The sequence below is a fragment of the Solanum dulcamara genome, chromosome 3 (genome assembly GCF_947179165.1).
Source record: "Solanum dulcamara chromosome 3, daSolDulc1.2, whole genome shotgun sequence".
NCBI lineage: Eukaryota > Viridiplantae > Streptophyta > Magnoliopsida > Solanales > Solanaceae > Solanum > Solanum dulcamara.
In genome coordinates, this window is record NC_077239.1 from 27,769,344 (window position 1) to 27,841,432 (window position 72,089).

Here is a 72,089-nt window from a genome sequence, read left to right on the forward strand (position 1 = left end):
GGTACAAATATAGGTTTTAGGAGTCCGTCAGCTTAGGATTTCGTTCAGCTCAGCTGGAAGAGGCTCCATTGTATCGAAGCCTGGTTTTTGGCACTGGCCACTGACTTATATAATTGGTTCTATTTATTCAAGGGTACGGCGGGGGCCCTGTCCCGCCATATGTTGTCATTAACATTTTTAGAGGTCTGTAGACATGTATATGTGGGTTGTATATGTCAGTTTGGTTCAGCTGGGTCTATATGTTATAATGTACGTGTTATTATGTTGTGGCAGCCTTGTCGGCTTGCGTGCCCTTTCATGATGTGATACAAATGAAAGAGGCTACAGGATTATGAAAATGTTATCACCCAATAGGGTTCTGATGCATGCTATTATGTTGTCTATAATTCGACTTGACCAGAAATGATAAATATATATACGGAGGTCTTGGTAGGACCCTAGTCACGGCCTACGAGGTTGGGTTGTGACATGAAAAAATGTCAAAACTTCTCTTTTGAATCTCCCCATACCCTGATCCCAAGATTCTAAAATCGAGTTATGAAGTCTAAGTTCGAAATGAGATTCAAAATCTTCTCAGATTAAATCCTTATTCAGAAATATGATTGGTCCCTCATAATTGCGAGATTGGCCTAATCCCAACCCATCGCAATCGCAACCCACCACTCCGAACATGCAGAACAATCGACCCAACCCACTCCCCTTCGCGAATACAACAAGGATCCTGTGACTACAAGAGACCACCAGGTTCTTCTTCGAGAATATGGTCAACCCTTTGTGATTGCAAAAAGGGTGTTTTAGGAACCAGAGGACAACAACTTAGTTGTTTTTGAATTTCACCAAATGTTGAAGCGGACACTCAAGATTTTTTAAAAATTCCCTGAAAATAAATCAAATAAGCAGATTGACAAAAAAATCATATTTTAGACAAGTTGGAATAATCAAATCACCAAACCAGAGTCATCTTAACTGAAAGTGGATTATGGTCAATCCTAAGTTGCTTAAACATCAAAAAATCCAACCAATGACCTAAATCACTTCTAAAATCCTCGAAGCCTATATCAACTATCCAATCAAGTCAAAAATCACCTTTCAGATTTAGTGGAATTGTCAGAATTTGATTATGAGTTCGTTTAACTAAAATATTGAATTTGGTCAAATTTTCAAACTTTTAAAACTACAAAACTCATTCAATACCCATTCGATCACCTAAAAAATTGTGTCAACTATCCCAGCAAATCACACATGTCACATAGAAGCTAAAGACATATAAAATAAGAAGAAGAAAATGACCATGAGGGTATGTAGTTACATGCTTTTGGTCGATCTTTCTAATTATTCACCAAATTCTTCCCAAAATTGTTTTGCTCATCAATCCCAACCCTAATTTCAAACCTATCATCACCGTAAAAATACCTCAATGTACACACTGCATGCAACTTTGGCATAAGAAATCACCATCTTAATAAGTCTTTTTCGTCCCCTCTCTTTCCACCTCCTTATCTATTCATCGAGCCAACAAATTTTTATAGAAGCATCAAAATATCATGAATGGTGTGATACCATGTCAACTGAAATAACGACACCATTAAAGAACTGTAATGACCTTGAGGGTCATTTTTTAAAATTTTTGTGAAATTATCATTTTACCCCTATCATTAGTGCCCTCGAGTATTATTTGATCGGTTTGTGTAGTTAATAGTGTCAAAATCTTAATGGTTTGTAAATTGTGCAAATTTTTCAGTTTTATAGAGTTAAGAGGTGAAAAAGTAATTTTCAATACCAATTGGAGCTATAGGTCTCAAAACAGAATGTCGTCAATTCCAAAAGCTACGAAATGTGGAAATTTATCTAGAAGAGTTTACGAAATTAGTTTTGGAGTTGTAATGAATATTTGAGGTCTTGAGTTGGGAAAAGTGCAGATTTTTCTCTCAACTTTGAACCCTCATTTCTTGAGCTTTTCAAGTCCAAATCTGTCGATTCAAAAGGCTATCTTCAATAGAATTTCATGAGGGGTCCATTGGTGAGCTCAGAATATTGATTAGAAGCTTTGTTAGAGATAAGATTTTATGTTTTAGATGCTGCCTCGACCATTTTTAGATTCAGATTTTTGTAAACTTTGGAAGATGATTTCTTGGTCATCTTAGATCCGAATTCAGTGATTCAAAGCTCTAAATTGTGTAGTATTTTCGTAGAAATCCAGTGGTGAGCTCAGAAACTTGATTAGGAGCTTTGTGTGAGGTAAATTCACTAATCTAGCTGCTATCTTTATCATTTTCGAATTGGAATTTTAATGGATTTTGGAGGATTATTTCTTGGTCATCTTAGCTCCATTTTTAATGATTCTTGGGTATAAATTATAAGTTTTTCCGCAAGAAATATTATGGTGAGATTATTCTTTACCAGTTTTTATAATTATTATCTTTCAAAATATCTTTAAATCAAGATTTCAAAGATGGGTTATCGGGTTTTCTTCCAAGTTAGAAAATTATATTTTTATGATTTGGAACTCGATTCTTGCTCGATTTTAATAGATTTTTTAGCCACGAACTCTAATCGATGTGTAGAAGATAATTTTTAAATAAAATTCTAGATTTTACCCTTTTCAAAAATAATTAATGTTTGGACCATTTTACCCCCGGTTCCGAAACCTATCAATATGGATGTCATTGGACTCCTTATGATGTGTATGTTCCATTGTTGATAGTGAGTTGTCATTCTGAGTATTCAATTCGAGAGTTCCTTATTCGGTGGAGGTGTTCGAGTGCGGTTTCGACAATTAAGGTAGGTTTGGCTATCCTTCTTTGAGATTAAGATAGGGTAATTAGTCATTCATATGTTATAGACTTTGGGATGGGATTGTAGTATGATTCGAGAATGTTATATATATTGTGATGCCCGTGTGGGGCTTATTTATTAATGTATTATCTTGTAGGGGCTTATTTGTATTACATAACTTGTGTAGGGCCATATTTGTTATCTTATTTACTTTGAGAGCATGTGATTCATGATTTTCCTGTGGGAGAGGCTTGATGATATTATTTAACTTGTGATTCCTGCCAGAGCGGTTGAGTTGGGGGTTTTGAGCATGTCTGAGTATTGAATTATTGTTGAGAAAGTGGTGAACACTTAGATTGAAATATTTCCTTTCCATTTCTATTTATTGAGGGTGAGTATCATGTGTAGGTTAAGTTTTAAGAACTTTGAACCTTATACTACATGTTGAGTTGAATATTGCTTCCATGTCATATGTATTATGATGCAGTCATCCTCATTCATCATATCATGAAACATGTAAAGTTGAGAAATATGGAAATTCTTTTTGAGAAAAAAATGAAATACCTTTAAATCTTTGTATCTTGAGTCCCTGACTAAGGCAGCTTTACGGCAAGGTAATGGATGCATTGTGATCCCTTGACCATAAGGAGGTGGCAAGGATAATGAGATATTTTGATTAAGGTATATAGTCTGCGAGACCCCCATGGGTCCTTCTTGGTAGCACAACTCGGTAGGTGTATACAACAGGCTGTGCGACAGTCTTGATTCCACGATACCACTACATCATTACATCATCATATTGTATTGCATTGATATCTGTGCTACTTGAATTATCTAGTTAATTATGTTTATGAGCTATTATTATAGGTTTACTTTACTCACACCATTATATATATAAACTGGCGGCACTGATGCCAAAGTGGGACTTTTCTATATGCAGGTGAAAGCGTTCCTTAGTTTATTTTATAGGTTTGATTAATTCCTTAAACTCAGTCGGCTAAAATCTACTGAATACATATAAATTGTACTCACTCCTACTTCTGTGTCTCTTTTTGATGCAGATACTAGTCAGGGTACCTCACGTGGCAGCTGATATTCTAGCGGATTTAATATTCTCAGATTAGTGGTGAGGTCCCAGAATTTAGATCATCACTAGTCTATATTTATTTCTCAGTCTTTTATATCGTTCAGAGACTTATTGCAACATCCACTAAAAATGTTGTATACAATGTTTCAATTCTCGCCTAAAAATGATACAGCCTCTGTATTTTGAGCATACCTTTTCATAGGTTGGTCCACATTAGGTGATTCAAATTTTTGAGTAACCACAATATCATTAACTACAACTTTTGTGAAGATCATATTTTAAGTTTCAGAGGTTAAGTAGATCAAATACATTAATTGTTGTAAGATACGATGTTGTGACGGAATAGAGTATTTATAGAAAAAAAACCACATCTCACTGTAGGATGCTCTAAATTGGTTGATTCTTGAACGACATGAAACTAGACTTCCATATCTATAATTCTTATGAGACACCAAATCCTAATAAGAAATTTATCTTGTTCAAACGCAGCTCCGAAAAAGAGTATTCTGTTAAAGAGAACCCATCTCACCTACCATGGAAAGATCTAGAACCCTTTGACATCATCCATGATATCAAAATCCTCAATTGAATTTTCAATATCATCCTTTGTAATTATTTTAATTTTTTTAGGTCCCTCTTCTACACCTATAAATACCCACCTTATTTTCTCATTTTATTCATCAAGCTTTCTCAAGCAACTCTTCTCTCTATACACTTTTTTACTCATTCTCAAATATATTTTTAGTTCTTAGTAGTTAAGAAATACTATTCCGTTGATTCATATACTCTGGGTAGTACACAAAATGTTCCAGCGAGGAGTAAAGCTAGTTCCTTAAGAGTATTCATTAAGTCCTTTGATTCCGACTAAAGCTTCGGATTCCAGGTATGTAAGGCTTCAATGAGAGTATTCCTTCCATTCTCATGACGAAATTATTTTGATTATATGATAAATTATATTTATTTTCTTTAAGATTTACTCTAAGTTATGTGGGTGTTTATCAATGGGTTATTCCACCCATTTAGTCCAAAAACTCTTTCAATTAAGTCTCTTAATTTTTAGTAATATTTTCGTATTGGTAATTCTTATTTCTACTTAATAGCATTAATCATGATTAAACTAATGATTATTGGTGTATTTTGATGCAACATAATTTCATATGTATGAATTGATGGTTTGCCAGTAATTTCTATATTTATCTCTTTAAAGGTTCTTGAAATTCATGTTGGGTTGTTTAAAGCATGATTTTTAATTAATGAATCTCAAAGTATTTATGTATATTTATTTACATACATGTTTGCAAGTTGAGGTGATTTGAACCCACTTAGTTTTACTATGTTTTAAATAAAGTTTGACTTGAAAGATTTGACTCCAAATGAATGTTTATGAAAGCAATATCTATGATCAAAAGGGAGTCTTATGAAATAAAAGAATGATGAAATGATATGAATGATGGATTCTTTAAGAAATAAGGACAATTCTTGCATATTTGAATTACCAAATGTTTTAATGAGCTATTCTATCGAATATGATATTTGAATTCTCAAGTTATATGCTATGAATATTTTAAAGTATTAAACTATTCCTTGGGATTGACTTAGCATCGAATGGGTCATTGAGGTGGGATTCGGTAAGGAAATCCTAGTAGCAACCTGTTGTCTCATTACTATGTGTCAACATAGGAGCCCTTGTAGGCTTAGGCTAATGGATCCATAAATAGCCCTTAAAGTTAATGTTAAAGAAATAAATGAAGTTGACGGAGTTCTACCTGGCAAGTAGTCTTCTCGACCAACGTAGGGGGTTATGTTGGATTCCATGTAATAGCTCGCATGGTCTTAAATGTCAGTTATGATTATTTTTTCACTAAATGAATGTTTTAAAGTATATCTATATGATTTATTATACATGTATTACATTATGTTCCATATTACATAAATGTTATAATATTTCCTCAATGTTCATGCATCCTTACATACTTAGTACATTCAAAGTACTAACGCATACTTTTTTGCCTACATGATATCACCATGTAGGGATTGGTGCTCCTCCTCATTCTCCTCCATGTGGCTAGTTGAGACTTCGTTTGAAGACTACTTTTGGTGAGTTCCCATGTTCTGGGAACAATACTCCTTTATATTTCTAACTTATGATATGTTGAGATTATTTACTATGGCATTTCTTTTATTATGATTGAGGGTGAGCTAGGGACTTGTCTTAGCCCGTTAAATCTAACAGGTAGAGATATTGTTGGACAGATGTAAGTTAAAGATTTACTATTATGATTTCCTCTTATTTATTTAGCGTTATTACCTATGAAAGGCTAAAATTATGCTAAGAGGCTAGTTTGAGGTACTTTCGGGTTCCTCATTTGCCATGTCACGTCTAGACCCTAGGCTTGGGTCATGACAAACTTGGTATCATAGCTCGAGGTTTTGAATGGTCCTTGGAGTCCAACATACCGCGTCAAATAGGTTCTTGTTCATGGTTATGAAGCGCGCCACAATTATGAATAGGAGACTATGAGGCGTTTAGGAAAATTTTCACTTCTTTCAAATTCATGTCATGCCTTAGAGTGTCCTAACCTTTCCTTTAACTAACAACCCACTTTGTGTTATCTAGATAATGACTCTTGGAAGAGCACCTCGAAGAGCAAGAGTTGACGATGAGGACCAAACTTCTCTGGTTCCCAATGCCCCACATCATAAGGATGGGGTAACCCATGCCGAGTTTCATAGTGTTATTACTTTGTTAGCTCAAGTTGTAGCCAACCAAGAGAATCTAGGTGTTCCTTCTCCCCAAATGCAAATTCCAGCCTCTAGGATTTGGGATTTCCAAAGGATGAATCCGCCCAAGTTCGATGGTTCTAAATTAGATGAGGACCCTATGGAGTTCATTAATGAGGTGTATCGGATTGTGGCTATCATAGGTATGCCACCAAATAAGAAGGCCGAGCTAGTGGCTTATTAAATCAAAGATGTGGCTGAGTGTAGTACGAATAATGGGTTATTAAGAGGGATGAAGAAATAGGGCTGATAGGATAGAAAGAGTTCAAAGGTGCCCTCCTAGACCACTTCTTCCTATTGGAGCTAAGGGAGGACAAAATCCAAGAGTTCATCAACCTCCATCAAGGGAGTATGAGCGTGAGGGAGTATGCTCTCAAATTTACTAAGTTGTCAAAGTATGCTCCCTTCATGGTCTCCGACCCAAGAGCTAAGATGAGCAAGTTTATTTCCGGTGTCTCAAGCTTAGTTTCCAAGGAGTGCAAAATGGCCATGTGGGTCAAGGAGATGGACATCTCTCGGTTAATGAATTACGTAGAACAAATTGAAGAAGAGAAGCTTAGAGAGAGATAAAGGGGGTTGAAAAAGGCTAGAGTGGATGGTGGAGGGTTTAACCCTCAAAGGTCCGATTATGGAAACAATGGCAAAGGCCAAGGTGGGCAACGATTTGTGGGAAAAGGTTCCACCAATACTCCTCCTCCAAGGTTCAACAAGGACAATGGTGGTAAACCAATGGTTCCAAGAGAGAATGTTTCTACTCAAACTTTCCCCACTTGCAAGAAGTGTGGATGGACTCACAAAGGGGAATGTTTAGCCGGCTCCAATACATGTTTTAAGTGTGGCAAGCTGGGCCACCATGCTAAGGATTGTAGAGATGGTGGTGGTAGGCCTCAAGACCAAATTTCTCATGGTCAACAAGTCTAAGGAGGTGTCAAATGCACCAACCGCTTTTACGCCTTGCATGGAAGATAAGAGGTTGAGGATGCACCCAATGTCATCACCGGTATTTTAAAGGTCTTTTCCTTTTTTGTGTATGCACTATTAGATCCGGGTGTAAATTTATTGTTTGTTACTCCATTCCTTGCTAATAGATTTGATATTTTACCTGAAATGTTATTAAAGCCCTATTTGGTGTCTACCCCCATTGGTGAGTCGGTTATTGCTAGAAAGGTCTATAGGGGTTGTCTTGTGTCTATATTGCATAAAGTTATTCCTTGTGATCTCGTTGAACATAACATGATAGATTTCGATTTCATTCTTGGGATGGATTGGTTACATGTATTTTATGCTTCCATAGATTGTAGGACTCATCGAGTCAAGTTCCAATTTCCAAATGAGCCTGTTATTGAATGGGAGTGTTGTGATTCGGTGGTAAAGGGGAATTTTATTTCTTATCTTAAGGCCCTCAAAATGATTTCTAAGGGTTGTATTTACCACATTGTGAAGGTTAGGGATGTCAACTCCAAAAGTTCTCTTCTTGAGTTGGTTCCTATATTCAATGAATTCCCCGATGACCTTTCCGGTGTCCCTCCTAAAAGGGAAGTTGATTTTGGTATCAATCTCCTCCCTGATACCCAACATATCTCTATTCCTCCTTACTGTATGGCCCCAACAGAATTGAAAGATTTGAAGGAACAATTAAAGGACTTGTTAGAGAAGGGTTCATAAGACCAAGTATTTTGCCATGGGGTGCTCCCGTGTTATTTGTGAGAAATAAGAATGGGTCGCTTCGAATGTCCATAGACTACCGGCAATTAAATAAGATAACCATTAAGAATAAGTACCCACTCCCTAGAATAGATGACTTGTTTGATCAATTGCAAGGGGCAAGTCACTTCTCCAAGATCGACCTTCGGCCCGGCTATCAACAACTACGGGTGAGGGAGTGTGACATTTCCAAAATAGCCTTCCAAATAAGGTATGGTCACTTTGAGTTTGTGGTGATGAGTTTTGGGTTGACGAATGCACCAGCGGTTTTCATGAACTTGATGAATAGGGTGTTCAAACCTTACCTTGATATCTTTGTGGTGGTCTTCATTGATAATATTTTAATTTACTCTTGAGGTGAGGAAGAACATAAAAATCACTTCAAAGTTATGCTTTAAACGTTGAGGGATAGGAAATTATTTGCAAAATTTAGTAAGTGTGAATTTTGATTAAAGGAGGTGGCATTTCTTGGTCACGTAGTGTTCGGTGATGGGATCAAGGTTGATCCTAAGAAATAGAGGTAGTCAAAAATTAGCCTAGACCATTTTCTCCTTCAGATATTAGGAGCTTCTTGGGTCTAGCTGGGTACTATAGAAGGTTCTTCAAAGGTTTTTCTTCCATCTCATCTCCTATGATAAAATTGACTCAAAAGAAAGCCAAATTCATATGGACAAATGAGTGTGGGAAGAGTTTCCAGACCTTAAAAGATTGACTTATCTCCGCTCCTATTTTGACTCTCCCAGAAGGATTAGAAGGGTTTATAGTTTATTGTTATGCTTCAAAGATTGGTTTAGGTTGTGTCTTAATACAAAATAGCAAGGTCATAGCCTATGCTTCTAGGCAATTAAAGATGCATGAGCGTAACTACCCTTCCCATGACCTTGAATTGGCGGTCGTTGTTTTTGCTCTAAAGAGTTAGAGGCATTACCTCTATGGGGTGCATGTGGATGTGTATACTGATCATAAAAGTCTTTAATATGTGTTCACCCAAAAGGACCTTAATCTAAGGCAAAGGAGGTGGCTAGAACTCCTTAAAGACAATGACATGAGTGTACACTATCATCCGGATAAAGCCAATATAGTTTTTGATGCACTTAGTAGAGTGTCTATAGGGAGTGTGGCCTATGTGGATGAAAGGAAGAGTAAGCTGGTGAAAGATGTTCACCGATTGACTAGATTAGGGGTGAAGTTGTGTGGTACTAATGATGGTGGTATGATTGTTCAAAATAGGTTTGAATCCTCTTTAGTGGTGGATGTTAAATCAAAGCAAGATCTTGACCCAATGTTTATCGAGTTAAAGAAGTTGGTAAAGGAAAATAGGATTGAGGTCTTTTCCCAAGAAAGAGATGGGGTGCTATACTATCAAGGTCGGATATGTGTTCCAGATGTTGACGCCCTAAGAAGTTTGATAATGATGGAGGCTCATAATTCTACATACTCCATTCATCCCGGTTTAATGAAAATGTATCGAGACTTAAAGGAGTTGTATTGGTGGGGTGACATGAAGAAGGACATAGCAAGATTTGTGTCTGAATGTATGAATTGCCAACAAGTGAAGGCCGAACATCAAAGGTCGGGTGGCCTAGCCCAAGACATTGAAATCCCTACTTGGAAATGGGAAGATGTGAATATGGATTTTATAGTGGGTTTGCCTCATACCCGAAAGTGTCATGACTCAATTTGGGTAATTATTGATAGATTGACTAAGTCAGCTCACTTTCTACTGGTTAAAACTTCCTATAGTGCCAAAGACTATGCCAAGTTGTATATTCGGGAGTTGGTGAGGTTGTATGGTGTGCCGTTATCTATTATTTCGAATTGTGGTACCCAATTCACTTCTCACTTCTGGAGATGGTTTCAGAAAGGCCTCGGTACTAAGGTAAAATTGAGCACAACATTCCATCCTCAAACGAATAAGCAAGCCGAAAGGATGATTTAAATACTAGAGGATATGTTAAGGGCTTGTGTGTTGGAGTTTAAAGGAAATTGGGATGACCATCTACTGCTCATCGAGTTTGCCTATAATAATAGTTATCACTCAAGTATTGAGATGGCGCCGTTTGTGGCTTTGTATGGAAGACGATGTAGATCACCGGTTGGTTAGTTCGAAGTAGGCGAGATGACCTTGTTGGGCCCCGATTTGGTACTTGATACTTTAGAGAAGATGAAGATCATTAGAGAAAAGTTGAAGATAGCTCAAAGTCGTCAAAAGTCCTATTCCGACACTAGAAGAAGGGATCTTGAGTTTAATGTGGACGATTGGGTGTATCTGAAGGTTTCACCCATAAAAGGTGTGGTTTGATTTGGTAAGAAAAGAAAATTTAGCCCTAGGTATGTAGGGCCTTATAGAATTATGAGACGTGTTGGCAAGGTTGCATATGAGTTGGAATTACCATTGGAAATGGTCATGGTTCATCCGGTGTTTCATGTGTCTATGTTGAAAAAAAGTGTGGGTGATCCTAGTTCTATTATACCTATGAGAGTAGTGAATATTGAAGAAAACTTGACCTATAAAGAAGTTCCTGTCAAAATTTTGGACCGGCAAGTTAAGAGATTGAGGAACAAAGAAGTTGCATCGGTTAAAGTCCTTTGGAGGAATCAACAAATAGAAAGTGCAACATGAGAAGTGGAAGCGGATATGATTAAGCGATACCCTCATCTTTTTTCCTCTACCAAACCTAAGGTATTAAGTTGTCCTTGCTCAATTACTTGAAATCCTTGCATCTCAACTTTTCTTGTCATATGCTTGCAAAGTTATGAAATATGTTTCAAACGATGTTTTAAATTATATTATTCCATTAATGATGGATTGTTGGTTTATACTCTACTCTACTTAAGCTAAGTCTTTCCTCATTCGAGGACGAATATTCCCAAGGGGGAGATAATGTAACATCCCCTAAAAATGTTGTATATAATATTTCAATTCTCGCCTAAACATGATACAGCCTCTGTATTTTGGGCATACCTTTTCATAGGTTGGTCCACATTAGGTGATTCAAATTTTTGAGTAACCACAATATCATTACCTACAACTTTTATGAGATCATATTTTAAGTTTTAGAGTTTAAGTAGGTCAAATAAATTAATTGTTGTAAGATAGGATGTTGTGACGGAATAGAGTATTTATAGAAGAAAAACCATATCTCACTGTAGGATGCTCTAAATTGGTTGATTCTTGAACGACATGAAACTAGACTTCCATATCTACAATTCTTATGAGACACCAAATCCTAATAAGAAATTTATCTTGTTCAAATGCAGCTTCGAAAAAGAGTATTCTGTTAAAGAGAACTCATCTCACCTACATGGAAAGATCTAGAACCCTTTGACATCATCCATGATATCAAAATCCTCAATTGAATTTTCAATATCATCCTTTATAATTATTTTAATTTTTTTAGGTCCCTCTTCTACACCTATAAATACCCACCTTATTTTCTCATTTTATTCATCAAGCTTTCTCAAGCAACTCTTCTCTCTATACACTTTTTTACTCATTCTCAAATATAGTTTTAGTTCTTAGTAGTGAAGAAATACTATTCCATTAATTCATATACTCTGGGTAGTACACAAAACGTTCCAGCGAGGAGTAAAGCTAGTTCCTTAAGAGTATTCATTAAGTCCTTCGATTCCGACTAAAGCTTCGGATTCCAGGTATGTAAGGCTTCAATGAGAGTATTCCTTCCATTCTCATGACGAAATTATTTTGATTATATGATAAATTATATTTATTTTCTTTAAGATTTACTCTAAGTTATGTGGGTGTTTATCAATGGGTTATTCCACCCATTTAGTCCAAAAACTCTTTCAATTAAGTCTTTTAATTTTTAGTAATATTTTCGTATTGGTAATTCTTATTTCTACTTAATAGCATTAATCATGATTAAACTAATGATTATTGGTGTATTTTGATGCAACATAATTTCATATGTATGAATTGATGGTTTGCCAGTAATTTCTATATTTATCTCTTTAAAGGTTCTTGAAATTCATGTTGGGTTGTTTAAAGCATGATTTTTAATTAATGAATCTCAAAGTATTTATGTATATTTATTTACATACATGTTTGCAAGTTGAGGTGATTTGAACCCACTTAGTTTTACTATGTTTTAAATAAAGTTTGACTTGAAAGATTTGACTCCAAATGAATGTTTATGAAAGCAATATCTATGATCAAAAGGGAGTCTTATGAAATAAAAGAATGATGAAATGATATGAATGATGGATTCTTTAAGAAATAAGGACAATTCTTGCATATTTGAATTACCAAATGTTTTAATGAGCTATTCTATCGAATATGATATTTGAATTCTCAAGTTATATGCTATGAATATTTTAAAGTATTAAACTATTCCTTGGGATTGACTTAGCATCGAATGGGTCATTGAGGTGGGATTCGGTAAGGAAATCCTAGTAGCAACCTGTTGTCTCATTACTATGTGTCAACATAGGAGCCCTTGTAGGCTTAGGCTAATGGATCCATAAATAGCCCTTAAAGTTAATGTTAAAGAAATAAATGAAGTTGACGGAGTTCTACCTGGCAAGTAGTCTTCTCGACCAACGTAGGGGGTTATGTTGGATTCCATGTAATAGCTCGCATGGTCTTAAATGTCAGTTATGATTATTTTTTCACTAAATGAATGTTTTAAAGTATATCTATATGATTTATTATACATGTATTACATTATGTTCCATATTACATAAATGTTATAATATTTCCTCAATGTTCATGCATCCTTACATACTTAGTACATTCAAAGTACTAACGCATACTTTTTTGCCTACATGATATCACCATGTAGGGATTGGTGCTCCTCCTCATTCTCCTCCATGTGGCTAGTTGAGACTTCGTTTGAAGACTACTTTTGGTGAGTTCCCATGTTCTGGGAACAATACTCCTTTATATTTCTAACTTATGATATGTTGAGATTATTTACTATGGCATTTCTTTTATTATGATTGAGGGTGAGCTAGGGACTTGTCTTAGCCCGTTAAATCTAACAGGTAGAGATATTGTTGGACATATGTAAGTTAAAGATTTACTATTATGATTTCCTCTTATTTATTTAGCGTTATTACCTATGAAAGGCTAAAATTATGCTAAGAGGCTAGTTTGAGGTACTTTCGGGTTCCTCATTTGCCATGTCACGTCTAGACCCTAGGCTTGGGTCATGACAAACTTGGTATCATAGCTCGAGGTTTTGAATGGTCCTTGGAGTCCAACATACCGCGTCAAATAGGTTCTTGTTCATGGTTATGAAGCGCGCCACAATTATGAATAGGAGACTATGAGGCGTTTAGGAAAATTTTCACTTCTTTCAAATTCATGTCATGCCTTAGAGTGTCCTAACCTTTCCTTTAACTAACAACCCACTTTGTGTTATCTAGATAATGACTCTTGGAAGAGCACCTCGAAGAGCAAGAGTTGACGATGAGGACCAAACTTCTCTGGTTCCCAATGCCCCACATCATAAGGATGGGGTAACCCATGCCGAGTTTCATAGTGTTATTACTTTGTTAGCTCAAGTTGTAGCCAACCAAGAGAATCTAGGTGTTCCTTCTCCCCAAATGCAAATTCCAGCCTCTAGGATTTGGGATTTCCAAAGGATGAATCCGCCCAAGTTCGATGGTTCTAAATTAGATGAGGACCCTATGGAGTTCATTAATGAGGTGTATCGGATTGTGGCTATCATAGGTATGCCACCAAATAAGAAGGCCGAGCTAGTGGCTTATTAAATCAAAGATGTGGCTGAGTGTAGTACGAATAATGGGTTATTAAGAGGGATGAAGAAATAGGGCTGATAGGATAGAAAGAGTTCAAAGGTGCCCTCCTACACCATTTCTTCCTATTGGAGCTAAGGGAGGACAAAATCCAAGAGTTCATCAACCTCCATCAAGGGAGTATGAGCGTGAGGGAGTATGCTCTCAAATTTACTAAGTTGTCAAAGTATGCTCCCTTCATGGTCTCCGACCCAAGAGCTAAGATGAGCAAGTTTATTTCCGGTGTCTCAAGCTTAGTTTCCAAGGAGTGCAAAATGGCCATGTGGGTCAAGGAGATGGACATCTCTCGGTTAATGAATTACGTAGAACAAATTGAAGAAGAGAAGCTTAGAGAGAGATAAAGGGGGTTGAAAAAGGCTAGAGTGGATGGTGGAGGGTTTAACCCTCAAAGGTCCGATTATGGAAACAATGGCAAAGGCCAAGGTGGGCAACGATTTGTGGGAAAAGGTTCCACCAATACTCCTCCTCCAAGGTTCAACAAGGACAATGGTGGTAAACCAATGGTTCCAAGAGAGAATGTTTCTACTCAAACTTTCCCCACTTGCAAGAAGTGTGGATGGACTCACAAAGGGGAATGTTTAGCCGGCTCCAATACATGTTTTAAGTGTGGCAAGCTGGGCCACCATGCTAAGGATTGTAGAGATGGTGGTGGTAGGCCTCAAGACCAAATTTCTCATGGTCAACAAGTCTAAGGAGGTGTCAAATGCACCAACCGCTTTTACGCCTTGCATGGAAGATGAGAGGTTGAGGATGCACCCAATGTCATTACCGGTATTTTAAAGGTCTTTTCCTTTTTTGTGTATGCACTATTAGATCCGAGTGTAAATTTATTGTTTGTTACTCCATTCCTTGCTAATAGATTTGATATTTTACCTGAAATGTTATTAAAGCCCTATTTGGTGTCTACCCCCATTGGTGAGTCGGTTATTGCTAGAAATGTCTATAGGGGTTGTCTTGTGTCTATATTGCATAAAGTTATTCCTTGTGATCTCGTTGAACATAACATGATAGATTTCGATTTCATTCTTGGGATGGATTGGTTACATGTATTTTATGCTTCCATAGATTGTAGGACTCATCGAGTCAAGTTCCAATTTCCAAATGAGCCTGTTATTGAATGGGAGTGTTGTGATTCGGTGGTAAAGGGGAATTTTATTTCTTATCTTAAGGCCCTCAAAATGATTTCTAAGGGTTGTATTTACCACATTGTGAAGGTTAGGGATGTCAACTCCAAAAGTTCTCTTCTTGAGTTGGTTCCTATATTCAATGAATTCCCCGATGACCTTTCCGGTGTCCCTCCTAAAAGGGAAGTTGATTTTGGTATCAATCTCCTCCCTGATACCCAACATATCTCTATTCCTCCTTACTGTATGGCCCCAACAGAATTGAAAGATTTGAAGGAACAATTAAAGGACTTGTTAGAGAAGGGTTCATAAGACCAAGTATTTTGCCATGGGGTGCTCCCGTGTTATTTGTGAGAAATAAGAATGGGTCGCTTCGAATGTCCATAGACTACCGGCAATTAAATAAGATAACCATTAAGAATAAGTACCCACTCCCTAGAATAGATGACTTGTTTGATCAATTGCAAGGGGCAAGTCACTTCTCCAAGATCGACCTTCGGCCCGGCTATCAACAACTACGGGTGAGGGAGTGTGACATTTCCAAAATAGCCTTCCAAATAAGGTATGGTCACTTTGAGTTTGTGGTGATGAGTTTTGGGTTGACGAATGCACCAGCGGTTTTCATGAACTTGATGAATAGGGTGTTCAAACCTTACCTTGATATCTTTGTGGTGGTCTTCATTGATAATATTTTAATTTACTCTTGAGGTGAGGAAGAACATAAAAATCACTTCAGAGTTATGCTTTAAACGTTGAGGGATAGGAAATTATTTGCAAAATTTAGTAAGTGTGAATTTTGATTAAAGGAGGTGGCATTTCTTGGTCACGTAGTGTTCGGTGATGGGATCAAGGTTGATCCTAAGAAATAGAGGTAGTCAAAAATTAGCCTAGACCATTTTCTCCTTCAGATATTAGGAGCTTCTTGGGTCTAGCTGGGTACTATAGAAGGTTCTTCAAAGGTTTTTCTTCCATCTCATCTCCTATGATAAAATTGACTCAAAAGAAAGCCAAATTCATATGGACAAATGAGTGTGGGAAGAGTTTCCAGACCTTAAAAGATCGACTTACCTCCGCTCCTATTTTGACTCTCCCAGAAGGATTAGAAGGGTTTATAGTTTATTGTTATGCTTCAAAGATTGGTTTAGGTTGTGTCTTAATACAAAATAGCAAGGTCATAGCCTATGCTTCTAGGCAATTAAAGATGCATGAGCGTAACTACCCTTCCCATGACCTTGAATTGGCGGTCGTTGTTTTTGCTCTAAAGAGTTAGAGGCATTACCTCTATGGGGTGCATGTGGATGTGTATACTGATCATAAAAGTCTTTAATATGTGTTCACCCAAAAGGACCTTAATCTAAGGCAAAGGAGGTGGCTAGAACTCCTTAAAGACAATGACATGAGTGTACACTATCATCCGGATAAAGCCAATATAGTTTTTGATGCACTTAGTAGATGTCTATAGGGAGTGTGGCCTATGTGGATGAAAGGAAGAGTAAGTTGGTGAAAGATGTTCACCGATTGACTAGATTAGGGGTGAAGTTGTGTGGTACTAATGATGGTGGTATGATTGTTCAAAATAGGTTTGAATCCTCTTTGGTGGTGGATGTTAAATCAAAGCAAGATCTTGACCCAATGTTTATCGAGTTAAAGAAGTTGGTAAAGGAAAATAGGATTGAGGTCTTTTCCCAAGAAAGAGATGGGGTGCTATACTATCAAGGTCGGATATGTGTTCCAGATGTTGACGCCCTAAGGAGTTTGATAATGATGGAGGCTCATAATTCTACATACTCCATTCATCCCGGTTTAATGAAAATGTATCGAGACTTAAAGGAGTTGTATTGGTGGGGTGACATGAAGAAGGACATAGCAAGATTTGTGTCTGAATATATGAATTGCCAACAAGTGAAGGCCGAACATCAAAGGTCGGGTGGCCTAGCCCAAGACATTGAAATCCCTACTTGGAAATGGGAAGATGTGAATATGGATTTTATAGTGGGTTTGCCTCATACCCGAAAGTGTCATGACTCAATTTGGGTAATTATTGATAGATTGACTAAGTCAGCTCACTTTCTACTGGTTAAAACTTCCTATAGTGCCAAAGACTATGCCAAGTTGTATATTCGGGAGTTGGTGAGGTTGTATGGTGTGCCGTTATCTATTATTTCGAATTGTGGTACCCAATTCACTTCTCACTTCTGGAGATGGTTTCAGAAAGGCCTCGGTACTAAGGTAAAATTGAGCACAACATTCCATCCTCAAACGAATAAGCAAGCCGAAAGGATGATTTAAATACTAGAGGATATGTTAAGGGCTTGTGTGTTGGAGTTTAAAGGAAATTGGGATGACCATCTACTGCTCATCGAGTTTGCCTATAATAATAGTTATCACTCAAGTATTGAGATGGCGCCGTTTGTGGCTTTGTATGGAAGACGATGTAGATCACCGGTTGGTTAGTTCGAAGTAGGCGAGATGACCTTGTTGGGCCCCGATTTGGTACTTGATACTTTAGAGAAGATGAAGATCATTAGAGAAAAGTTGAAGATAGCTCAAAGTCGTCAAAAGTCCTATTCCGACACTAGAAGAAGGGATCTTGAGTTTAATGTGGACGATTGGGTGTATCTGAAGGTTTCACCCATAAAAGGTGTGGTTTGATTTGGTAAGAAAAGAAAATTTAGCCCTAGGTATGTAGGGCCTTATAGAATTATGAGACGTGTTGGCAAGGTTGCATATGAGTTGGAATTACCATTGGAAATGGTCATGGTTCATCCGGTGTTTCATGTGTCTATGTTGAAAAAAAGTGTGGGTGATCCTAGTTCTATTATACCTATGAGAGTAGTGAATATTGAAGAAAACTTGACCTATAAAGAAGTTCCTGTCAAAATTTTGGACCGGCAAGTTAAGAGATTGAGGAACAAAGAAGTTGCATCGGTTAAAGTCCTTTGGAGGAATCAACAAATAGAAAGTGCAACATGAGAAGTGGAAGCGGATATGATTAAGCGATACCCTCATCTTTTTTCCTCTACCAAACCTAAGGTATTAAGTTGTCCTTGCTCAATTACTTGAAATCCTTGCATCTCAACTTTTCTTGTCATATGCTTGCAAAGTTATGAAATATGTTTCAAACGATGTTTTAAATTATATTATTCCATTAATGATGGATTGTTGGTTTATACTCTACTCTACTTAAGCTAAGTCTTTCCTCATTCGAGGACGAATATTCCCAAGGGGGAGATAATGTAACATCCCCTAAAAATGTTGTATATAATATTTCAATTCTCGCCTAAACATGATACAGCCTCTGTATTTTGGGCATACCTTTTCATAGGTTGGTCCACATTAGGTGATTCAAATTTTTGAGTAACCACAATATCATTACCTACAACTTTTATGAGATCATATTTTAAGTTTTAGAGTTTAAGTAGGTCAAATAAATTAATTGTTGTAAGATAGGATGTTGTGACGGAATAGAGTATTTATAGAAGAAAAACCATATCTCACTGTAGGATGCTCTAAATTGGTTGATTCTTGAACGACATGAAACTAGACTTCCATATCTACAATTCTTATGAGACACCAAATCCTAATAAGAAATTTATCTTGTTCAAATGCAGCTTCGAAAAAGAGTATTCTGTTAAAGAGAACTCATCTCACCTACATGGAAAGATCTAGAACCCTTTGACATCATCCATGATATCAAAATCCTCAATTGAATTTTCAATATCATCCTTTATAATTATTTTAATTTTTTTAGGTCCCTCTTCTACACCTATAAATACCCACCTTATTTTCTCATTTTATTCATCAAGCTTTCTCAAGCAACTCTTCTCTCTATACACTTTTTTACTCATTCTCAAATATAGTTTTAGTTCTTAGTAGTGAAGAAATACTATTCCATTAATTCATATACTCTGGGTAGTACACAAAACGTTCCAGCGAGGAGTAAAGCTAGTTCCTTAAGAGTATTCATTAAGTCCTTCGATTCCGACTAAAGCTTCGGATTTCAGGTATGTAAGGCTTCAATGAGAGTATTCCTTCCATTCTCATGCCTAAATTATTTTGATTATATGATAAATTATATTTATTTTCTTTAAGATTTACTCTAAGTTATGTGGGTGTTTATCAATGGGTTCTTCCACCCATTTAGTCCAAAAACTCTTTCAATTAAGTCTCTTAATTTTTAGTAATATTTTCGTATTGGTAATTCTTATTTCTACTTAATAGCATTAATCATGGTTAAACTAATGATTATTGGTGTATTTTGATGCAACATAATTTCAATTGTATGAATTGATGGTTTGCAAGTAATTTCTCTATTTATCTCTTTAAAGGTTCTTGAAATTCATGCTGGGTTGTTTAAAGCATGATTTTTAATTAATGGAACTCAAAGTATTTATGTATATTTTTACATACATGTTTGCAAGTTGAGGTGATTTGAACCCACTTAGTTTTACTATGTTTTAAGTAAAGTTTGACTTGAAAGATTTGACTCCAAATGAATGTTTATGAAAGCAATATCTATGATCAAAAGAAAGTCTTATGAAATAAAAGAATGATGAAATGATATGAATGATGGATTCTTTAAGAAATAAGGACAATTCTTGCATATTTGAATTACCAAATGTTTTAATGAGCTATTCTATCGAATATGATGTTTGAATTCTCAAGTTATATGCTATGAATATTTTGAAGTATTAAACTATTCCGTGGGATTGACTTAGCACCGAATGGGTTATTGAGGTGGAATTTGGTAAGGGAATCCTAGTAGCAACCCGTTGTCTTATTAACTATGTGCCAACATAGGAGCCCTTGTAGGCTTAGGTTAATGGATCCATAAATAGCCCTTAAAGTTAAAGTTAAAGAAATGAATGAAGTTGATGGAGTTCTACCTGGCAAGTAGTCTCCCCAGCCAACGTAGGGGGTTATGTTGGATTACATGTAATAGCTCGCATGGTCTTAAATGTCGGTTATGGTTATTTTCCTATAAAATGATTATTTTAAAAGATATCTATATGATTTATTATGCATGTATTACATTATGTTTCATATTACATAAATGTTATAATGTTTCCTCAATGTTCATGCATCCTTACATACTTAGTACTTTCAAGGTACTAACGCATACTCTTTTGCCTACATGATATCACCATGTAGGGATCGGTGCTCCTCCTCATTCTCCTCCACGTGGCTAGTTGAGACTTCGTTTGAAGACTACTTTTGGTGAGTTTCCATGTTCCGGGAATAATACTCCTTTATATTTCTAACTTATAATATGTTGAGATATTTTACTATGGCATTTCTTCTATTATAATTGAGGGTGAGCTAGGGACTTGTCTTAGCCCCGTTAAATCTAACAATTAGAAGTATTGTTGGACATATGTAAGTTGAAGATTTACTATTATGATTTCTGCTTGTTTATTTATCGTCATTACCTATGAAAGGCTAAAAGAATGCTAAGAGGCTAGTTTGAGGTACTTTCAGGTTTCTCATTCACCATATTACGTCTAGGCCCTAGGCTTGGGTCGTGACACTTATGTTGTATATTCAGACTCGAACCTTGTATTAGATGCTCTTTATACTTATGACACTAGATTTTGGAATAATTTCTTCATTGTCTTTCTTTTCATTTAAATTGTGGCATGACTTTCTCTTTGAGAGTCTCGTATGAGTTTTACTTTTAGGCTTACATATCAGGTTGGGTTTTGAGATGTGTGTCATCATGACCTCGGTGTTTGGATCGTGACAAGAACAAAACTTGTTTGTTGGTCTCCTCTCAATCCTCCATGAATATCCTCGGTTGCAATTGGAATTTTTTCACATAAAAAATAATAATCAGTCGGGGTCGTTGAATGCTACAAAGATCGCCTAGTTGCTAGATGCTTCCATCAAATTGAGTGATACTACTGTCATGAAAAATTTACCTCTATTGCTATCCTTATGGCTGGCTCCTGCATTAGCTAGACGTCCAAAATTTCTTCCTTCATGATGATCTTTAGGAAGAAGTTTACATGGACCACCTACCTGATTTGCCCTTCCATCCTTCACTTATCACGTATGTAAGCATCATAAGTCACTATATGGCTTCAAACAAGTGCCGCCCCCAATACGGTACACTAAGTTGGAATGGTAGCACTTGAAGTTAAAATTGATTTATTTTTTAAGATTTGCATTATCATTTTGCCTAAAATAAATCATTTTACTTATGTGTAGCATTGGAAGAAAAAAGGTAGAGATCTTATGGATGAGGTAATGTAACGACCCATCATGCATGTCATTATAAATATTTCGCTATGCAACTATAAGAATTTTAATTTTTTCTAAATGCATGTCCCATCCCAACCATATTTAAATCCATAATCGGAGTGGGATCGATCGATCAGCTGAGTTTGCCATAGTGGATGGCCTACCGCCATAGTGGATTTCCTACAACAAAGGTGCCACTGCTACAACAAAGGCGCGAGATAGAATCTTAAGTAAGTTATCTTTGGAATTTTTTACTTCTTATCTAAGGAGGCTTACCTCCTAAAATTGGCATTAGGTCAGATTTTGAGAAAGAGGAGCTTAAGAAAATTAGAGAGGAGTCTTACCATGAAAAATAGTTTTCACTTGTTCCCCATATTTTTCAATTCTTATTTCTCATTCACACTTCAGTTAAACCCAATCAGAAATCTAGATGGCAGACAAAAGCAGGGTTGCACTTGTGCTAGGACAACAACTTGATGTCGAGGTAGTCTATGGCTTACTTCTTCATATAGACTTGACTAGCGATACGTATGTACATTATAAAATTGATGGAGATAGCATGTTTAGGCCTATGGTGTTCGAGTGGTCGATGTTTAGAATGATGTAAAATGGGTGGTGTGGGCGTATGTGTTATGCATGTGATTTTTTAAATACGAATAACTCAGAAGGGTAATATGAATGAAATGTTTACGATCTCGTGTTGATAATTCTTAAATAATTCAATTTTTGTTTTTGTGTAAGGGTGAAGGGGAAACTAGCAAACTTAGTAGAGTCAAATTGTGTGTATATTGTGGCATGCACATAAGGAAGTGATATTGTACTTGGTATTCGATCGTAGCAGAGGGTGTTGTTTTAGTAGTATATGATTAAGTTGGGAAGAATTCAAAGATAGATACATGGTTAATAATCTAAATGTGTTAGGTGGGAAAAGAGGAACCACTACAAGAAACATGATATTTTGCGGCGACTTTTCGTGGCAACACATACGATTGCCACAAAAACGAAAACTTTTGGAGCGACTTGGAAAGATTGCCACAAAAGGTTATGGTATTACGGGCGACCCTTATTGTTGCCACTAATAATAATGTTTTTGTGGCGACTATGTTTTAAAATGTGATGTTAATAAATGGCCTTATGATAGGTGAGAAGGTAATAATTGCATAAACTAGTGACGTTAGACATGATTGAGTATTTACCTTAAATTAATTAACCTGACTCGAATGTGATAGGGTCCGTGTAGTAATTATGATAATTGCTACTAGCTTCGTTTATTTTTACCTGTTCATTATATTATTTTGAGATGTTCAATAATATTTGTCCAGTTTATAATATAAATAAATAATTTATCATTTTGTGTTTATTTTACCCTTGCTATTAAATACTATTTATTTTTCAATAGTTAGATGACTTATAATTAATAGAAGTGATATAATAAAATCATCAATTTATTTATTGTTTCTTAAGAAGTGTGCCAAGTCAAACATAAACAAGTAAAAATGGACGGAGAGAGTTACTTGGAGTAGACTTTGATTAGTCTCTTGTAGGTGATGTGAGTCTAAAAATCATGTTGATTCGTATTTGGGCATAGCCTGTGATTGATAATTATTGGGATGATAATGCTTCTATGAATAAGTTGTGGATTGTTGAAAGCTTTCTTTTATGAATTATGTTATGATGTGATTTATATTGTGATTGTTGTGTTGTCCTGAGAGATAACTAAGCAGAGAGCATACTGAGATAATGAGAATACATATACTATTCTAATGAGCGGCTTGCGTCCTATGTAAGCTTACGGACAAGCAATAATTGCGTGGATAGGATACCATGCCCTTACGAGTGATGAAATAGGTACCATATCAGTACGAATAATGGATTAGACACCATGCTAGTACGATACATGGACACCTAGAATCTCCTATAGGTCATGATCATATGAGAAAGATTTAAAACCCTTTAGCAGCATGTGGGTACAAATGAGAGATTGTGTGAGTGAGAAATGAGACTGATGAGATACAAAGGCTATGCCGTAAGATATGTGGGGATATGATTTCCCTGAGTTGTGTGACTGCTTACTTGTTTGCAGATTTCGTAATGATCGATATATATATATGTTGGTGATTTCTTGTTGCAGTTATTGTGAGACAGAGAATGGGGTTAGTTATTGATTGAGCTTGACCACTCGTATGGTTGAGGCATTGGTTAAGTGTTGTGACTCATGTTCATTGTTGTGACCTATTTGCATAGCCTTGTCATTTCGATGTCTGGGATTTATGGATAAATTGGGGTATGGTTGTACTGGGTTGACTGGGGATGTGGGTGACATCTAGTAAAGGATAGTAGGTGTCATGTGGTATAGTGCAATTTGCTTTTTAAACTGCTGATAACTGAATAATGGTGTTTATGGAGTAAAGGAGAATTTGTTAAGTGTTATAGTGTTGCTAATCTTTGATGTCGTTACTTGTAAGAAGAATGCTAATGATATAGCTAGAAATTAAGTTAAGATTTTTGCAAATCATCTGTGAAGGGTTGAGACAAGAGGATAATATGATGATGGGATGATGTAAATTATAGTATAATGATATCTCTTGTTTTGTTGATTTGTACGACGTGTGTGGAAACTAATTTAGATTGGTCTAAGATGTCTATTAGTATTTGTGGTGTACTAATACACTCTTTTGGATTGTATGTGTGTTTCAAGTTGTTTCAAGCATTGAGATGTCGGATATTCATTATTAATTTCTGCATAGTTTTTCTTCGGGTAAAAGTTGCATCTTTTATATTCTTGATAAATCCTATGTGTAGAAACTCTTATGCATGTCTAGATTAGGTAATTGGGAAGTGTCAAACATTTTTGTAATAAAGATGAGTTGGATTTTATTGTTTATTTATTTATATTATCACAGATTTCCTTGAAATTTTTGATAAAAGAGGGAATGTATGATAAAGCGTTTGTCTATTGAATTAGAATTGGGTAAATTTTCGTACAACCTGATAATCTAAATCATAACAAATAATAAGAGCGAGCACATTTTGAGAGAATGGAGAAAGCGTATAATTGCACCGCAAAATTAAAAGAATAAAAACGTAGATATCAATAGAGCCCAAGAAGTGCTTTGAATGGCAACGTAAGTCATTAATCTCTCCGTTAGCTTCTCCGTCATAAGCTAACCGACGACAAATGTATAAGAGTCAAAGACTCATCATTAAGATCTCTTTGACTGCCAAGAAAATATAAGAAGAAAACCTATTTTTTCCCTAAAAAGAAAAATGGTCATCTGTTTCTTTTTTACTTGTTATATTTTATTTTATAAAAGTTAATTTGATTAATTTTTAAAATTAAATTAAATTATTTTAAATTTAAATATTTAAAAATTATATAAAAGATATTATAAATTATAAAAAAAAATTATATTAATATAATTAATTAGAATTCAAATAATTTAAGTTACAATATGTGACGAATAAAATGAAAATGTAGGGAGTAATTATTATTACACTGTTGCTGTTGCTATTACTAATAATTTTCCAAACTTTGACTGGGGCTGTCACTTTAATCGAGGGCTCCTCTTGGTTGAATTTCGAGGTACTTTTTCTTTCGATAGCACCTTGAAATGACAATCATGCCCCTACAATCTTTTCATCATCTAGTTATCTTAGAATCCCTTTGATAAAATTATTTTTACTCATTCGTTTTAATTTATTTGTTTTTTTAAAAAAGAATTGTCTTAAAAGAGTATATTCTTTTTCTAGTAAGTTTTTGATTTTAAATTTTTATAAAATATATTTGAGGTCACAAAATTAAAGGATATTTTTTATATATGATAATTTTTGTAATTTAAGGTTATAAGATTATTATTTTTACTTTCTTAAATTTCGTGTCTAATAAATAGAGGAGGTATTTTAAAAAAAAATAACTTACTCTATTAGAAATTAGTATTTATCCATAAAAATTTCAAAATCTACTTGAGATTGTATTTTAAATTTAGAAACCAACTTATAACTTTTTTTTAACTCACTTTTCACTTTTAAAATTATATTTAAATACATTAAAAAATATGAATATTATTTTAAATATTTTTTTACAATTAATAATATCTCACATAATTATATTTTAATTTTCAACTTCATAAATTTAAAATAAAATAAAAATATTAAAATCTATGATCAAACATCTATTTATCCTTCCACTCAATTTTAGTGATACAAGTAACCTAAATTATCCAAGTTTATTGACTAATAAATCATTTTAAATTATCAGAGTCATGATCATAGTTACTTATGTTATTTAAATTGAACTAATGACATATTATTGAGGCAACACTATTAAAAGACATTTTTGTTGTAAATCGCAAATTTAAACTAAGAAAAGAGCATTGACCGATTTCCAATGAACAAAAAAAGGACCAAAAATGAAACAATAATAATATATACCTAATATAGTCTTATAAGTGAGGTTAAAAAATAATAGGACACATGTAAATTTTATCCTTAGTTTTATGGGTGTAGAAAAACTATTCTCAATAGAATCTCAGCTCAAAATAACTTTAATTAAAATAGGATCGAAAATGGAAAATATTTTCCCTTGTCCTCTAACAAATAAGTCATATTTGTTATTTGTTATATTTTTTCAACATATTTATTCTTTTCACCCTATTTTAGGATCATATTTGTTCTTGTACTCTTAAAAAAGTCAAATTTACCCACGACGTTAAATTTTCATGTCCTCAATATATTTGTCAACTTTATGTTCATATTTTCCCTTATACTCTAAAAAAAAGGAGATCATACTTACCTCTACGACATTAAATCTTCATGTTCCACCTTAATTTTCTTATATGAGTTACGAGATATTTTTTTTTTAATTAAATCTATTAATCCATTTATTGAGAAAAAATTGAAAAAAATATATTATCTCATTTATTTAAATAATTGGAAAAAAATATGTTTGGATATGTGCTCATGGATCCTCCGAAACATATTTTTTTCAATTAGATTACTTACTTACTTAGGCCAGTTTGGCCATGCGATATAAAATCATGATATAAAATTATGAAGTGAAGTTTAAGTTTTGTTTGGACATGCGATTTAAATTTTTTGTGTTGTATGTTTTCTCATAAACATAAAAACTCCATAGGTTGTAAAACTATCAAAATTGTTCCAATTATTTATACAATCTTACCAAATAAACAAAAGTTTATAAAATTGCATTATACATTATCACAAAGTTATTCTAAAAAAAAACATTTATTGATCAAACCTTAATTAATTCAATAAGAAAATTGATCATAAGTTCTAGTGTTCAAGTTGTTAGTTGCTAAGAAAATCATTTTTGCAATTAATACCCCAGAGCATAGTGATTAGTCTTCTCCACTCAATATAATGATGAAATTTATTATTATTATTAAACATTGATTTGAATGAAGTAGTAATAAATTTGATAAAAAATAATGAATTTGATAAATATAAATGGTAAACTAAAAATTGATTTGAAGTAAAAATAAAATTTATATTGGAGAGAATAATCATTATATGAGATATAAGCGGTTTTAAAATTAATGATGTGAATTATAAATTTTATTTACATATAAAATAAATGGCTAGTAGATATATATAAATAAAATATGAGGTTATTTTTTAAAAAATATAAACTTGTGGGTCAATTTTTATAGTTGAAAATTTTCATATTATGATGTCGTTTGACCCCAAATAGTTTTTGAGAAAAACTAGGAAAAAACTTGAAAACTAGTGTTTGACCATATAATTTGTCATTACTTGGCAAATATATTTAGCAAATATCCCAACTTTCCAAGTTCTAGAAAAAATTAGAACTTGGGAACTTGGAAAGTTTTCAGAATTTAAAAATTAACCCAAACTTTTATATTTTATAAAAACACCACCATTTGTTGTCGGGAAGAGATTGTTCGTAGAATGTGGAAAGATTTTATAAAAAAAATTAATTTGAGTGACAAGATTGGAAAAAAGGAACAATTTATTTTTAATTCGATTAATGTATTGTTCTTGCTCTTATTATTCTTTTTCTTTTATTTATTGTTATCAATTATTTTATAAGTTTTTTTAACGGAACATGTTCATTATAATATAATAACACAAACTTATGGGTATTTTAAATAATTTTTAGAACTTATGGGCATAAAATAATATTTTTTGAAACAGTCAAATATTTTTAGAAATATTTGTGGCCAAACGGATGGTGAAACTTTACTCAAAAATTACTCGTCAAGAATATTTGAAAACTTGAAGCCAAATGCTAGTGAAATCATGAGATAAAATCAACATAAAATTACATGTTCAAATGCTGATTCCATCTCATAATTTCATATCATGAGATGAAATTGAATGGCCAACGTGTACTTAATAGATGAGCTAATTTGTTTTTTAAAAAATAACAAAGAAAAAATATAAAAATTTGTAAAAAGTATAAAGACAAATATGACCCTCTTCCCAAAGAAAAATGAAACGTGGAACATAATTAATATTGTATTTTGTTTTAAATTGGAAAAGAGCATTCATCATTTAAGTTGAAATTTTGATAATTTAATTTTAGGAAAAGTGTGATAAAATTGTTTTAAGGGGTAAAAGGGTCTTTATGATGAGATAACAATAAAGGGCCATCTTTCTTAATTGAGAAATTTACTCATGGGAGGTTTGAGTGTTTGACTACTGCTTCTTTCTTCTCCGTTTCTATCAACTTTTTCTCTCTCAAAAATCAATCTGCCGTTTCTCATTTGACTCCTCCGTCTTTAGGGTTTCTTAGCCAATCAATAGATTATTCAGTATAAGATAGAAACGTTAAACCTTACAACTGCTCAAACATCAATCAATACAATTTTTCAAGGTTAGTTCCGTGAATTGATAATTCAGTTTGATATTATTGTTGTTGCCAGATATCTTTGTGTTGGCTGTTTAGATTGGTTTGTCATTATTTCTGCTTTTTGGAAAGAAAAAAAAACTTTCTACTGGATCATCCTATTCCATTTGAATGTCAAATTCAGAAGAACAATTTTGGCCTTTCTTTTTTTTTTCTTGAAAGTTCACAGCTCGTATATTCAATGCCAGTACGTCATAATTATTGACATATCATCTTTTGTTTTATTGAAATTTTAGATAAATTTTATTTATTTAATATATCCATTTTTTCTCTTGCTGATTTTGTGCCTCTCATGTGTTTGAAACCTAGGAACTTTATCTATATAATCCTCTAGATTTGATCATTTGTAACACATGAAGGTTAAATAGAAATTTTGAGTTGTGCAGTAGTATTTCACAATGGAATCATAAGTTTCTATATGCTACTGATTTATTTGGCAGGACTGTATAAACACAAAGATGGGTTGTTTCACAGTTTTAAAAAGTAAAAAGAAGAAGTCCGAACAGAGCATTCACATCAAACGTGTGAATCCTCAGGAACATTCTCCTACTGCATTGCCCGAGCCCCAAGTGCAGACACGGTCATTGCAGTCAGCACCACCAAGTTTTAGAACTAGAGTAAAACCTGTACAGTCAAATAACAGAGTTACAAGCAGTAGGACACGGGCACTCTCTGCCCCGTCTAGCCTGGACGCAGCAGAACAAGATGCTTTAGCATCGAATGAATGTGAGGAACAGGATGAGTTCAAGAGTCGTATTGGCTCAATCAAGGAATACCAATCACCAAGTCCTCACCCTCTTCCTCTTCCATCTCCACTGAGTGCTGCCACTCTCAAGACTATGGTAAGCTTTAAAGTTGGCAATGCCAGCGGTCCTCTAAATGCCTCTGGACCGCTGCCACTGCCTCCTACACTGCCTCCAACGTTGCCTTCTACTGGAGGAATCAGGAACTTCTCATTTGAAGAACTTGCTGCTGCCTGCCACCGTTTCTCTCCTGAGCGATGTATGTCAGAAGGTCTGTCTTCTGTTATCTACAGAGCTTCTTTTGGAGATGATGCCACTGGTACAATGAAGCTTGAAGCCACTGTTACCCGGCTTCATCCCTCTTCTCAGGTATGACACCTGTCTATTATTTTTTGCTGCCCCTCTCTTTTTTCTTTTTGTTTGGGTGAGGAGGGGGTTCGCATCTTTCGTCTGATTGCCTTGTGATATCTAAGATTGGAAAGGCTCATACTTTTGCTTGATTAGTGGCTTTGTTTCTTCATCATCCCACATATGTAATTTTAGAGAAGCAAGGTTGCTATCCAGAGGTAGAATCTCCGGGATGCAACTCCTGCGTCACACTGTATTGAAAATTTTTGTTTGTAGATCATGTCAGGGGAAAAATGGTCTGATTTTCATGGTTTAAATTTAGGTTACAATTTGGCAGGTTAATTGTTTTTACAATTCTTTATGAGTTTTGCAAGACTCACTATCTTTTGGCTTTTCAGGGGTTGAAGGAATTTGTGACTGAGGTGAACACACTAGCTTCTTTGCAGCATCCATCACTTTGTAAACTGATTGGTTTTCATGCACGGGAAGGTTCCGAGCACAGAATGTTGGTTTATGAAAGGCTTTTCCATGGAAGTTTAGACCGTCTTTTGTTTGGGAGGTCAGATGGTCCCCCAATAGACTGGATTGCTCGAACAAAAATTGCTTTATGTGCTGCTCAAGGTCTCACATTCCTGCATGAGGAAGGTCCTTTTCAGGTGTCAATGCTGCTTCCTAAACCTGTTGTCTACTCATGGTTGCCTTCATTTTCTGTATGCATCTTTGTATTATTCCATGATACCTCTGTGTCTCTTTATTGAAGAATCTCTATTTTTTTTATATTGGGGTAGGCCTATATATTGCTAAGTTTCTTATTTCCTATAACAGGCAATGTTCCATGAATTTTCCACTGCAAATATACAAATTGATAAGGATTGTAGTGCAAAGCTCTCAGGATATGGATGCATTACTCATATACAAGAGACAGACATATCATTCAGTTCAGTTGTAAGTTCTCCTATATTAGCAGTTGCAGAACATTCATCTCTCTGTTAAAAACCCTGGTCTTAAAAGTTCCACTAACAATCTGGGTCGACTAGTAGTTGCCTGAGCATAGTGACCAGTGTTATATCAGCATACCCCTGTATACCAGGCCCACTAATTAGAAGTTTATATGAATAAGATCTTTGCAACTATGCAGGTTCTGCATTATAGTTGAGGCTCATGTATATTGGTTGTGGCTCTTAATAGGTGCATATAGCCATTGTTTATCCTAACTGGCCAAAAAAAATGTTTCACTAGTTCAACTTGAACCTGAAATAAACCAATATTTGCGGATTTACTATTTTGTCCATTATTTTATCTTCAACTTGAAATAGAGAATTTGATATTGAAAAACTTGTTTGAGGAGTATTTCAAGTGAAATAATAGCTCACTCACAAAACTTTTACTTTTTTTCCAAGTGAAATTCATGATTAAACATGACTTCAACTTCCAAGTACTCTTTTTTTTTTCAATGTGAACTTCAATTACTACTTTTTTTCAACTTCAACCAAATATTGTCCAAACTCCTACCCTATTATTTGTTCGAGAAATATTTCATCTTTGTGAATTTTGAAAGAAAAAAAAGGTATTTGTGCCACTTGCTGGGTCTAATTGGCATTTTAGCATGAGTTCTGCTTGAAGTTGTTCACACTCTGTGACCTCTTCAAAGATCCTAAAACTTTCTTGTTAATAACCTTGAGTTTTTCAGGCCCTGGCAAATCTCTCTGAGGAGACTCTGGAGCGAGGATTGGTAACTCCAAAGAGCAATGTTTGGAGTTTTGGGATTGTTCTTCTTGAGCTGCTGACTGGCCGGAAGAATTTAGACAGTCGGCATCCAAAGGAAGAGAGGAATTTAGTGAAGTGGAGCAGGCCTTTCCTAGCTGATGACTGTAGATTATCGCTAATCATGGACCCTCAGTTAAAAGGTCGGTTCCCTGCCAAAGCAGCAAGAACAGTGGCTGATATTGCTCAAAGATGTCTGCAAAAGGATCCATCTGAAAGGCCCACCATGAGAACTGTAGTGGAGCAACTCAAGACTGTACAAGTGATGAAGTACCCTTCTAGGTTTCCTCTTCAAGAGCCAAGGGGAGTTGGTGTAAAACATATGTCAAAGTCTCCGAGCCTAAATGGAATCATTACCCCACCATCAAGATTGAGCTTCTCCCCTTCTCCACCAACCCACCCTCTATCTATTTCTCCCACAAGGACAGCTGCTCCACTGTTGTCTCTACCTTCATGTTCCTCCATCCTCTCCATGGAGGACTTTGATCGATTGGAAAGCCGGAGGCCATCATCTTCATCTGTTCGGAGGTCTAGTGTCGAAGGATTTTGATCATTTGTAGAGCAATTTTTTTTCTCCCTATTGTTTTTTTCTTTTTTTGGGCCCTTCCCTTGCGACAAGTGATTACATGAAAAGATATAGAAGATAAGCACATGGTTTTCCACCTTCCCTTTCCTCATGGGAGAAGATGTGGGGAATGCCATTTTGTAAATATGGTATCCATTTGGTTTGAATAGTGTTTTCCTTTAATCGAGATCCTGATGGAGATATTAATATTGTTTTTTTAAAATTGTTTTTCTTGTTTGCTTCCAACCGCCGCTGCCTGGAAAAGAAATGGAAAAAGAAAAAGAAAGAGTAGATGATGAAAAATCCCGCTTTGGTGCTGTTAAAGAATGTAATTTGCATAAGAAGGGTGTCTTAAAAGAGTATTTGTTGTTTTAGGACTGTAACAGAATGTAATTTGAATAAGAAGGGTATCTTAAAAGAGTATTTCACAAGACTTTTGCGATGGGTATGAAAAGAGATGTTGTTTGCTCGGCAGTGGTAAGGCTGGTGCAAGCTTGCTACTCGATAGAGAGAGCTAAAATCAGAAAACCTTTTGAAGAGGAATCTTGGTGTAGCTGATAAAATTATTGTTATGTGAATATGAGGTCCTGAATTCGATTTGTGGAACTAGTTTCTTGTAGAAATGCTAGTGCCTTGTGGTCCGGCGAACCCTACGCTGGGGTGCCCTTAGTTTTCTAAGCTGGTACCATGGTAAATGTGGAAGCGTCTGTGTCATTAAGTTTCTAAAACTTTGGAAAAACAGGACCATTAACGAGGTGAGAAAGCTATACATTTCAATTTTCAATTTCAGCAGATGAGACAGTAATTGCAGCAATTTCCCTATGCTATAGTAAATACACTAGAAAGCTCTTTAAAACAAAGCTTGCCATCAAAATGTACTAAGCCTCAATTCAAATAAGTTGGAGTTGATTACATGAATCCTCCATAGATATGTTTCATTCATGAAAAAGCTCATACTGAAAACAAAATCTATACATTTCCCAAATTGGAAACCTCATCCCCAGGCAAATATACCTCAGGTTTATTTCTCGGCACCACCCCACATTTCAATGCTACACCATACAAGTAACGAGCATTCAATATCATTCCTTTTTGATTCAGCTCATTGATGAACAAGTTAAATGGAACTTTACTGGGAGATTTTCCAACTTTCATCATAAGAACAAAAACAAATAATGCCTTGTCAACTTTTCCCTCCAGGCAAAGTACACGAATGAAATTAGAAAAGGTGAATGCCTTGGGAGAATACCCAATTCTAACAATCTCATATAAATTCTCCATAGCTTTATCCAACTTGTTACCACTACAAAAAGCTTCAATAACCAACTCATAACCAACAGGGTCTATAACCAGTCTTCGACTCTGCATTTTTACAAACACTTGATATGCATCTTGTAAGAGCTCTTTCTGTTTCCTAGATTGCCTGCATAACCCTCTCAACAAGGAATTCATCATCCTCCCATCCACACCAAATTCAAGTTTCAACATTTCCTTGTAAATGGATAAAGCAGCTCCAATTTCTCCCCATTTCAACAACCCATGCAACAATGTGCTGTAAGTGATATGATCAGGCATACAATTTTCCTCGTTCATTTTCCTCAACAAACCAATCCCATCTAAAGGCCTGCCTTCTTTAAAATACCCATTAAACAGAGTATTGTAAGTAACTACATTAGGGGTCAACCCCATTTCCAGAGCTTCTTCAAGCAATTCCAATGCCTCATTGGACCTACCCACCTTACAGAATCCATCCATAACAGCAGTATAAGTATAAATATCAGGTTTTTTCTTAGATTTCTTGATATTCAAAAGCAAGCGATAGGCTTCTTCTACTCTACCAAGAAAGCAGAGACCTTTAAGCAAGCAATTGTAAGTATGAATTGTGGGTTCACATCCAATTTGACCCATAACATCAAAAATATGATAAGCTCGTTGCAATTTTCCAGCTTTGCAGAAAGAATTGATCAAAGTTGTAAAAGTGGCAACTTTTGGTGGAAACCCATCTTCTAACATGTGACCTAAAATGGATTTGGCTGTTTCAGGGTCATCTTTTTTGCAGTACAAATTGACCCAAATTGAGTATGTGTATTCATTGGGTGTCAATGCATAAGATGGTGATGATGAGGTGAGTGTCAAAGCTAGGTCAAACTCATCTGCTAAAACCAAAGATGTAAGTAGATGATTGAAATCAGATATGGTTAGAAACCCACCATTTTCTGAAGCTTCAACAACATCTTTCTTATCAAGAAAAAGAGGAGGGCAACTTTGTTTGGTGAATGACTGATTGTGAGCAAAGTGAATCTGGGTTGCATCTTTGTTTGTCTGCAAGGATTTGTGTGTAATGTTTTGAAAAGTGGAGACTAGAGGTGTAACAGAGAAAAGCAGGTGTTGCTGAACTGAACAAGGCATAGCTAGACTTAGCAATGGCAAACACTTTTGAGCAATTTACAACATTTTCCACCTTTTATTATACTTATCAACGGATATTTCACATTTATACGTATTTTCTAAATAAATTATTCAAATGTGAAATAATATTTTGGTTTAATTTAGAAAAGATAATAATTATTATATAGTTTTGTGATCTAATTGTTATAGATTTTGTACACAAGGTTCTAGGCTTGTTCCAAATTAAATTAATTCTCTCGCTATTCATGACTTGATTTTGATAAAACTTTCTCAAAATGGTTTAAAGAATTTTAGTCCCTGAGTGCTTTTCATAAAACTCAATTTTTTATCATCAATATAATATATCTAATTGTATTTTAAGTTATTAAATCGTATTTTCTATAGAGTAAGATAAAGATAATACATGATTGTGAAGGCTCCTTACATTCTTAATATATTTTTTTCCGACTTACACTCTTAAATTCGCCAATATATATCTTGTGAAGCACTGCAATGTTATCTGTTTGTTTGCTGTAAAAAGCTGATTTATAAAATGAAACACGAATTGAATTGATCGAATAAGTGAATTAAGCAAATAAGCAAAATCGTAAATAAATAGAAAAATAAAGATTGAAATAGATGATTTATTAAGTAAATATAGCTTATATTGGTCTAAGCCCGATAATATCTTCGACATATAGATATCTGGTAAAGCTTGATTTAGCGCTCAACACCAATGAATTTAGGGGTTTTTTGGTTTGAATATAAGTTATGATGTGATCAGTTATGGTGTCACGACCCAAACTAGGGCCTAGATGTGACACGATGATTAGGATTTCCGAAGAAACCCAAACCAAGCCTCTTACCATATCATAAACATACATAAGGTAACAAGTAAGTGGAAACTCATAAAATTCCAAGAATATAGCATAGCTAAAATGACGTAAGACGACATAGACTCCAAACGCATATATCCAACATGCCTGTATATGACTATACAGGCGGGGACTAGAACATGTTCCTTTCTTACCTTCAAAGAAAGTAATGACATGACATCAAATAGTCTCAATGTACCAACATTGTATAAGAATGACAAGAAAAAGATAGACTCGGTTTGCCCTCGAAGCATGAGGACTCACCACACAATCTTCAATAGATCACCAACTAGCCACGAAAAAGGATGAAGCGTCCGTCCCTATATAATGATATAATGTAGGCAATGAAGTATGCATTAGTACGTTTGAATGTACTAAGTATGTGCAATGCAATGTATGACAAAACTATGTCGTGCAATTGACCATTTTAAATAGCAAGATAGGAGAGGTAGTAAAATCATAAGTGAACATAAGAAGGATCAATGAACAATAAACCATAATAAATCGTAAGAGTATCATATAAAAGTAAGGAGAGGATTAGTCATTTAAAACATTTTAAGGACCATACATATGTGGGAAATAACCATAACTGACATTAATACCATGCGAGCTATAAAATGGAATCCCTATGTATTGTCCCATCAAAAAAGGGCCCAATATATCTTACTAGGACATAAAGGCATTATCATCATTAGACCGGGTACTCGCCGCTAGTCCTTGAGATTGGGTACTCGCCTCTAATCTCTTGAGATTAGGTACTCACATCTAATCTCCTTCCCTATGATGGCACGTATTATGGGATATGGATAATCGCCACTAGTCTACTCGATGCTAAGTACAATTTCCAACGGAATATCATTCATAATATAATATATCATAAGAGTAGTTCATTCGTCATCATTCATTTACTTTTCATAAGTCATTCATAGGCCTTGATAATCATTCATAAAACTTGTTCATAAGAGTATTAGGTAGCATACCCAGACGGAAGCTAAGCTCCCACTCACGGCCCATGTAACAAGCTACACCAAGTAAGAAGTGTAGAACAATTGGTTCATAAGGATCACCATTGTATAATCATTCATCAACGGATGCCGCTTCCCAGATCATGTAATGTGGGTGCAAGCTTTCCATCATTACGAATCCTTTTAAGTCACCCTCTTCATAAAACTTGCTTGAAACATCATTCAATACCTTGCATGAGTCCTTCGTAATTATTCATTGAAAGTCCTTTGAAATTCCATGATCATGACTTATACTTGAAAATGAGGTGAAAACATGCATATATGATCAATTGACTTGGAAATCATTAGATTGACATGAAAATATGCATGATCATATATTTTATATCAACCCATACATAATTCTTGAAAATAATATCAATTGAAAACATAATTGAAGATACTCATAATCCATATCATGAACCCTAAAGATCAATGTAGGAAAATTCATAGAGAAACTCTTCAATTTCATGCAATAACTATCAATTTATATTAAAATAGATCATAATCATAATTTGAATCATAATTCATGTAATTGAAATAGAGATCATACAATTCATAAAATACATACTTGAATTTATCAAAAAGATGACAGTTTGTTGGGCTCCGTGAAAGGTACCCTTGGATGAATTACCCACATATTATGATATAATGTAGGCAATGAAGTATGCATTAGTACGTTTGAATGTACTAAGTATGTGCAATGCAATGTATGACAAAACTATGTCGTGCAATTGACCATTTTAAATAGCAAGATAGGAGAGGTAGTAAGATCATAAGTGAACATAAGAAGGATCAATGAACAATAAACCATAATAAATCGTAAGAGTATCATATAAAAGTAAGGAGAGGATTAGTCATTTAAAACATTTTAAGGACCATACATATGTGGGAAATAACCATAACTGACATTAATACCATGCGAGCTATAAAATGGAATCCCTATGTATTGTCCCATCAAAAAAGGGCCCAATATATCTTACTAGGACATAAAGGCATTATCATCATTAGACCGGGTACTCGCCGCTAGTCCTTGAGATTGGGTACTCGCCTCTAATCTCTTGAGATTAGGTACTCACATCTAATCTCCTTCCCTATGATGGCACGTATTATGGGATATGGATAATCGCCACTAGTCTACTCGATGCTAAGTACAATTTCCAACGGAATATCATTCATAATATAATATATCATAAGAGTAGTTCATTCGTCATCATTCATTTACTTTTCATAAGTCATTCATAGGCCTTGATAATCATTCATAAAACTTGTTCATAAGAGTATTAGGTAGCATACCCAGACGGAAGCTAAGCTCCCACTTACGGCCCATGTAACAAGCTACACCAAGTAAGAAGTGTAGAATAATTGGTTCATAAGGATCACCATTGTATAATCATTCATCAACGGATGCCGCTTCCCAGATCATGTAATGTGGGTGCAAGCTTTCCATCATTACGAATCCTTTTAAGTCACCCTCTTCATAAAACTTGCATGAAACATCATTCAATACCTTGCATGAGTCCTTCGTAATTATTCATTGAAAGTCCTTTGAAATTCCATGATCATGACTTATACTTGAAAATGAGGTGAAAACATGCATATATGATCAATTGACTTGGAAATCATTAGATTTACATGAAAATATGCATGATCATATATTTTATATCAACCCATACATAATTCTTGAAAATAATATCAATTGAAAACATAATTGAAGATACTCATAATCCATATCATGAACCCTAAAGATCAATGTAGGAAAATTCATAGAGAAACTCTTCAATTTCATGCAATAACTATCAATTTATATTAAAATAGATCATAATCATAATTTGAATCATAATTCAAGTAATTGAAATAGAGATCATAAAATCCATAAAATACATACTTGAATTTATCAAAAAGATGACAGTTTGTTGGGCTCCGTGAAAGGTACCCTTGGATGAATTACCCACATATTATGATATAATGTAGGCAATGAAGTATGCATTAGTACGTTTGAATGTACTAAGTATGTGCAATGCAATGTATGACAAAACTATGTCGTGCAATTGACCATTTTAAATAGCAAGATAGGAGAGGTAGTAAGATCATAAGTGAACATAAGAAGGATCAATGAACAATAAACCATAATAAATCGTAAGAGTATCATATAAAAGTAAGGAGAGGATTAGTCATTTAAAACATTTTAAGGACCATACATATGTGGGAAATAACCATAACTGACATTAATACCATGCGAGCTATAAAATGGAATCCCTATGTATTGTCCCATCAAAAAAGGGCCCAATATATCTTACTAGGACATAAAGGCATTATCATCATTAGACCGGGTACTCGCCGCTAGTCCTTGAGATTGGGTACTCGCCTCTAATCTCTTGAGATTAGGTACTCACATCTAATCTCCTTCCCTATGATGGCACGTATTATGGGATATGGATAATCGCCACTAGTCTACTCGATGCTAAGTACAATTTCCAACGGAATATCATTCATAATATAATATATCATAAGAGTAGTTCATTCGTCATCATTCATTTACTTTTCATAAGTCATTCATAGGCCTTGATAATCATTCATAAAACTTGTTCATAAGAGTATTAGGTAGCATACCCAGATGGAAGCTAAGCTCCCACTTACGGCCCATGTAACAAGCTACACCAAGTAAGAAGTGTAGAATAATTGGTTCATAAGGATCACCATTGTATAATCATTCATCAACGGATGCCGCTTCCCAGATCATGTAATGTGGGTGCAAGCTTTCCATCATTACGAATCCTTTTAAGTCACCTTCTTCATAAAACTTGCATGAAACATCATTCAATACCTTGCATGAGTCCTTCGTAATTATTCATTGAAAGTCCTTTGAAATTCCATGATCATGACTTATACTTGAAAATGAGGTGAAAACATGCATATATGATCAATTGACTTGGAAATCATTAGATTTACATGAAAATATGCATGATCATATATTTTATATCAACCCATACATAATTCTTGAAAATAATATCAATTGAAAACATAATTGAAGATACTCATAATCCATATCATGAACCCTAAAGATCAATGTAGGAAAATTCATAGAGAAACTCTTCAATTTCATGCAATAACTATCAATTTATATTAAAATAGATCATAATCATAATTTGAATCATAATTCAAGTAATTGAAATAGAGATCATAAAATCCATAAAATACATACTTGAATTTATCAAAAAGATGACAGTTTGTTAGGCTCCGTGAAAGGTACCCTTGGATGAATTACCCAAATACCTTGAATAAGAAGATCAAAGAAACTTGAAGAAGTTTGGACTTTTAATGGAAAGCTTGAGAGAATTTTGTTGAATGTCTTCAATGGAGTTTTTGAGAGTCTTTGTAGAGAGAGAATTATTTGAATTGGTGAATTATGGTAGAACGAAGAAAAATAGGTGTTTAAGTTAGTTTATAGCGTCGAATTAGGTCCTAAAAACGTCCAGGTTCATTAGCTACTAATTAGGAAAAGTCTAAAGTGTCCCCACTTAAAAATTGAATTCATACGGAAACCTTAACCCAAGTCCGCGATGCGGACTTGTTCCCAAATAGGCCAATTTTAAGCGAATGAAAATTTGGCTCAATTTTAACTTGGAGGAAATGTCACGACCCAACCCCGTAGGCCGTGACGGGTGCCCAACCGGGCACACACGCGTACCCCTGCTACCTATACATAACCTGTCTCCTGTTTATACCCAAAATGCATCAATGTATATGAAAACATACAAGCCGACAAGGCTGTATTACTATATATAGGGTCGTTCCATAACACACATATACGCAAGCCGACAAGGCTGCCACAATACAAGGAACGCCCAAAATCATAGGTCATATCAGTACAGCTGTACATACATATATATATATATATAACTCAGATCCCACTCATATACAGGCACAACCCACATACGTATCCACAGACCTCTAAGAGTAAGAAAACAGTGACATAAGGCGGGACAGGGCCCCCACCGTACCCATAACCAAACAAATATATACACCACGTTTAGTACCAAAATCAGGCTCCAGCACAATGGAGCACTTCTGGACTGCTGAGTGGGACTCCTATGCTAGCGGATCCCCAAACTGTGTACCTGTACCTGCGGGCATGAACGCAGCCCCCCCAGAGAAGGGGGTCAGTACGACATATGTACTGAGTATGTAACACATAATATGGAATAACTGAACACATATCTGAAACAGCGAAGCAGGGGATAACATATCATATGAAAACTTATACCTGTAACCTGTGAAGTATCAAAATATGCATGTTCAAATTATATCATATAGCCGGCCCTATCAGGGGTCCGGTGGATACCTCTGTAATATCATCACAGCCCAATGCCATCACCACCTTATTACCATATATCATCATATATATATATACACGTATCCCGGCCCTCTAGTGAGGGACTCGAGGAATAATGCAGTGAGTTGCGCACGAGAACATATCCTGGCCCGGGACTCAGGGAAAGATGGGTCACAGTATACACGAGTAGATTAATGAGCAACTATATGCAATTTAAATCATTATCGAAGACTCAATCGTAGAAGAAAATTAAGCTATTGTCTGAGAATCAGGATTGTAATGTAATCACCTTAAATGCCCTTTAAATGACATTAGGGGCTATACTAGTTAGTGTTTTGGGGTCGTTAGACACGTACTAAGATAATGCTAACTGCTTAAGGACTCCAGAATACATGTTTTTATATAGTCCTTACAACTAGGAGCCCGTATATTCATTAAATCCTTAGTATAGGTAAGGCTCAAGGAAAGTAGCTTAACTATTATAAAAGTTCATTACCCAGAAGTGAATAAAAGACACTTAGAAATGGAATTACTTCAGAGATCACATCATTCTTTACTTACCTCTACGACATGCCAAAAGAAGAGAAAGAATAGGCTTTACCTACCTCTTATGGATTTCCCGTAATCGTGTCCACGTCGTTGTCTTCGAAACCTATTTAACATGGAAGTAAGGCAAGTATTAACAACCTTAGACTTTTCAGCAACTTAGACTACCTACGAGTATTCATAGAGCTCGTCCCCTCGCTCGCACCCTCGACTAGTTCCTTAAACAGTTTAAGAAGTTAACAAAAAATCGGGCAGCACCTCCCCTATAACGTGCCCTATCCAAATCCAAAACCATGTCCTTAACACCTGCAGCTAACCAACAACATAACCAGCAGCCCATACATATACATATTACGACAACATTACACCATATAAATTCCCAACAATTCACTCCACACTAAAATACCAAAACTAGAGTTTTTAATCTTTCTTTCGCGAAATTTTTAATTGCAAAGCGGAGGGTCGTGTGGCTGAAACCAGCAGCCACCCACGCCCTTAGCAACACACATTCCAGCACCCTAACAACTCATCACACGACCAGCAGTCACATACCACAAGTACGAGGCATTATTCGATTACAATTAACTATAGCGATTCCAATTTCGCTTATTTCGAACGTCGAACTTTTGAAGCCTTTTACCCAACTTACAGCAGATAATAAGGTGTATAATACACTCCAATTTAATATCATAAACTTCAAATTAAAGGGGAAGGACTTACCTTTCCCGAAATTGGTTAAAACTAGCCGAAATTGTGCCTCGGAACTTCTTCAATTTGCTGAAATTGAGCGGGCTGCTTGTGGTACTTCGTCGCTGCCCCGAATTAAATTTTTAGGTTATAAAACACTAATATACAACTTAGGGACACGTCAAATAATTAATTCACGGAACGAAACCCGGAAGCTTACCTAACAAGGGTCAAATCCGTCACCCTCTCCCTTGCCCCTTTTCACATTTTCTCTTTTTTTTTCCTTCCAAATTTCAGTTGCAACGCTGGAGTTTCAGTTCCATAAACGTCTTAAAACACATATATACGTATCCACGTACTTAATATACACCGTATATAATTAATTCACGGAAGAAAGTTGAGAAACTTACCTTAAAATTTCAAGAACCAAGGCTGCCTCTTTTTCTCTCTTCTACGTATTTTTTTTCTAAGACTAGGTTCTGTTTTAGGATATGTTAACAGCTGAAGCATCACCTATTAATATATATATAAGGTGACACGTGTCAGCCCCTAAGGGTGACACGTGTCAGGCCATCATTGGGCCACCTCAACCATGCGGCCAATGGGGTGCTGCCACATGGCAGCGGGGTCCACCTCCCCCAAGCAGGTGGGTCACCTACTTGACCCCAAGTAGGTGGGTCACCTGCTTGCTTAGGGCTGCCACGTGTCACTCTCCTATTGGCTGCCCCACGATTTTTTTTCTTTTCTTCCTCGTGGGTTCGTAATCTCGTCTTAGTTTAAGAGCCTATGTCATTCATGCTATGGAAGCTTGGGGTGTACTCAAATAGCTTTAGGTAAGTAAACTTCTAAGTTAGAGGCGTACGTAAGCAAATCAAGTCCTACGACTCATCGCTTGGCCTCCAACTTCCTCCGACTTCTCTTGACCTTATCTCCAATCTTCCCTACTATGGGGTGTCACATTTTCCCTTCTTAGAATTGTTTAATAGTGTCGTAACTTAGGCGGATCACATGATAGCTTCTAAGTAGCTTTAGGAACCTTTCGAGTTCAAGAATGTGGGGTGTAACATCCTTCCCCCCTTTAGAACATTCGTCCCCGAATGTTGAATAAAACTTTTCTTAAGACTTTATGCCGATTATAGGGAGGTCTTCTTCTACTATGATAACATACATTTTTATCTAAATAATTAATATACCAGTTCTAAGAGTTGGGGTTACCTGTAGGTGTCGAAAATAGGTACGGATATTTGTTTTTCATGTCCTCCTCAGCTTCCCAGGTCATTTCTTCCCGATTCTTATTTCGCCACAACACCTTGACAGAGGCTACGTCCTTAGTCCGCAGTCTTCTGATTTGCCGATCCAGGATGGCGATAGGTTGTTCTTCATAGGCTAACTCCTCTGTGACCTGGATATCATCTACGGGATGTACCCGGGATGGATCACCCACACATTTACGAAGCATTGACATGTGGAAGACTGGATGTACAGCTTCTAGATCCACTGGTAAGTTTAGTTCGTACGCCACTTTGCCTATTCGGCGAAGAATTAGGTAAGGCCCAATGTATCTTGGACTCAGCTTCCCTTTCTTGCCGAACCTCATTACCCCTTTCATGGGCGATACTTTTAAGAACACCCAATCACCTACTTGAAATTCCAAGGGTCGACGTCGATTATCTGCATATGATTTTTGTCGACTCTGGGCTGCTAATAATCTTTCCCGAATAAGCCTTACTTTATCTACCGCCTGCTGGACCATGTCTGGGCCTATTAGTTGTGTTTCACCAACCTCAAACCAACCGATAGGCGACCTGCACTTCCTGCCGTATAAAGCCTCATACGGCGCCATCTGGATGCTAGAGTGATAACTGTTATTGTAGGCAAACTCAATAAGGGGTACATGATCATCCCAGCTACCTTTGAAGTCAATTATGCAGGCCCGCAACATGTCCTCTAACGTTTGAATCGTACGCTCCGCTTGCCCATTAGTTTGAGGATGAAATGCTGTACTAAGGCTTACCTGTGTCCCCAAGCCTTCCTGGAATGACTTCCAAAAGTGGGCTGTGAATTGAGCTCCTCTATCTGAAATAATAGATGTGGGAACTCCATGAAGTCGTACTATTTCCTTAATGTACAACTTTGCATAGTCCTCGGCTGAGTAAGTGGTCTGGACTGGAAGGAAGTGGGCTGATTTTGTCAGCCTGTCCACGATAACCCATATGGAATCCTGCTTTCGAAGAGTCCGAGGCAAATCTGTAATAAAGTCCATATTAATCGCTTCCCATTTCCAAGTTGGAATCTCCATCTCCTGTAGTAGCCCACCCGGTTTCTGATGTTCAACTTTAACTTGTTGGCAGTTTGGGCATTGGACTACGAACTCTGCTATATCTCTTTTCATACCATCCCACCAATACAGACATCTGAGGTCGTGATACATCTTGGTTGACCCTGGATGAATAGAATAGCGAGCGTAATGTGCCTCTCCAAGTACTTGCTGTCGTAGTCCTGCAACCTCCGGTACACAGACTCTGCCTTGGTATCGTAATATCCCACCGGCTGTAAGGTCAAATGGAGCCTTTTTATTTTGGAGAATTTCATCTCTATACTTCGTTAGAACAGGGTCCTGGTATTGACATCGCTTTACTTCCTCCATGATGGAGGATTCAGCAATTCCTCGAACAGAAACCCCGTCCTCACCCGAATCAACTAAGCGGACTACAAGACTGGCAAGCTGAAAGATCTCACGGATCATTTCCTTCTGTCCCGGTCGTACCTCTGCTAAGCTACCCATTGATTTACGGCTGAGCGCATCCGCCACCACATTCGCTTTCCCAGGGTGGTATAAGATGTCGACATCATAATCTTTTAGCAATTCCAACCACCTTCTTTGCCGTAAGTTCAATTCCTTTTGTTTGAAGATATACTGGAGGCTTTTGTGATCTGTATAAATATCCACATGCACACCATATAAATAGTGCCTCCATATTTTCAAGGCATGAATCACCGCTGCTAATTCCAAGTCATGAGTTGGATAATTCTTTTCATGTTTTCTGAGCTGTCGGAAGGCATAAGCTATAACTTTACCATGTTGCATCAATACACATCCAAGTCCAATACCGGAAGCATCACAATAAATAACAAGGCCATTGGGTCCTTCTGGAAGGGTTAGAACAGGAGCCGTAGTCAATTTTTCTTTTAACAACTGAAAGCTCCGTTCACAAGAATCAGTCCACTGGAACTTAGCCGCTTTTTGAGTCAGTCTTGTTAAAGGCGCCGAAATGGAAGCAAACCGTTCTACGAACCTTCTGTAATATCCTGCTAATCCCAAAAAGCTACGTACCTCCGTAGGAGTTGTAGGTCTTGGCCATGCCTTCACGGCCTCAATCTTCTGCGTATCTACGCGAATACCATCAATCCCAATAATATGCCCCAGAAAAGCCACTGAAGTTAACCAAAATTCACATTTAGAAAATTTAGCGTATAATTTCTGGTGTTGGAGTATTCCCAGTACTGCCCGTAAATGATCTGCATGTTCCTTTTCTGATCGTGAATAGATCAAAATATCATCAATAAATACAATCACGAACAAATCTAGAAATGGTTTGAACACTCGGTTCATCAAGTCCATAAACACCGCTGGAGCATTTGTCAACCCAAAAGACATCACTCTGAATTCATAATGTCCGTATCGGGTTCTGAATGCGGTCTTTGGGATATCTGCTTCTCTTACCCGTACCTGATGGTAGCCTGACCGCAGGTCTATCTTCGAAAAGCATTTAGCACCCTGCAACTGGTCAAACAAATCATCAATCCTGGGGAGGGGATATCTATTCTTAATTGTTACCTTGTTCAGCTGCCTATAGTCAATGCACATTCGCAGCGATCCATCTTTCTTTTTAACAAATAATACCGGCGCTCCCCATGGTGATGTACTGGGCCTAATGAAGCCTTTTTCCAGCAAGTCCTTCAGTTGCTCCTTTAGCTCCTTTAATTCCGCGGGTGCCATTCTATATGGGGGAATAGAAATAGGCTGAGTATCTGGTGGCATGTCTATCGTGAACTCTATCTCCCGTTCGGGAGGAAGACCTGGAAGTTCATCTGGAAACACATCCGGATATTCATTAACCACGGGTACCGACTGAAGAGTTGGCACCTCTGCTTCCAAATCATGCACGCGGACTAAATGATAAATACATCCCTTCCTGATCATTTTCCTTGCCTTAAGGTATGAAATAAACCTACCCTTCGGCGACGCCGTGTTTCCTGTCCACTCAACAATTGATTCACCCGGAAACTGGAACTGAACTACTTTATTTCTACAGTCTACATTGGCACGACATGAAGCTAACCAATCCATACCCATAATAACATCAAATTCCACCATATCCAATTCTATCAAATCAGCCAAGGTACGATGACTATATACATTAACCGGGCAATTTCTATATACTTGTTTCACCACAAGAGAATCTCCTACTGGTGTAGCCACCTCAAATGCTTCTATTAATTCAGGCTTAATCCCAATTCTATTAGCAACAAAAGGAGATATATATGATAAAGTAGAGCCGGGATCCATCAATGCATATACGTCCCGAGCAAAGATTGATAATGTACCTGTGACTACGTTTGGCGACGCCTCCTGATCTTGTCTACTAGCCAAAGCATATATACGATTAGAAGGGCCACCAGAACTAGAAACTCCACCACGACCTCTACCACGGCCTGCCGGTATCTGCATACCCCGCCCTATCGGGCGCATCGACACAGAAGAAGAAGAACCCGCAACCGACCCAGTTGGCTGAGCTATACCACCTGGAGTACTTTTAAACGGACATTCCCTCGCAATATGGCCTTGGCGGCCACAAGAAAAACAGGCACCTATACTTCAGCGACATTCCCCAAAATGAAGTCTATTACAATGGGGACACTGTGGTACTGGTGGTCTTGACTGTCGAGAACTCTGGTCCATCTGTGTACCTGATGCTCTGGAGCTTTGACTCGACCCCAAATATCTGGTGCTCTCAACTCTTCCACCTGGAAACTGTGGAGGTACACTCCGAGCTGGCTGGGAGGGATACCTACCAGATTGCTGGAATTGCCCGCTGCGAAATTCTCCTGGATAACCAGCTGACCTAGCCCTTTTTGGCTGAATTCTATCAAACCATCTGTCAGGCTGACGCCTCCTATGTCGCTCTTCTACCCCTTGGGCATATGCTTGTACCCGGGCAATGTCCACGCCTGGCTGAGAAGCCATGGCCATACAGCTATCAACCAAATAAAGGTCTAAGCCCATGATATACCGATGCACCCTGTCTGCCATATTTGCCACAACTGTGGGGGCATACCTCGCCAATGAGTCAAACTCTAGGCTATAGTCGCGAATACTCCTGCCGTTCTGCTTTAACTGCAAAAATTTATCAACCCTAGCTTGTTTCATTTCGGGAGGCAGGAAGTGTCTAAGAAAGGCTTCTGCAAATTCATCCCATTCAACTGGAGGAGCACCCTCTCCCCTCGATAACTCCCAAGACTCATGCCAGTTAGCAGCCACATCACGCAGCCGATAAGAGGCTAATTCCACCGACTTAGTCTCCGAGGCCCTAATGATTTGCAGTGTACGCTGCATCTGTCTAATGAACTCCTGTGGGTCCTCTGTAGGTCTCGATCCATGAAATTCTGGGGGATTGCAGGCTAGGAAGTCACGAACCCTCAAGCTATCTTGTCTATTTGCATCATCTGGGCCATGCCTCCGAGCCTGTCCTGCCATCAGTCCAGTCAGCAACTGTACTGCATCTCTCATAGCTCTGTCTTCCGCTCCATGCTGTGGGACTGGAGGATCCTGTACTGGAGGTTCGGGATCTGCAGCTGCTGCCGCCCTAAATTCCTCTGGGGGTGGCGGCGTAGTAGAACTTGCCGACTGAAGTACAATCCTCGGCATAGACTGGGCACGGGCCCTGGTAATTCTTGGGGTCTGACTAGTTTCCCCAGCTGCTGACTTGCCCTTCTGGGCAGTGGTTGCTTTTCGTGGAGGCATCACTACAAACATAAAGGTAGGTTAGTGAAGGATCATCCTAAAACATAACTCTATCGCACGATCTATGATAAGAAAGAAAGTAACATCCTAAATGTCCTGTAGCCTCCTGTTTATAGATGTGGTGCACAGCACACCGATAAACAAGCCTCTACTAGACACGGTCTGTGGACACTCCAAGGAAGAACTGCTCTGATACCACTTCTGTCACGACCCAACCCCGTAGGCCGTGACGGGTGCCCAACCGGGCACACACGCGTACCCCTGCTACCTATACATAACCTGTCTCCTGTTTATACCCAAAATGCATCAATGTATATGAAAACATACAAGCCGACAAGGCTGTATTACTATATATAGGGTCGTTCCATAACACACATATACGCAAGCGACAAGGCTGCCACAATACAGGGAACGCCCAAAATCATAGGTCATATCAGTACAGCTGTACATACATATATATATATATATAACTCAGATCCCACTCATATACAGGCACAACCCACATACGTATCCACAGACCTCTAAGAGTAAGAAAACAGTGACATAAGGCGGGACAGGGCCCCCACCGTACCCATAACCAAACAAATATATACACCACGTTTAGTACCAAAATCAGGCTCCAGCACAATGGAGCACTTCTGGACTGCTGAGTGGGACTCCTATGCTAGCGGATCCCCAAACTGTGTACCTGTACCTGCGGGCATGAACGCAGCCCCCCCAGAGAAGGGGGTCAGTACGACATATGTACTGAGTATGTAACACATAATATGGAATAACTGAACACATATCTGAAACAGCGAAGCAGGGGATAACATATCATATGAAAACTTATACCTGTAACCTGTGAAGTATCAAAATATGCATGTTCAAATTATATCATATAGCCGGCCCTATCAGGGGTCCGGTGGATACCTCTGTAATATCATCACAGCCCAATGCCATCACCACCTTATTACCATATATCATCATATATATATATACACGTATCCCGGCCCTCTAGTGAGGGACTCGAGGAATAATGCAGTGAGTTGCGCACGAGAACATATCCTGGCCCGGGACTCAGGGAAAGATGGGTCACAGTATACACGAGTAGATTAATGAGCAACTATATGCAATTTAAATCATTATCGAAGACTCAATCGTAGAAGAAAATTAAGCTATTGTCTGAGAATCAGGATTGTAATGTAATCACCTTAAATGCCCTTTAAATGACATTAGGGGCTATACTAGTTAGTGTTTTGGGGTCGTTAGACACGTACTAAGATAATGCTAACTGCTTAAGGACTCCAGAATACATGTTTTTATATAGTCCTTACAACTAGGAGCCCGTATATTCATTAAATCCTTAGTATAGGTAAGGCTCAAGGAAAGTAGCTTAACTATTATAAAAGTTCATTACCCAGAAGTGAATAAAAGACACTTAGAAATGGAATTACTTCAGAGATCACATCATTCTTTACTTACCTCTACGACATGCCAAAAGAAGAGAAAGAATAGGCTTTACCTACCTCTTATGGATTTCCCGTAATCGTGTCCACGTCGTTGTCTTCGAAACCTATTTAACATGGAAGTAAGGCAAGTATTAACAACCTTAGACTTTTCAGCAACTTAGACTACCTACGAGTATTCATAGAGCTCGTCCCCTCGCTCGCACCCTCGACTAGTTCCTTAAACAGTTTAAGAAGTTAACAAAAAATCGGGCAGCACCTCCCCTATAACGTGCCCTATCCAAATCCAAAACCATGTCCTTAACACCTGCAGCTAACCAACAACATAACCAGCAGCCCATACATATACATATTACGACAACATTACACCATATAAATTCCCAACAATTCACTCCACACTAAAATACCAAAACTAGAGTTTTTAATCTTTCTTTCGCGAAATTTTTAATTGCAAAGCGGAGGGTCGTGTGGCTGAAACCAGAATCCACCCACGCCCTTAGCAACACACATTCCAGCACCCTAACAACTCATCACACGACCAGCAGTCACATACCACAAGTACGAGGCATTATTCGATTACAATTAACTATAGCGATTCCAATTTCGCTTATTTCGAACGTCGAACTTTTGAAGCCTTTTACCCAACTTACAGCAGATAATAAGGTGTATAATACACTCCAATTTAACATCATAAACTTCAAATTAAAGGGGAAGGACTTACCTTTCCCGAAATTGGTTAAAACTAGCCGAAATTGTGCCTCGGAACTTCTTCAATTTGCTGAAATTGAGCGGGCTGCTTGTGGTACTTCGTCGCTGCCCCGAATTAAATTTTTAGGTTATAAAACACTAATATAAAACTTAGGGACACTTCAAATAATTAATTCACGGAACGAAACCCGGAAGCTTACCTAACAAGGGTCAAATCCGTCACCCTCTCCCTCTCCCCTTTTCACATTTTCTCTTTTTTTTTCCTTCCAAATTTCAGTTGCAACGCTGGAGTTTCAGTTCCATAAACGTCTTAAAACACATATATACGTATCCACGTACTTAATATACACCGTATATAATTAATTCACGGAAGAAAGTTGAGAAACTTACCTTAAAATTTCAAGAACCAAGGCTGCCTCTTTTTCTCTCTTCTACGTATTTTTTTTCTAAGACTAGGTTCTGTTTTAGGATATGTTAACAGCTGAAGCATCACCTATTAATATATATATAAGGTGACACGTGTCAGCCCCTAAGGGTGACACGTGTCAGGCCATCATTGGGCCACCTCAACCATGCGGCCAATGGGGTGCTGCCACATGGCAGTGGGGTCCACCTCCCCCAAGCAGGTGGGTCACCTACTTGACCCCAAGTAGGTGGGTCACCTGCTTGCTTAGGGCTGCCACGTGTCACTCTCCTATTGGCTGCCCCATGAATTTTTTTTTTCTTCCTCGTAGGTTCGTAATCTCGTCTTAGTTTAAGAGCCTATGTCATTCATGCTATGGAAGCTTGGGGTGTACTCAAATAGCTTTAGGTAAGTAAACTTCTAAGTTAGAGGCGTACGTAACCAAATCAAGTCCTACGACTCATCGCTTGGCCTCCAACTTCCTCCGACTTCTCTTGACCTTATCTCCAATCTTCCCTACTATGGGGTGTCACATTTTCCCTTCTTAGAATTGTTTAATAGTGTCGTAACTTAGGCGGATCACATGATAGCTTCTAAGTAGCTTTAGGAACCTTTCGAGTTCAAGAATGTGGGGTGTAACAGGAAAATTTGTACTATGAAGGAGTAGGTCCACAACACGGACCTATCTCACACCCTAGTGGAAAAGCAAATTTTTTAAAAAATAATCTTTCGGCATACTTGGCCTAAAATCCACCGAGACCATTTTGGCAATCTTTAACCTTATTATATCATATCCCAATCTTCAAATACCTGAGATATTATAATATTCCCATCTTGAAAACATTTGTCCTCACATGAGACTCAAGCTAGAATGAATATAGCATGACAAAAGGACTATCAATCTAACATGAATGCAATGACTCTTTTTAAAATGCATAAACCATGAAATTTTCAACTCAATCATTAAGCACAATTTTAAATCGATTTCATGAACATGTATGCATATGAAAACATGAGAAGGACTGAAATGTAGGAATTCATAAGGGTGGACATGAGGAATTGTAAGACCCCGAAAGTTGAAAAATCCAAAAACGAGGTTCAACAGATGAATTCCTAGAAAATTCAACTTTTTTCCACCAAGTAATGACCACAAAGGACATCACCGGCCATACTGCCCACCACTACTTGTGGTGTGCTACCGTGGTGGAGATCTTGAGAGTCAGGTTTGTAGGGAAGGGACCATGATAGAGGACCACGACCCATAGTGCGCACAATGAGTCGTGGTGCACTCCGTGGTGGACACCCTCCTAAGACCCTTATTCAGTTCCTCACCACGCACAACCACCACGGGTAGTATTTCCCATCATGGACCTTGGTGGGTCTCATGGTGGGAGTCCTTGCAAAGGCTCTTTTTCATAAGCTCAAGTCTATCACCACGGGTCGTAGCGCTCATAACGGATTGTGGTGTGTCTTGTGGTGGGGACCCCCATTTTATGAACCTTTTTAAGAATTCAAGTTCCACACCACGATGATGACCACGTATCGTATTTTCCATCACGGTCCGTGGAGAGGTCCCGTCCAGGTGCCCAATTTCAATTTTTAATGAGGGTTATTTTGGTCATTTCTCTATCTTTTATTAATGAATATGGGCAGTTTTTGGGACTAGATTCTTACCTATTAACTAACCTAAAGTACCCTTAACCCTCTCATTCTCTCATTAACCCCCAAAACCTCGAAATCTTCTCTCCCAAAGTTCCTCTCAAGAGTCTTCTTCTTCTCCAAGCAATTTCAAAGGATTTCTTCAAGGTTAAACTTCAATTCACTTCAGTTTAGGGATTTTAAGGATCAAGGTATGTGGGACTTCATCCATGGGTACCTTTCACCCATGAAATCCCAAAGTTTTCTCTCAAATTTTCTTATGATTTTTTCAATCAAAACGCCCCAATTTCACAATTTGCATTGAGTTTTCTTAATTATGATATATTTCAATGCTATTAGCCTTCTTATGCATAATTCACATCATATTACATGATTTTACGATGAATTTCAATGATTCATGATCTATGCTCGTTTCAACTATGATTTATGGGTTATGATCATGATTTACATGTTATATTCAATGAAAGATTTATTAAATGATGTTCAAGGTTTATGAATGATTTATGAAAAGTTTTAAATAATGATTCTTTGATGTTTCAAGCAAGTTAATGATAGGGTGACCTAAGACCCTAAACGTGTTTTATGAATAAGACCTCGTAATGATGGAAGGTTTACACCACATTACATGAATCATATGATAAATGAGCTATTCTTATGATTTTACTAATTACTATGACGATGCTAGATGAGCTACTCTTATGTTATCTTAATAAAGATGGATTTATACTATTATTATCTTTTCTTATGATGTTATTGATTATGTTTTCATGAAAGTTCTGTTGGAATAACGACTAAGCACCAAGAGGACTTTTAGGTGGGGTTCGGTCCGGTATGCTATTTAAGCTACCCAAGAAAATTCTAGTAGAAATATTTAGTCTCAAATTACATTTCCCGCGTAGGTTCAAAGAGGCCAATATGACGAAGCTTGTGAATCCACATAGTTAAGTTAAAAGAGTTACTTAATGAAGATGCCCTGGCAAGGTAGCCTCCCCCGTCTGGATATGGGAGTTATCGAATTCCATGTATTAGCTCGCATGGTCTTATATGTCGGTTAAATGTCCTATCCCACACTAGTTAAAGCATATTATGAGTTCTTATGATAATTATGAGATTTTTGATGCATTGAACAATGATATAAATATTTTAATATTTTCATAGTTTACTCATGTTTTAAGATATTGGTCTTGCATCCCATGATTCATATTAATTTTATCCTATGTTTATTTTTTATGTATCTTCTCACATACTTAGTGCATTCCATGTACTATCACATACTTTTTTCCTACATGTATCATAATGTAGGGTCTAACAATCATGCTCATCCTCCTCTTTTTCGTGGCTAGAGCTTGTTGTAGTTGTACTTTGGTGGTGAGTCATCATATTCCGAGGATGTGACATTTTACTTTCATGTTTTCATTAGACTACATCATTACTCTTATGTTTTTATGGGTGATCTAGGAGCTTGTCTTATGCTCCCATCGAGTTAGTAGAGGCATGTTAGATGTTCATAGAGTCTATATTATCGCTTTCTCAGTTTGAGACTTATGTTTTTATTGAGATGTTGCTTCCGTACCTTTGATCTTACTTATTTACTTTATTTACCTTATGTTTTCTTATGAATGATGTGCTAAGAGTCTTGGTTTGGGTCCTTCGGGATTCTAATCATTGTGTCACATCTAGGCCCTAGTGCGGGTCCTGACAAACTTATTATCAAAGTACAAGGTTTAAAGTGTCCTTGGGAGTATAACATGCCACATCGAGTAGTGTTTTGTTTATTGGTATGAAGGGCATCACATTTATGAATAAGAGGCTATGAGGCATCTTAGAAAACACTTCACTTGTTTCAGGATCTCATCGTGCTATAGAGTTGAACTCTAAGGTTTCCTCTTCTAACACTTTCTCTTTGCGATTTTAGAATCATGCCTCCACGAAGATATCCCATTTGAAGGAATGTTGAGGGAGAGACACAATAAGCTTTGAATGACCCTTTGAATGAACAAGTGACTAATGCATAGTTTAGAGCCTCTTTCCAAAGTCTAGCCCAAGCCTTGACTACTCAACTGAACCGAGGGGTAGTTGCTCCTCCAAATTTTTCTACACCGGCTTCAAGGGTTAGAGACTTTGCAAGGATGAACCCTCTCGAGTTTTATGGATCCAAGATTGATGAGGATACACAAAACTTTATTGATGAAGTGTATACGATTGTGGATATTATGTGAGTGTCTTCGGAACAGAAGGCGGAATTGGCGGCCTACCAACTCAAAAAGTGTCGCTCAAATATGGTACAATCAATGGAAAGACAAAAGGGTTGAAGAGGGTCCCATTGGTTGGAAGAATTTCAAAATTGCATTTATTGACCATTTCTTATTAATTGTGTTGAGGGAGGTAAATATATAAATCTCAAGCAAGGAAACATGAGTGTGAGAGAATATGCCCCAAGTTTATAGAGTTGTCCAAATATGCTCCTTCTTTGGTGGATGACCCTCGTACCCAAATGAGTAAGTTTATTTTAGGCATGTCGGACTTGGTGATGAAAGAATAATAAACTGCTATGCTTATTAAGGATATGTATATTTCTAGGCTCATAACTTATGCCGAGCAAATTGAAGGGGAGAAGCTTAAGAAGATGAAAGTAAGGGAGTCCAAGAGGCTCGATATGAAGGTGGGTTTTCTTAATCAAAATTAGATGGTGGAAATGTCATTTTCAACTAGGCCAAGGTTATTCAAATACTCCAGCTCCGAAATCTGAGAAGGAAAAGGTGCCTAATCCTAAGGCACAAGGAGGAGCTTCAGGTGTAAAAGTTATCCCTCCATGCAAAAAGACTAGAAAACACCATAGGGGAGAGTGCTTAGCAGGATTGAATGTTTGTTACAAGTGTGGTAAGACGGGTCATCATGCAAAGGAGTGTAAGAGTGGGTCTAGATCCCAGGTTCAGACTTAGGCTACCAGTTGTCCGAATCAACGTGCTATTACCTCGAGTGGCAGTTAGCGCCAAAATAGATTTATGCCCTTTAGATGCACCAGGAGTTAGAGGATTCCCCCTATGTTGTGACTAGTATGTTGAAAGTCTTTGAATTTGATATATATGCATTGTTAGATCTGGGTGCTACTTTATCATTTGTCACTCATTATATTTCTATAAGATTTATTGCTACTTGAGGTCTTGCTAGAGCCTTTTTTGTTCTATCTCTTGTTGGTGATTCAATTGTGGATAAAATAGTCTATATAAATTATTTCATTTTCAATTTTTCATAAAATCATCTCAGTTGATCTTGTAGAGCTTGATATGATCGATTTTGATGTTATTTTCTGTATGGATTTTCTTCATGCATGTTATGCCTCTATATATTGTAGGACTCGTGTGGTTAAGTTTCAGTTTCCTAATGAGCCAGTCTTAGTATGGAAGGGTAGCAATTTCGTGTTTAAGGGTAAGTTCATTTCATGCCATAAAAACTCGAAAAAATGATTTCCAAAGGTTTCATCTATCATCTAGTTTGAGTTAGAGATACTAATTTTGAAACTCCTACTCTTGAGTCAGTTCCAGTTGTTTATGAGTTTTCAAAAGTTTTCCCCGATGACCTACCACAAATTCCCCTCAAAAGAGAAATAGACTTTGGTATCGATCTCCTTCCCGATACTCAGCCTATCTCTATTCCTCCTTATCAGATGGCTCTGAAAGAATTAAAAAAAATTAAAGGACCAGTTAAAGGATTTGTTAGATAAAGGTTTCATTAGATCGAGTATCTCTTCATAGGGTGCTCTTTGTCAGAAAGAAGGATGGTTCTCTTCGTATGTATATCAATTATTGATAATTGAACAAGGTCACAATTAAGAATAAGTATCCCATTCGAAGGATTGATGACTTGTTTGAAAAACTTCAAGTAGTAAGTTACTTTTTAAAGATTGATCTTCGATCGGGTTATCATCAACTCTTAGTAAGGGAATGTGACATTCCAAAGTTGGCTTTTAGAACTTGGTATGATCACTTTGAATTCTTGGTTATGTCTTTTGGACTAATGAATGTCCCTCCAGCTTTTATGGATTTGATGAACAGGGTATTCAAGCAATACTTGAATATGTTCGTTATTTTTTTCATTGATGATATTTTGATCTACTCTCAAAGTAAGGAATAGCATGCCGATAATTTGAGGATTGTGTTGCAAATTCTTAAGGACCGTCAGTTGTTTGTAAAGTTTAGTAAGGGTGAATTTTTATTAAGTTCAGTTTCTTTCCTTGGCCATATTGTCTTCGATGAAGGTATTGTAGTTGATCCTAAGAAGATATAACGGGTTAAGAATTAGCCTAGGCCGTTGTCTCATTCTGACATTTAGAGTTTTTTGGGCTTAACTGGTTATTATAGGTAGTTTGTGGAAGGTTTCTCTTCCATTACATCACCCTTGACTACTTTGACTCAAAAGAAGGTGAAATTCTAATAGTCCAAGGAATATGAGAAAAGCTTTTAACAGTTGAAGGATGTGCTTACCTTAGCTCCGGTGTTGAATTTACCAAAAGGTTTCGATGGGTTCGTTGTGTATTGTGATGCTTCATGAGTTGGTCTTAGTTGTGTTCTAATGCAAAATGGTAAAGTGATAACTTATGCTTCTAGGTAACTCAAGGTTCATGAAAAAAATTACCTAACCCATGACTTAGATTTAGCGGCTTTGGTATTTGCTTTAAAGTTGTGGAGACAATACTTGTATGGTGTCCATGTGGATGTTTTCTATGATCACCAGAGTTTGCAATATGTGTTCATTCAAAAGGACTTGAACCTTCGACAAAGAAGATGACTTGAGTTGTTGGAGAATTATGATATGAGTGTGCTATACCATCTCGGAAAGGCAAATATTGTTGCTGATGCTCCTAGTAGATTATCCATGAATAGTATTGACCATGTTGAGGATGAGAAAAAGGAGTTGGTTTGGGATGTGCATAGATTAGTCCATTTAGGTTTTTGATTAGTTGATTCTGATGATGGTGGTGTGATTGTTCAAAATGGTTTCGAATCATCTCTTGTAGCAAATGTCAAGGCAAAACAAGATAGTGATCCTACTTTGGTTGAATTGAAGTAAGCAATTGCCGAAAAAGCTATTGAGGCTTTCTCCCAAGAGGGAGATGGTGTTTTTGATATATTAAGACCGATTATGTGTTCCCATTGTTGATGGTTTGTGGGAAATGATATTTTTTTGAGGCTCATAGTTTGTAGTATTCTATTCATCTGGGTTCCACAAAGATGTATTGTGATTTGAGGGAAGTGTATTGGTTGAATGGCATAAAATGAGATATTGCAGAGTTTATGGTGAAGTGTCCAAATTTTCAAAAAGTGAAAATTGAGCATAAAAAATCGGGAGGTTTGGTTCAAGACATTGAGATTATTACTTGGAAGTGGGAAGCTTTGAATATGGACTTCATTAATGATTTGCCTCATACTTGTAGGCAGCATGATTCCATTTGGGTGGTTGTTGACTGAATGACTAAGTCGGTTCATTTTTTTCCTGCTGAGACTTCATATACAGTCGAGGACTATGATAGATTGTATATCATAGAGTTGGTTAAGCTTCATGGTGTTCCATTGTATATTATCTCGGATCGAGGTACTCTGTTTACATCTCAGTTTTGGAGATTGTTTTAAAAGGGTCTTGGTACTCAAGTGATGCTTAGTACAACTTTTCACCCACAGAAGGATGGTCAGGTTGAATGTACTATTCAGACATTAGAGGACATGTGTTATTAATTTTAAAGGCAATTGGGATGATCATTACCATTGATAGAGTTTTCCTGTAATAACAATTATCACTCCAATATTTAGATGGCTCTATTTGAGGCCTTGTATGGTAGGAGGTGTAAATCTCTAGTAGGTTGGTTCGAGGTTGGTGAAGGACCCAAGTTGGTATTTGAGGCTATAGAGAAGGTAAGACTCATTAGAGAAAGATTGAAAACAACCCAAAGTCGACAAAAGTCCTATTCGGATGTGAGAAGAAGATAACTTGAATTTGAGGTTCATGATTGGGCTTACTTGAAATTTTTTCCCATGAAGGGCATGCATTTTGGTAAGAAAGGGAAGCTAAGTATCCTCTATGTTGGCCCATATCATATTTTGAGGTGGATTGGAAAGGTGACTTATGAGTTGGATTTGCCTTTTATTTTGGCATCGGTGCATTCGGTGTTCCATGTGTCCTTATTGAGGAAGTTTATTGGTGGTCCTAGTTTCGTTGTGCCATTGGATAACATTGAGGTAAGAGGAGGTTCCAGTTGAGATCTTAGACCAACAAGTTACAAAGTTGAGAAATAAGTAAATAAATTCAGTTAAAGTTTTATGGAGGAACCAAGAAGTTGAGAGTGCTACATGGAAAGCCAAAGCCGATATGATATAACAATATCCTCATCCCTTTCCCTCCACACCTAGTTGAGGTATTCAATCACTTCATAATCCGTTCAGCCCAAATCATGTATTTCAGTCATTCTCATGCTTTCCTATGCATCCATGTTCATCAAATGAGTTTTAAAGTCATGTTTTAGCTTGAGATTAAAGATTTTATATTTTATGCATTTTAGAGATATTTTGTATTCATGTTGGGCTGTTATGTTCCTTTTTAATTCCATCTATGCTAGTTTGAGTTCCATTCGAGGATAAATATTTTAAAAGGGAGATATTATAAAACCTCAAAAATTGAAAATTCTGAAAACGAGGTTCAAAAGATGAATTCCCAGAAAATATAGCTTTTTGCTACCAAGTGATGATCACGAAGGCGATCACAGACCGTATTACCTACCACCGCCCATGGTGGAGATCCTGAAAGTTAGTTTTGCAGGGAAAGGACCATGACAGAGGACCATGGCCCGTAGTGTGCACCACGAACCGTGGTGCTTTCTCTGGTGGACACCCTCCTAAGACTGCTGTTCAGTTCCTCACCATGCATGACCTCCACGGGCCATATTGCCCATCACGGACTGTGGTAGCTCTCATAGTGGGAGCCCTTGCAAAATCTCTTGTCCATAAGCTCAAGTATACCACCACGGACGACCAACACTGGTTGTGGTATGTCTCGTGGTGGGCACCCCCCTTTTATTACCCTTTTTTAGAAATCTAGTCCCACACCATGATGGTGACCACGGACCGTATTGCCTATCACAATCCATGGAGAGGTCCCGTCCAGGTGTACAGTTCCAGTTTCTAATGAGGGTCATTTTGGTTATTTATCTATATTTCATTAATGAATGTGTGTGGTTTTGGGACTAGATTTTTACCTATTAACTAACCTAAAGTATCCTTAACCCTCTTATCTCTCATCAACCCCCAAAACCTTAAAATCTTCTCTCCCAAGGTTCCTCTCAAGAGTCTTCTTCTTCTCCAAGCAATTTCAAAGGATTTCTTCAAGGTCAAGCTTAAATTCACTTCAGTCTAGGGCTCCTAAAGTTCAAGGTATATGAGACTTCATCCATGGGTACCTTTCACTCATGGAATCCCAAAGTTTTCTGTCAAATTTACTTATGATTTCTTCAATCAAATAGCCCTTAATTCATTATTTACATTGGGTCTTCTTAATTATGATATATTTTAATGCTACTAGCCTACTTATGCATACTTCACATTATGTTACATTGTTTTAAGATGAATTTCAATGGTTCATGATATATACTAGTTTCAATTATGATTTATGAGTTATTATCATGATTTCAAGTCATATTTAATGAAAGATTTATTGAATGATCTTCAAGGTTTATGAATGATTTATGAAAGGTTTTGAATGATGATTCTATGATTTTTCAAGCAAGTTAATGATAGGGTGACTTAAGACTCTAAAGATGTTTTATGAACAAGGATTCATAATGATGGAAGGTCTACACTCACATTACATGAATCACATGATAGATGAACTGTTCTTATGATTTTACTATGATGATGATAGATGAGCTACTCTTATGTTATCTTTATAAAGATGGATTGATACTATTATTATCTTTTATTGTGATGTTATTGACTATGTTTTCATGAAAGTTCCATTGGAATAATGACTAAGAGCTGAGAGAAAGTTTAGGTGGGATTCGGTTTGGTATGTTATTGAAGCAATCCAAGGGAATCCTAGTAGCAACCTTTAGTCCCAAACTATGTTGTCCACTTAGGTTTAAAGATGCCAATATGGCAAAGCTAGTGGATCCACATAGAAAAGTTAAAAAGTTACTTAATAGAGTATGCCGTGGCAATGTAGCCTCCCCCGTCTTGATGTGAGAGTTATCGAATTCCATGTATTAGCTCGCATGGTATTATTTGTCAGTTAAAGGTCCTATCGCACACCAGTTAAAGCAAGTTATGAGTTCTTATGATAATTATGAGATTTTTGATCTTTGGCCAATGAGATAAATGTTTTAGTATTTTCATGGTTTTACTCATATTTTAAGATATTGGTCTTGCATCCCATGATTTATATTGATTATGTCCTATGTTTATTGTTCATGCATCTTCTCATATACTTAATGCATTCCATGTACTAATGCATACTTTTTGCTTATATTTTATCATAATATAGGGTCTGATGATCACGTTCATCCTTCTCCTGTTCGTGGCTAGAGCTTGTTATAGTTGTACTTTGGTAGTGAGTCCTCATGTTTCAAGGATTTGACATTTTACTGTCATGTTTCATTGGACTATGTCATTACTATTATGTGGTAATGGGTGAGTTAGGAGCTTGTCTTTCCCCCCATTGAGTTAGTAGAGACATGTTAGATGTTCATTGAGTCTATGTTGTCGGTTTCTCCTTTTGAGACTTATGCTTTTATTGAGATGTTTCTTCCGTACCTTTGATCTTGTTTATTTAATTCATTTACCTTATGATGATAATGAATAATATGCTTAGAGGCTTGGTTAGGTTCCTTCGGGATTCTAATCGTCATATCACAGATTGTCCCTAGTACGGGTCGTGATAGGAACTAACTCTTCAATTTACTCGAAAACTCAACCACTTGGGTTCTAAGGTCAATCAAGGCATGAAGAAAACAAAGCCAATACATGCCAACCATAACACCAAACTAGAAACTCATAACTACTTAATGAGGTACCTAGTCAAGTCGGACGACCTGAAGAATCATAGGGCTGAGCTCTCCGATGACTTTTCTCATCAATCTTAGAAACCGAGGGGCAATCCCTTATCTTATTTCCTATCTTACCACAATTAAAACATCCTCCCAAAACAGCTAGACATTATCTTGAGTAGTTCCTCCCACACTTCTGACATGTGGAGAAAATCCGACTACTAGCCCTGTCATTTTGTTGCTTAGGGTCTACCACTCTATCCTTATTAAACATAGAAACCAGATCACTAGAAAAATATGAAACACCATAGGTTCAAGACCTCTATGACTCCCTCTTATACCTTTCTTTCAAATTCTCTTCCTCTATTTGCTCGGCATATGTCATGAGCCTAGAAATGTCCATCTCCTTGATAAGCATTGCAGTTCGGCATTCTTTCATCACTAAGTATGACACTCCTAAAACAAAATTACTCATTTAGGCATGGGGGTTGGCTACTTTAGAAGGATCATACTTGGACAACTTTATGAACTTGAGGGCATACGGCCTCACACTCATGTTACTTTTCTTGAGATTGATGAATTCTCATACTTTCGCCTCCCTTAATTCAAATGGGAAGAAGCGATCAAGAAATGTAACCTTGAAGTTCTCCAAAACTATGGGACCTCCTTCAACCCTTTCAGCTTTCCATTGATTACACCACACTTGAGCAACATCTTTGAATTGGTAGGCCACCAACTCCTCCTTCTCCTCCAAAGACATCCCCACAATAGTAACAATCTTATGCATCTCATCAACAAAGTCTTAGGGATACTCACCAACCCTGGACCTATGAAACTTGGAAAGGTTAATCCATATAAAGTCCTTAACCCTTGAAGCCGGTGTAACCAAATTTGGAGGAGCCACTACCCCATTGTTCACTTGAGTAGTCATGGCTTTAGCTAGCATAGAGATGACGGTCTGGAATTTGGCATGGGTAAATTAATCAGCTAGAGGATCATTAGGAGCTTGAGGGGATTTTCCCTCATTAGCATCAACCCCTTTTAGATTGGAGTTCTTCTTGGAGACATCTTATGAAAATCACAAAGAATAATCTTTAGAGGGAAAAGATTTAGAATACACTCTATCGCACAATATGGATCATGAAAGAAGTGAAGATTTCCTAAAATGCCTTATAGCCTCCTACTCATAAATGTGTACGCTTCAAACTCATGAATAAGACTCTACTTAATGCAGGATGTTGGACTCTCTAGGACACTTCAAAACCTTTTTCTCTGATACCAGGTTTGTCATGACCCAAATGAGGTCCTAGATATGACATAACGATTAGGATTTTCAAAGAAACCCCAACCAAACCTCTTAGAATGTCATAAGCATATATAAGGTAACATGTATGCAAAAACTCATAAAAGTACAAGAATATAGCATAACTAGAATTACATAAGATGACATAGACTCCATACACATATATCCAACATGCCTCTATATAACTACGTAGGTGAGGATGAGGACATGTTCTTAGGTCACCCTTAAAAAAGTAATGACATAACATGTAATAGTCTCAATGTTCCAACATAGTATAAGAATGACAAAAAAGGGAAAGATAGACTTGATTTACCCTCGAAGCATAAGGACTCACCAAACAATCTTCAATAGATCACCAACTAGCCAAGGAAAGAGGATGGAGCATCCTTCCCTAGATTGTGAATAATATAGGGAATGAAGTATGCGTTAGTACCTTTGAATGTACTAAGTATGTAGGGAATGTAATGCATAAAAAAATCATGTTGTGCAATTGAACATTTTAAATAGCATGATAGGAGACGAGTAAAATCATAAGTGAATATAAAATGGAACAATGCATAATAAACCATAATAAATCGTAAGAGCGTCATATCAACGTAAAGAGAGGATTAGTCATTTAGAATATTTTATAGACTATACATATGTGAGAGATAACTGTAACCGACATTAAGAACATATGAGCTATAATATGGAATCCCGATGTATTGTTCCATAAAAAAAAGGGACCAATATATCTTGCCAGGACATAAAGGCATTATCATCATTAGACCGGGTACTCACTTCTAGTCCTTGAGATTGGGTACTCTCCTCTAATCTCTTGAGATTGGTTACTCACCTCCAATCTCCTTCTTTATGGTGGCACGCAGTTATGGGACATGGTTAATCGCCACTAGTCCACTCAGTGCAAAGTCCAACTCACAATGGAATATCATTCATAATATACATGTATAAGAATAGTAGCTTATTTTTCATCATTCATTTCTTTTCATGAGTCATTCATGGATCTTGATAACCATTCATAAAACTTGTTCATAAGAGAATCTCATTACCATGTGATTCATGTAATGTGGATTTAAGCCTATTATCATTATGGATCCTTTTTCATAAAAGCACCATCAGGGTCTTAAGTCACCCTCTTTATAAAACTTACTTAAAATATCATTAAAACATTATTCAAGACCTTGCATGAGTCATTCATAATCATTCATTGGAAAACCTTTGAATTTCCATGATCATGACTTATACTTTAAAAAAAGGTGAAAATATGCATATATAATCAATTGACTTGGTGTCACGACCAGAACTGGGGCCAAGCCGTGACACGACGATCGTGATGTAAGGGACCTCAACCAATCCATTTTAACATACATCGCATACATAAGATAAAGAAACATGGTAAAATAAGCGGAAGTAAGAACTCATGGGAATGAGACTAAGGGATAGAAACTCAATAGATGTCCAACCAGACTACATCACATAGCATCTAAACATTCCTCTAGTCTAGTCTTTGATGGGGGCTTAGTATGAGCTCCTAACTCACTCAAATTAATAGAAGAAGACATAGTAGCAATATGAAAAGAAGTCATTGCCTTCGATAAGATGAGGACTCACCAACTCTTGATATCTAAGCAACTTTAGCAATGAATAGGATGGTTGTGGGTGTCGTCCATCCCTAGATTATGAGACAATGTAGGCAAAATATGCGTTAGTACTTAAAAGGTACTAAATATGCGAGATATGCATGAACAAGTAAAGAAAAATGAACAATATGCATAAGATGAATGACCAATCACAATAAACATGAGTAAGGCTTAAAGCATTTGAAAACATATGAAAACTCTTGGTCAATGCATATCATAAAAAATGTATAACTTGACATTTAACTTATGTGTGTATGGGGCATAAGACCTTTAATCGACATATACAATCATGTGAGCTACTACATGGAATATGATGTAACCCTCATCGAGAAGGGAGAGACTACCTTGCCGGGGTATACCAGTCATGGTACCTAACTCAACTCAACTGTGCTATATGTGGATCCACTAGTTAGGCTATAAAGACAATCCTATATGGGTAACGTAGTTTGGGACTTTAGGTTACTACTAGGATTCCCTTAGGTAACTAACTGTGTTACCGGACCGAACCACACCTAAAAGTCCTTTCAATGATTAGTCAATATCCCAATGAAAACTCATAAAATATGATCGTAACATAATAGGGAAAGATAGTAACTACCTGTCAATCCATCTTTGTAAAACATATTAGGAATAAATCATTAACTTTAGTGATTCATAAGAATCCATAACTACGGTGAGAATTATATTTATCACCATATTTAACACGATTATGTGAGAGTTGGAATTATTACACCATAATAACTTTCTTTGATCATAACTTCATCATTAAAAATCATAATCTCAACTTTAAATCATGAAAACTTTCCTTAAAAATCATTGAACTCATAATCAACTCATGAAAAATCATCTTTGAACCTTAAAATCATAATTGAGATAGTTTTATGCATGGGAATTCATAATTCAACTTAAAATCATGCAATTCATGTAGATATATGCTTACAATATTCATTGATATTGATTGAAAATGAAATAAAATTAGCCCAATGAAATTCAACAAAACTAGGGTTTATGATCAATTAAAAATTGAAGGAAACTTTGAAAAAATATTGGGACTCCATGGATGAAAGGGACCATGGATCATTCCCTATATACCTTGATTGAATTCACTAAGAATTGAAGAAGAAACCTTGAAGAAATCTGAAACCCTAGCTTGAAGCTTGGAGAGAAACCTTGATAGAATTGAGTTCCTTGCCTTATTGCTTTTTAGAAGAAATGATTTTTGAATGAGGGAATTTCATAGGATTTGGTAAATATATGATTGAAGTTAGCCATAATTATGTCTAGGTTCATTGAACTGAACTTGGGAAATGATATAATTACCCTTCATTAAATCCAAAATTCAACCCTACGAGTTGGTACCTATAAATTGTAGGTGGGATGACGAGTCGTCAAGACGAATCGTCTTAGGATTTGGAAAAGGCCTAAAAATTAGGTCTTTGAAGTTTGCCTATGAGTCATTTCTATGACTTGTTTTGAGGTCTACGAGTTGTAACATGTATTTTTCCTGCAGGTCATGAAACCTGCAGACTCAAGGGTCTCTGAACCTTTATTTATGAGTCATGTCTATGACTAGTCCAAAGGACTACGAGTCATAAAGATGACTCATCTTGCAGGTCCTGAATTTTGCAAATTTGTGGAGTATCTGATCTTTGAGAACGACTCACTTTGACGAATTGTAGACACTCCTACTACTCATCCTGTTGAGTCTTAGGGTGTCATATGGTGTTGTTCAGAGACAATCCTTTAGGATTCACTATACAACTCACTCTTACAAGCCATAAAAGGCCCTATGAGTCGTAGAGTGACTCGTAAACATGGGTTAGTTCAAAATTTTAGGTATTTTATCCTTGGTTCCAACTTTCCAGCTTCCAAGGTCTTAAATATCTCCTCCTTAGGAAAATTTGTCCTCGAATGAGATTAACTTATCATAGGAAAGACACGAAAAGAGGACTAGTAACCCAATACTAATATAATGACACCTTAACATGCATAGAATCATGATAACTTCAACTTAACATAAAATCATGGCTTAAAATTCAAATTTCATGAACATGTATGTATATGAATGAAATACGAGAAATGGAATACATAAGAGTTCAATTAACTTTGAATAAGAACAACTTACTACTTTAGGCTTGAGTAGAGAGAAAGAGGTACGGGTATCATGTCATTATATCTGCCCCCACTTCCCAAGTATCTCTCTTTACTTGCTGATTCCTCCATAATACTTTGAGGAACACCACTTCTGTATTTCTTAATCTCTTAACTTGCCAGTCTAAGATTTCCACCAGAAACTACTCATAGGTCAAATTTTCTTCAACACTTACATCTTCCAGTGGTAAAATGGAATTTGTGTCACCCACGAACTTCCTCAACATAGATACATGAAAGCCCGGGTGAAGCATGGCTAACTCAAGTGGAAAATCTAATTCATAGGCCAGCTTTGCAACACACCTCAATAACTTATAAGGTCCAACATATCTAGAACTCAATTTCCCTTTCTTACCAAAATACAGTACATCCTTCATGGGTGAAACCTTCAAATAGACTCAGCCAGCTATTTCAAATTCAAGTTCTCTTTCCTAACATCTAAATAGGACTTTTGATGACTTTGAGCCATCTTCAATCTCTGTTTTATTAGTCTAACCTTATCCATGGAATTTATCACCAAATCAGGACCAATCAAGGACATCTCACCTACTTCAAACCATCCCATCGGGGATCTACACCTTTTCCCATACAATGCTTTGAAATGAGCCATTTGGATGCTAAAGTGATAATTATTATTATAGGGAAACTCAATTAATGGTAAATAATCATTCCAACTTCTTTAAAATCAATAACACAAGACCTTAACATAGATTCTAAAGTTTGGATCTTTCTTTCAACTTGACCATCGGTTTGAGGATGGAAAATGGTACTTCGCTTGACCTTTGTACTAAGATATTTTTGAAATGACTTCTAAAAGAATGAAGTGAATTGAGTACCTCAATCCGATATAATGGAAAAGGGAACACCATAAAGTCTCACCAACTCACGAACATACAACTTATCATAGTCTTCGGCACCACAGAAAGTCTTAACCGGTAGAAAATGAGCAGACTTAGTCATCCTATCTACAACAACCCCAATGGAATCATATTGCTTCTTAATGTGAGGCAAATCTCGTTATAAAGTACATATTCACATCTTCCAATTTCCAAGTAGGAATTTTAATATCTTGGGCTAACCCTCTAGTCCTTGATGCTCAACTTTAACTTGTGGGCAATTTGTACATTTAGCTACAAATTCCTCTATGTCCTTCTTCATGCCATTCCACCAATACACTTCCCTCAAATCATGATAAATCTTGGTGGAGCCTAGATTAATCGAATATTGCATTCAATATCAACTCTCTTAACCCATCTACATAAGGTACATACAACAGACCTTGGTAACGAAGTACACCATCTCCCCTTGGGAAAAAGCTTTAATGGATTTTTTGGAAACCAACTTCTTTAACTCCACCAGCATCAGAGCATGGTCTTGTTTGGCCTTAACATCCACCGCAAGAGATGATTCCAAACCATTATGAACAAGAACACCTCTATCACTAGAATCAACAAAACTTACACCTAAACGTGCCAATCTATGGATATGTTTGATCAATACCTTCTAATCTTCTTCAACATGTGCAACACTACTCATGGACATTATACTTAGTTCTTCAGCAACCACATTAGCCTTGCCCGGATGGTACAACACGCTCATGTCATAATCTTTTAACAATTCAAGCCATCTCCTTTGCCAAAGGTTCAAATCTTTTTACTTAAACACATATTGTAAACTCTTATGGTCGGTGAACATATCCACATGGACACCATAAATATAGTGTCTCCAAATCTTTAAAGCAAACACAACCGCTGCAAGTTCAAGATCATGGGTTGGATAATTTTGCTCATGCACCTTAAAGTTACCTAGAAGTGTAGGCTATCAACTTACCATGTTGCATCAAAGCACAACCAAGACAAACCCTTGAAGCATCATAATATACCACGAAACCATCGGACCCTTCCAACAAGGTCAACATAGGAGCGGAAATGAGATAATCTTTCAATTTTTGGAAACTCTTTTCACAAGCTTCCGACCATTGAAACTTCACCTTCTTTTGAGTCAACTTAGCCAAAGGTGACGAGATCGATGAAAATCCTTCCACAAATCTCCTATAGTATTCATTTAGGCCCAAGAAACTTTTAATATCCGAAGGGGACAACGGTTTAGGCTAATTCTTAACCGCCTTAATTTTCTTAGGATCAACTATGATCCCTTCACCGGACACAATGTGACCAAGAAAATCCACCTCCCTTAACCAAAACTCACATTTGTTAAACTTGGCAAGTAGTTGCTTGTCTCTTAGAGTTTGCAACACAATCCTTAAGTGATTAACATGCTCCTTCTCATTCCGAAAATAAACCAAAATGTTATCAATGAACACAATCACAAATATGTCCAAATATTATTTGAACACCCTATTCATCAAGTCCATGAAAGCCACGGGGGAATTAGTCAAACCAAACGATACAACTAGGAACTCATAATGGACATACCTTGTTTGAAATACCATTTTGGGAATGTCACACTCCCTCACCCTCAATTGGGGATAACCGAAATGAAGATCAATCTTAAAGAAGTAACTTGCCCCTTGAAATTGGTCAAATAAATTATCTATCCTCGAAAGCGGGTATTTATTCTTGATGGTTACTTTGTTCAATTGCCGGTAGTCAATACACATACATAGCGAACCATCCTTTTTTCTCACAATAAAAAAACAGGAACAACCCATGGGATATACTTGATCTAATAAAACCTTTGTCTAAAAAGTCTTTCAATTAATCCTTTAACTCCTTTAACTCTACCGGAGACATTCAGTAAGGAGGAATAGAAATGGTTTGAGTATCCAAAAGAAGGTCTATACCAAAATCAATTTTCCTTTCAGGAGGAACACTCGATAGATCATTGGGAAACACATTTGGAAACTCATTTACAAAGGAGACCGACTCTAGAGTAGGGGCTTTGGAATTTTCATCCCTAATCCTCACAAGATGGTAGATACAACCCTTAGAAATCATTTTCTAGATTTAAGGCACGAAATAAATTGACCTTTGAACACGAAATTACTACTCTTCAATTCTAGGACTGGTTTATTTGGAAATTGAAACTTAACCTCTCAGATTCTAGAATCAATAAAAGCATTACATGTATATAGCCAATCCATACTAAGGATAACATCAAAATCGATCATCTCGAGATCAACTAAATCACATAGAGTAACTTTATGGAAGACCAAAATTGGACAACTTCATAGACTCTCTTAGCCACAACAGACTCACCTACGAGAGTAAAAATGGAAAAAGGCTCTAACAATATTTTAGGGCTAACATCAAATCTAATGGCCATATAAGGGAAACAAAAGACAGATTTTCACCTAGATCAAGTAAGGTATAAACATCATAGTGAAAGACCCATAACATATCGGTAACCACATCGGGAGTCTCCTCCATGTCTTGCCTACCATGAAGAGAATAAAACCAATTATTGTGTTGAGCTCCCTTTAGTTGCACTTGAGCACCTTGAGCAACTTTGCCTTGAGGATGACCATATTGGACCTTATATTCCTTAGCATAATGACCCGGCTTACCACACAGCTAGAACACATTCAAACTTTCTAAACGTTCACCCTTGTGGTTCTTACCACACTTCTTGCATGCAGGAGTAACTTGGCCAATATGAGCACCTCCTTAAGGCTTTGGGTTGGGCACTCTATATTTGTCAAACTTGGAGTAGTGTCATTGGAAGATCCTTGGCCGGAGTACTGTTGGTGAAAATGTCCACCTCCTCCGGGCTTACCATGAGAGAAATCACCACCATAGGTCCTTGGCCTCTTGGACTCCCTAGTTTTCTCCTTAGCTTCTCACTTTCTATTTGCTCAGCATAGATGTAAGACCCCGAAAGTCGGAAAGTTTAAACCATGGAGAAAAGTCTCAAAATTTTAAACCCATCCATGTGAATGAGTCCCTCTATGACTCGTAAGATTAGGTCATAGAGCGACCCTTCAAGCAAATGTTGGAGTTTCCCTCAGGAGAGGTTCTACGACCTTTCAGGAGGAGTCGTCCTCGAGAAGATGGGTCGTAGAATCCCTTCGTAAGCTAAGTTCAGAGGCCAAGTTTCAAGGACCCCTCAAGGAAAAGTCTACGAACTTGCAGGAAGGGTAGTAGAAGCTTAGATGGGTCATAAGAACCATCCGTCATGAAACTTTAGAGACTTGTATTTTACAGGTTTTTGGGACCTATAGAACGAGCCCATAGAATAGGTCTTTTCCTTGATGAATGGTAATAAACATGAGTCGTTCCTAAACTTTAGAGACTTGAATTTCAGACCCTTTTCTCAGAACTGTAGGATGAGTCATTTTGACGACTCATCAACACTTAGACGGCCCATAGGAATCCATTCGTAGACTTAAAATTCAGGATTTAATGAAGGGAAATTGTGTCTTTCCCAAAGTTCAGTTCAATGAACCTAGAACCTTTTATGGCCAATTTCAAAGTCTATAAATACTCTTTTCTTCAAAATCCCCTCCTATTAGATTCATTCTCTCAAATTCCTAAGGCAAGAACTCACAAGGTCTCTCAAGGTTTCTCTCTAATCTCCAAGCTAGGGGTTTCAGATTTCTTTATGGTTCTTCTTCAATTCCTAGTGAATTTAAGCAAAGTATGTGGGAATTGATTCATGAGCTCTTTTCACCCATAAAAATCCAAAGATTTCTCAAGTTTTTATTCAGTTTATAATTGATTATAAACCTGAGTTTTGATGAATTGCATTGGGCTGAGTTGATTTCATTTTTAGATGTTATCAATGATCTTTATATGTATGTTTTCATATAAATTTCATGATTTCAAGTTGAATCATAGATGTCCATGCATAACAGTTATTTTCAAGCTATGATCATGAGTTAAAGATGATTTTCATGAGTTAATCATGAGTTAAATGATTTATAAATATAGTTTTCAATGAGTTAAAACTGAGATTATTATTTTTGAAGTTAAAGTTGAGATAATGATCAGAGTTAAGATCATTAGATGTTTTGAGATAATGATTAGAGTTAAGATCATTAGAGGTTTAAAGATGGTCATAAGGATAATTCTCACCGAAGTTATAGATTCTTATTAATCACCAAGTTAGATGAGCTATTTCTAAATATTTTAAAGATGGATTGATCAGCAATTACTATCTTTCCCTACTGTGTTATGAGTATTTTTTATGAGTTTTCGTTGGGATATTTACTAAGCACCAAGAAGACTTCTTGGTAGGGTTTGGTCGAATAACGCAATTGGTTATCCAAGTGAATCCTAGTAGTAACCTAAATTTCCAAACTACATTGTGCATGTATGTTGACTTCATGGCCTAGATAGTGGATCCACATAGCCTAGTTGAGTTGACTTGAGTTATCTTTGGAGTATGTCCTGGCAAGGTAGCCTCCCCTGTTTTGATGTAGGAGTCATTGTCCTGTCTCAATGAAAGAGTCATTGTATTTCATGAATTATCTCTCATGGTCTTAGTTGTCGGTTAAAGGTCTTATCCCACATAAGTTCAAGTAAAGCTTTAATATATTAATTTATGAGTTGAAAGTTTAAGTTTTATGATATGCATTGACCAAGAATTTCTTATGTTTAAAAATTGCTCTTAAGCTATACTCATGTTCATTATGATTGGTCATGCATCTTATGGCATATTGATTATGTTTTTTACTTGTCATGCATACCTCACAAACTTAGTACATTCAAACGTACTAACACATATTTTTCCTATATTATCTCATAATGTAGGGACGGATGACACTCACGACTACCTCAGTCGTGGCTAGAGTTTTATTTAGATTTCCAAGGAGTTTGTGAGTCCTTATTCTACTGAGGACAAGACTTTATTTCATATTTCAATTGCATAGAAATTTCTTCTATTGCTAGGGTGAGCTAGGAGCTTGTCCTAATCCCCCATCAAAGGTTAAACTAGAGGCATGTTTAGAGGATGTATTGGTGTAGTCTAGTTTGGACATTTATAGAATTCCCTAAGTCCCTTAACCTACTTATGATTACTTTCGCTTATCCTTACATTGTTCTTTACCTTATATATGCAATGAATGCTAAGATGACTTATGATTGGGGTCCCTCGCATCCCGATCGCTGTGTTACTACTAGGTCCTAGGTC

At 36.7% G+C, this 72,089-nt stretch overlaps 1 protein-coding gene across 2 annotated transcripts; it reads left to right on the forward strand.

The window, feature by feature from the left end:
- The first annotated feature begins 28,160 nt into the window (after positions 1–28,160).
- Positions 28,161–32,008, forward strand: LOC129882488 (probable serine/threonine-protein kinase PBL1). 2 transcript variants are annotated; one of them, XM_055956786.1, is made up of 5 exons: positions 28,161–28,348; positions 28,822–29,493; positions 29,871–30,182; positions 30,298–30,417; positions 31,163–32,008. In XM_055956786.1, exons 2-5 carry the CDS (start codon positions 28,840–28,842, stop codon positions 31,784–31,786), a joined length of 1,710 nt encoding a protein of 569 aa, XP_055812761.1. In that variant the 5' UTR covers positions 28,161–28,348; positions 28,822–28,839; the 3' UTR covers positions 31,787–32,008. The 2 variants fall into 2 exon arrangements, with proteins under 2 accessions (XP_055812761.1, XP_055812762.1); XM_055956787.1 differs by having other exon boundaries at positions 29,871–30,128.
- Positions 32,009–72,089: the final 40,081 nt, after the last annotated feature.

Excerpts from the sequence above, each read along its gene's own strand:
- LOC129882488 (XM_055956786.1), top strand. The coding sequence starts at position 28,840 with ATGGGTTGTTTCACAGTTTTAAAAAGTAAAAAGAAGAAGTCCGAACAG. Across the intron at positions 29,494-29,870 it reads GGCTTCATCCCTCTTCTCAG|GGGTTGAAGGAATTTGTGAC; the intron begins GTATGACACCTG and ends TTGGCTTTTCAG. Across the intron at positions 30,183-30,297 it reads CATGGTTGCCTTCATTTTCT|GCAATGTTCCATGAATTTTC; the intron begins GTATGCATCTTT and ends TTCCTATAACAG.